Source organism: Eptesicus fuscus, chromosome 13 (genome assembly GCF_027574615.1).
Source record: "Eptesicus fuscus isolate TK198812 chromosome 13, DD_ASM_mEF_20220401, whole genome shotgun sequence".
Classification (NCBI taxonomy): domain Eukaryota; kingdom Metazoa; phylum Chordata; class Mammalia; order Chiroptera; family Vespertilionidae; genus Eptesicus; species Eptesicus fuscus.
Window position 1 is genome coordinate 9,915,891 of NC_072485.1, and position 72,089 is coordinate 9,987,979.

Below are 72,089 nucleotides of genomic sequence, written 5' to 3' on the forward strand. Positions count from 1 at the left end.
AAAGAAGAACAAAGTTGGAGGAATCTCAATACCAGATATCAAGCTGTATTACAAAGCCACTGTTCTCAAAACTGCCTTTCACTGGCACAAGAACAGACATGTAGACCAATGGAACAGAACAGAGAACCCAGAAATGAACCCAAGCCATTATACTCAATTACTATTTGACAAAGGAGGCAAGAGCATACAATGGAGTCAAGACAGTCTCTTCAATAAATGGTGTAGGGAAAATTGGACAGATAGATGAAAAAAAAATGAAACTAGACAACCAACTTATACTATACCCAAAAATAAACTCAAAATGGATAAAGGTCTTAAATGTAAGAGGGAAAAACTATAAAAATCTTAGAAGAATCCACAGGTACCAAAATATCAGACATATGTCACAGTAATATCTTTATCAATACAGCTCCTAGGGCAATAGAAACTAAGAAGAAAATAAACAAATGGGACTACATCAAAATAATTTTTGTATGTATACAATTTCCTACATCTGCCATAACAAAAACTAAAAATTGGGTAGTTAAAACAACAAACTTCTCTCATAGTTTGGAGCTCATACATCAGATGTTTATAAGCTCAGCAAGGCCATGATCCATCTGAGACTCTGAGTAGTATCCTTACTTGCCTCCTTCTAGCCTTTATCTTGGTCTTCAATTCTTTCTATTTCTTAGCCTGCAGTTACAAAATCATTCTCTTTTACATCTTTAAATGGTGTTTTTACCTATGGGTCTGATTTTTCTTCTTATGAGGACACCAATTATGTTGGGGTAGGGCCCACTTTTATAGAGTATGACCTTGTTGTAACAAAATTGCATATCTAATAACCCCATTTCTAAATAAAGTCACATTGACAGGTACCAGGAGTTAAAACTTCAACATGTCATTTTGGTGGACACAATTCAACCTATAACAATATTGTCAACCCAATTTTATTTGAAGTGGATGCTTAATGCTGAGAATTAGGTAATTCAAGCGAATTAAGCAAATTGGAAGGACAGACTGCAACTCTAAAATTTGGTCAAACTATTGTTTCAGCCCACACCATAGCCTATACTTGAATACTTATAGCAACTTTGTTCATAATTGACAAAACTTGGAAGCTACCAAGATGTCCTTCAACAGGTGAGTGGATACACATATTTGGTACATTTAGAAAAAGTAATAATATTTGGTGCTAAAATAGAAATCATCTATGGACCTAGCTGGTTGGGCTCAGTGGATAGAGAGCATCAGCCCATGAACTGAAGGGTCCTGGGTTTGATTATTGTCAATGGCAAGTACCTTGGTTGCAGTTTCCCCCGCCCTGGTTGGGTGCTTGCAGGAATCAACCAATAGATGCGTCTCTCTCACATTTTTTTTTTAATATATTTTATTGATTTTTCACAGAGAGGAAGGGAGAGGGATAGAGAGCTAGAAACATCGATGAGAGAGAGACATCGACCAGCTGCCTCCTGCACACCCCCCACCGGGGGATGTGCCCGCAACCAATGTACATGCCCTTGACCGGAATCGAACCTGGGACCTTCCAGTCCGCAGACCGACGCTCTATCCACTGAGCCAAACCGGTTTCGACGCGTCTCTCTCACATTGATGTTTCTCTCTATCTCTCCTTCTCCCTTCCACTCTCTAAGAATCAATGTAAAAATATCCTCAGGTGAGGACTAACAACAACAACAAAATAATCTATGAAGCCATGAAAAGACATAAAAAAACACAACACACCTTAAATGCATATTACTGAAGAAGCCAATCTGAAAAGACTACATACTATAAGATTCTAATTATATGACATTCTGGAAAAGGCAAAACTATGGAGAAAGTAAAAGCATTGGTATTTCTCAGGGATTGGGATTGGGAAACAGGGGAAAGGTGAATGGTTGAAACACAGGATTTGTAGGGCAGTAAAATACTCTGTTTGATACTATAATGATGGATACATTGCATTATACTTCTAAATCCGTAGACAGTGCAACACCAATAGTAAACTCTTAAGATAAACTATTGACATAGGGTGATGATAATGTGTCAATTTTGGTTCATCAATTGTCAAATGTACTACTCTGGCAGGTGATGTATATAATGGAAATGATGCATGTGTAGGGACAGGGAGTATCAAGAAATCTCTGTACTTCCCTTTTACTTTTGCTATGAATCTAAAACTACTCTAAAAATAAAGTCTTAAAATTATTTTATAACACAATTCAAACCACTTTTCAATGTATTATAATATGCACATGGTTAATCATATGCCATTCAACAAGACACTTAGCTCAGACAAGGATGTTCAATTTCTGATTTTTTTCCTGTTGGGATATTTTAAACAGAGAGCCATTCCCTCTGTTCCAAGGTGCACTTCTACAAGCCGTTTCCTGAGTTGGCGGAATCACTAATTTCCCCTTTAGTTTTCTCAGAATTTTGAATGTGAGGATTTTGCTCTGTGAAAAATTCCCTTTGTGATATGATAAAAATGGAAATACATCTAGGGCCATGTGTAACATGCTCCTATCAGGGTTTTTTCTTTAGAGCCCAAACAAGTCTGAATTTTACCTTTTTTTTATAATGAAGCTGATACCTATGAAGAGTAAATGTCACAGAGAATTCTAGTGCAGAGACCAGAGTGAAAACCAGTTACTTTGATGCCCAGTTCAGGTGCCACACCACCCTGTCTTTGTTTTGTATAATGCTACACACAATTCTGTATGCTTATCCTTTCTCAATCTGCTTCAGTGTCTTTCTGGTGACATTTTGTCAAACAGAATTATTTCAATGCATTTTGGTTGTCCTTTTCACTTTGAAGTGTGCTTCTACATTACTGACTAATTATTTTGGGAATGTGCGGTTTCATTATATGGCAGCAAATCTCCAAAGAATGTGCCTTTGATGGCAACACAAAAAATTCCATCATGCTGAAAATTATGTGTGTTTTTTTGTGATTTGAATTATACACATGAAAAGTCTTCATCAAAGCCATGCCTTGAATTAAAAACTGCTCCTAATGAGACACAAATTAAAAACATATTAAGGATATTAAAATTGTTAAATTCATATTGCAGAATTGCCTATATATGCCAATAGATTACTTTCTGTATGTACCCTATTTTGTGGGGTCAGAGATAGGAAAATATTCATATAAAATATAACTTGAATGAGAGAGAGCCTAAAAATCTGTATAAATGTCCATGCTTTTAACTTTTATTAAGTCCAGTATCACTTAGGACTTAATAAGACGTGACAGATGCTTCTATTTGGTTAGCAAGTACATAATTATGCTATTTGACCAAATCCAGATGTGTTCATATAGCTGGTGGTGACATTCTAAAACCATTAACTGTGCAAACCATTTTGGACCAAATGTCCTTTTCTAAAAATCTACCAAGTGTCTTGAGAGTTGTAAATATTTTTATGAGCAAAAATATAAAGTAAAAAAAAAAAAAGTCTCTGGATAACTTGGGGATTAAACCAGAGTTTATATTTCTTATTCAATCATTTAAGGAGCTGGTTGAACAACACACACACACACACACACACACACACACACACACACACGTGTTTTAAAGGGTACAATACAGTGTGATCGAGTTGTTCATTTTCCAGAGTTAAAATTATATGAAAAGGTTGAGACAGGGCTAGTAGAACAAGTTATATGGGATAGCATCCATGCAAAGATTTAGAATACAAATTGGCAAACTTCTTCTGCAAAGGTCTGGATAGTAAATATTTTGGACTCTTTGGAAATACTCAACCACTGTGATATGGAAGCTGCCACAGGTAATACATAAATAAATGTATTGACTGTTTCAATAAAACAATATTTACAAAACATACAGAGAGCCAGATTTGATGGTCTGTAGTTTGCTGACCCACCCCTGATAGGTGGGTGTAGTAGAAAGACCAGAGGACTAGAAGTCAGAAAATGTAGCTACAAGTCACATTGAATGTCTTTAATAGTTTTTTACCTTGGCGAAGCATGTTATCTTTCAAAAGTTCCTTTTTTAGCTCATTGCAATATAATCACTAGGGGACAGGATTGCTAAAAAGATAAAAAGTAAGAAAAAAGACACCCATGTAAACAGGGACCATAGGACTCATATTTTTTTTTAAAAAATTGTCCCATATTTTCCCCCACTAAACTGACAGCCAATGGCAAGGATAAATTCACAAGAACAAAAATGGTAAGAGAGAAGGTGCCAGAGACAAGACACATCAGCAAAACTCTTGAATATATAAAGCTCAGATATGAATAGCAGCTGCTTTATTAGAGTTAAGAAATCTGAAGGTTAAGTATCTGCAGAAGATAAACTAAGAAGGGAACTGACTTGTGGTCCCAGACTTCAGAAAGATTTGGGAGTTGACATAGTACATCCCAAGGTGAGGACACTGGGTGATGCTAAACACAAGAAAATTGGTACATAGGGCATTTAACCTGCCAGATCCCGCACATCAACTAGCAGTAGTTCTTTCCTACCCCTCCTCTGTGACAAAATGATTGGATATTTAGTTTGTATATATGTTGATACATTTGACTTTGAGTTCTGGGACACTAGGCCGACTGAAGATATCTGATCTTACTGAATAAAAGTAGCTTAAGTAAAATCTGTATTATGAATGGTGATTGCCCCTCAACTCTATTCTAAAAATTCACCAGTGTGCTATTCACATTCAGGCTTATAAACCTGGTAGAAATGGACTGATCTATGAGAAAACACACACACACACACACTCTTCACATATTGATATGATAAAGCCAGGCACTCACCTCATCTCCATTTCAACAAATCCAAAACACACAGCAAGCTACCATTCAGTTTTTTGCTATCTCACTTTAAAATTGAACAGTCAAAATTACTAGATATTTGAAGAACAACTCTAACATGAATGACAGAGACCAAAACAAATGCACAGATTAAGACATTTAAGGAAGCAGAGAGTAGGGGAAAAGCTTCAACATGCCTAATTATATTATCAGAGAGATAAAATAAGATATTTTCTTTGCAAAACAAGGGAAGAATCCTACCTAATAATAAACAAATATGTAAATTGACCATACCTCTGCTACACCCAAGCCACACCCACCAGCCCAAGCCATGCCCACCAGCCAATCAGGGCGAGTATGCAAATAAACCTAACCAAGATGGCTACAGCCACCGAGAGCAAGGTTTCCCAGGCAACAGAGGGAAACAAGCTTTCCGCCTGCCCTTGACAGGCCTAAGCCTCCACTCAAGCTTCAAAGTTTCAATTATAGAAGGTAAACAAATTCAAACAGAATGGCGGCAGCCATGGAGCTGGAGAGACCAGGCCAGGGTTGCCCTCGGTAATGGAGAAAGCAAAGCTTTCCGCACACCCTGGCCAGACTCAGGCTTCTGCTTAAGGCTACAAAGTTTCAATTATAGAAGGTGAATTAACTCAAACAGAAATGGCTGCTGGTGGAGCATGCAGGAGGCTTGGCTCCGTTCCAGGCTACAAAGTTTCAATTGTAGAAGGTAAATAAATTCCAGATACCAGTGCCTCCGCTTGGGTCACCAGGGGGCGTGGCTGGCCTGCAAACCACCACAGGCCCCTTGCTCAGGCTGCCCCATGCCCCAAGGGAACACCCACCCTTATCTGGGACACCCTTCAGGGCAAACCAGCTGGCCCCCACCCCTGTACCAGGCCTCTATCCTATCTAATAAAAGAGTAATATGCAGATTGACCACCACTCCAACACACAATATGTCTGCCCCCATGTGGTCAAAGATCCTGCCTCCATGTGGACACAAGATGACCACCACAAGATGGCCAGCAGGGGAGGGCAGTTGGAGGCGATCAACCCTGCAGGGGAGGGCAGTTAGGGGTGACCGGGCCGGCAGAGGAGGGAAGTTGGGGGCAAACAGGCTGGCAGGGGAGCAATTAGGCATCAATCAGGCTGGCATGGGAGTGGTTAGAGGGTGATCAGGCTGGCAGGCAGGCAAGCAGTTGGGAGCCAGCAGTCCTGGATTGTGAGAGGGATAACCAACTGCCCAGTTAGGCCCCATCTCAGTGGGATCGGGCCTAAATGGGCAGTCGGACATCCCTCGAGGGGTCCCAGATTGGAGAGGGTAAAGGCTGGGCTGAGGGACAACTCCCCCCCCTCTGTGCATGAATTTCGTGCACCGGGCCTCTAGTGCTACTATAAAATGGACTATTCAGAGAACAAAGGAGACCAGTGACATAAAAATATGGCAGCAGAAATGTAAAGTTCCACATAATGGCTGAAGCACACATTCACAGTGGTTCTGGTAGAGTAGCACTTTTCAGATTTTAATGTGCAATCACTTGGGGAACTTGACAAAATGCAAATTCTGATTCAGTAATCTAGGGCAGGGTCTGGGACTATGCATTGCTAACAAGCTTGCAGATGACACTGATGTTGCCAATCTCAGGTAAACTTAAGCTAGAATGTCAACTCAGATAGGAGAGAGGTAAGAAACTAGGACATTAGAGTATTAATCTAGGGGATTTCACATATGTCCAAGAATAGACTCAGAAAGAGAAAGAAAAGAGAAAGTGGTGGAGGGAAATACATTTAAAGATGAAATAAAATAAATTTTCCAGAATATGAGTTTTCAAGTTGAGATAGCCACTAAGTGTCTCATGCAGTAAGTAGAAAATTATTTACATTAAGGCACATAAACATTTTCAGGATATCATGTAGTAATAAAAATATTATTAAAAATTCAGGATACAACCACTCATTCATACACACACACACACACACACACACACACACACACACAGGCACATATACATATGTACATACCTTTCATAGAAAACTTTTAAATAATCAAATAGACAGGTAGGAAATATTGCCACCAGGTTTCCAAATCTAGGAATCTATGCCAAGCCTGATGCACAATGTGGAGGAGAGAATATTCCATATAGTGACCGCTGCCTAACCACTGCCAGACCTACTAGCTAGATTCTGGTCAGAACCGAGGTTGCTTCTGGAAAATCCCCACCACGCCCCCAGTCTCAGCCTGATTGACCCCTCTCCTATGCCCCACATGTAAGGCATCTTCCCTGTATCTGGGGTAGCTCACACTAATGCCCTCATACCTCTACCCTTCCTGCCCTGTCCTGTATGCCTCCTTAGCATCTGCCATACAGCTGGGAAGATATCCATGTTGACTTGCTGCCACGGAGACTTACTGGTATGTAAGTTCCCTTAGTAAACTCTTGATATAATGATAGAGTTGTCAGTCCCTTCCTATGGTCTCTCAGCCCTGAGAAATTTTATGTAACAACAGTCTAGTATGAGTGAAAAATTAATATGTTTCATATACACAGGGTATGCAAATAATTGTGAGTAGAGCATTTAGAAAAGTTCGATGCATTCTCTCTTTGACGGATATGTGCCACTCAAATTAAGACATACACTTCCTGGGGTCCAGGAAACAGGGTTTCCAACAAAAGAGAGAGGCAAATGGTTTTTTTTTTTTTTTTTTTTTTTTTTTTTTTTTTTTTTTTTATAGTAATAAATGTCAACTCAAAGTTGACAGTTGTTTAATTCATATAGATAATAACCAATACAAACTGAATCGGAGAACACCTGGTTTCAGCAAAGAAGTCCCCAAGAATGGAGAGTGCCATTGAGTTAAAGGGCCACAGAAAGAGTCAGGCTGGGCCACCATGAACCTAAAAATGAAGGAGGAATTCTGTTTGACCCACAAGGGGAGAAGCACTGTTTCAAGGAATGACGAGAGATCCCCAGTGATAAAGAACTCATGGTTACTACACAAGATTGGATATTCCGATAACTAAAACGAGGCTATTATTAGACCAAAATGTGACTGGGGGACTTTTTAATGTCTAAAAGATCTCAGAGAAACTGGGAGACCTGCCTTAGCCCTAAGTAGATTTGAAAGATCTGTGTGATAAAATAAAGAATTTTTCTTCTGCATCCTACAATTCCCATGGGCTCAATGGGAGCTACTATAGAATTTTCCTGGGCTGAGGAGTCGTTGGTTTCAAACTCTTGATACTTTTAATGCATGACATTTTGGGATCATTGGGAAGAAGCTAGAAGCATGACTGAGTCAGTAGAGGGAATAAGGTGGCAGCTGTTTGATGCCAGAGTTTGGAGGAACTGCTACCCCACTTCTTAAAGGGGTTAAATTTATTTTACCTTCTGTACTTTTTAGCATTGAAGTCAAGGGAACAGAATTGAAATAATGTTACATCATAATAGTCTCAAAGGAGACTCCATTATCAGCCCCTGCCTCAGACCAACTGACTTAGATTTAAAGAAAATTTAAACACCCGAAAAAATATTTTTATGCATTAGGTAGCCAACTTGAAGATTATTATCCCAAGAGTAGCTTCAGTTTTAAAGCAGAAGTTAGAGATTTTGTGTGTGTTCTACCCATAGGCAGTGATAAAGGTAAATAGGATTTTCTGGGAACCTTGCTAACCTTGAAGGTTGATATCAGAATGTTAATTACCTTCTTTTACAACCTTCTCCCGATGTCATTTTCTTTATGTATTAATAGATGATGGCTCCAAAAGGGTTGTTTGATTAGTGTTTATATTAAACACAGAATGATTTTTCTTTCTCAGAAGCTACAGAGGAATTAAAGTTATATGAGCAGTCATTCATTTACTTGGTCATTCAACAAAAATGTATTGAGTATCCACCATATGACAAGTATTTTGCCAGCTTTTGGAAGAAAAAAATAAGTCAATCTAACACATATAAATACATATAATATGAATTTTTAATGTTAATATAAAATAACATGAATATAAATAATATAATATATGTTTAAGATATATTCATGAATTAATATAATAATTATAATGTTATATTTATATTGTATATACAACTTTTATAAATCCTATAGAAGGCTGGTGTTTTACTGTTTTATATGAGGATAAGCAATGTTGACATCAGTTAAAAAAAGATAAATAGAAATGACGCATCATTGTAAACCAACTAATAGGTGAAGTAAAATAAAAACTGACACATAATTAAATATATGTCACTTAAATATTTATATTTGGATAAGAGCGTGTTTGGAGTAAGATTTTACATGACAGGGATTCATTCTATTCATTCTATGCCATGTCCCATATTTTTTGGGACATGTTTTGTTTTTTTCTACATACAGTACTTATTTGTTGTCTTTTAGGAAAAGTAAATGTAACAGCAGGTGCTATGAAGAAATTAGATGATAATAATAAATCACGTTCATAAGAGACTTTATGAGGTCATATATTCTGTGCCCCTGGTTTCACAGAGGGCCCCTCCTCTTACCTGACTTTCCTCCATCCTCAGGGGAGCCAGTCAGCAGAGCTGAAGAGAGGTCTGCAGGGAGACTTTGCCTTCTCTGCCTTGGGGTACATGGGTCCTTCTCTCTGAGAAGATTACCCCAGCATCTCCCCCTATGACCCTCCCTGGCACTCAATACTCTAGGGAAGTTCTACCTTGGGGGATGTAGATATTCAGCAATTACTACAGAGATTATGTAAACCCAAATGAACTCTTTTGAGAAACTTCTAATATATCTTTCTAGTAGATCATTGATGAGGAGAAAGAGAGAGAAAGTGGTTGTGATGAGAGAGAGAGAGTTATCAAAGAACACTGAGGCACCAGACATGTGAGTAAAGAAGCCATCTTAGAAGTGGATCTTCCAGACCTGGGCATGCTGGCTAATGCCTAGTGGGACAGTCGTGAGAAAAATAAAATGGTTGATTTAAACTTGTAAGCTGTAGAGTAGACTGTTTATGATAATATATAATACAGAAATTTTATATGCTTTTTATCAAGCATGCTTTCAACAAAGGCATCAATATTCACCTAAACTCAAAGTCAAATGCCTTTCTGTCTCCCACTCAGTAACGTCTGTGCAGCATTTTTTCATTGCTTACTACCCTATCTGTAAATATTATCCTGAAGTGGACTGTATCTGTCTATTGTTTCTCATTCTCTGTTGTTATGTCCCCAACTTCTACTAATCCCCTCAATATTAGTTTTCCTACTTAATCTCTCTTGACAGTGCACCGTTCTTGTCTCCATACAGCCGTGTCAAACATCATGAGATAAACTCATTGAATGATGCAATCAGAAAACATATTTCCACATTCAAAACTAGAAAGTTGCCTCTAAATATCTATTTTAAAAATATTCCTGAATATTAAAATTTGTCTTGTAGTAACCTTTTCATTGACATCGTTGTTTTTAATAAAATAGTTAACTCAAATAACAAGTATACCTATTTCTTCCAATTCTAGTCAACCAAATACTTTAATTTCAATTGAAAAATATGTCATAATATTTTTCTCTCCTGATTTGGACCTGATGCAAGATTAAAAAAAAAAAAAAAAGAGGAAAGGAAAAGAAGAAGGAAAAGTTGCATGCTAGCTACTGTATTCCCTGATGATGTTCACTTCTAAATGTTAAGAGATTAATTATATCTATATATTGTTTTTGTCAGATTTTTATATATTTAATTTTATGTCTGACCTTTTTATTCCAGATTATGTTCAAATAGCTTTTTGGGCAATTTATTTTGCCTTTTTACAGAAATAATAGATGCTCTCTCTTCTGAATCCTCATGTTATCTCAACCACTAGCATAGCTTTTATTAGAGGTGATTGAAAGTAGTAGCTCTGGAGTCAAGGCTGCCTGGATTCAAATCTTTTCTCTGTCTTTTAGGAATTTAATGATCTTGTAAAAGTCATGAGCTCAGAGATTTCAGAAAATGAGTTTTATTTTCAAAACATTGCCTCATCTTTCTAGAAGTGATTCTAATACTTTTCTAAAATCCTGTATGTCTCTGTTAATTTTTATACTATTATAGTGTGTATACATTACAATCACATATATTTCTCTTATTTACTGAATATAACATATTTTTTTCCTTCTCCACAAAAGCCAGCATAATGCCTTGCTAATAATATTAGGGGCTGAATGAATTTTGACCCATATGATATTGTTATTTATGTTATATAATTGCTTCTAATTAACATATCATGAGTTCTTTATGCTTGTCCACCTCATTATATTTATATCCTTCATGAAGCACTTTATAAAAGTAACTGTTGTTGTTTTTTAATTTTCATTTTAACTTTACTCAGAAAAGTATATTAATTATTTGAAGTAAGAGCTAACTATTTTTCTTATATATGTGCCTACACTTAATAAAAAATAATACCATTTCTTACTAGACCATTATTAATGAATAAAATCAATTTAACTCAAGCAAACAACTTGGACTGATTTATGTTGCTGAAATGCTAAATTCATATACTTAAGTGTAATCTTTCCTACTTCCTTTAAGAATTTTTATAATTATGTTAAATGTACCATTCTGTTTTCATCTTAGTTTTGTTTTTAACAGCAATTTTTTCATGTGATCTCAGAGTTCTGCATTTTCAGTCTGCTGGATGCAATTGTAGACTCTGGTCTCCACAGCTATTGCACATTAAATAAAGTCTACAATGGAACTTTCTTCCCTTTTCTGCAAATAGTGGTTTTGTATTATCATACTCCCTACAGCATGAACTAAATGCTCATCTATGGACCACATAAATTATGTCCTTTTTCATCATCATAATAAGGATTTTTAATGCTGTTTATATTTTCATGTACAGAATTAAGCTTATTTTAATACATATTATAAATATCAACTTATTCCTTTACTAAAATGCATCAATTTACTAAATATGTGTTAAGTCTGTAAGTAAGCTAGAGTAGGGTATATAAGGATGTATCAGATATAGATACAAACTCTCTTAATACTTTTGAGACAGAGATATGTTACACATTTATCTTTATCAGAAGTTCAAAAGGTAACCTACATATTAAGAAACTACCCAAGAATGCACAATTAGGAGGAATTCAGACTCCTATGCTGTGCTCTAGTCAAGACCTCAGCTTCTATCTCTGGTTCTTGATCCCTTGTAAAGATAAGTCCATTATAGGAAATTGTTTTCTTATTGATTATAATGTTGATGATTTATTAAAACCACATTGAAAGTTATCTCATGAGCTTAGAATCATAGACAGTCTGGTTTATTAGTCTGATTTCTCCTTTGTTGTCACTTCTTCCCTTTCAAAAAGGCATTTATTAACATTTCAAGCAAAAGTCTTATCAACATTCTTCCTATAGATGATTTTATGCAATTTCAATGTAGCAGATCCGTTTCATTCAGTTCTTACTTATTGTTAAAGCCATGGTGATGACCCTATATCAACACTGAGAACTAAGCACCAGGAGTGTTTGCATAGTTACTGGATAATGATGTTATTCTATATAATTCAGAAAGCAGTTGCCCAGATGAAGGAAGTTGTATATATGTAGAAAGTTATCACTAAATTCATGATAAAATAAAAAGAGGAAAGGAAAAGTTGCATGCTAGGTACTGTGTTCCCTGATGATGTTCACTTCTAAATGTTAAGAGATTAATTATACCTATATATTGTTTTTGTCAGATTTTTATATCTTTAATTTTATATCTGACCTTTTTATTCCAGATTATGTTCAAATAGCTTCTTGGGCAATTTCTTTTTGCCTTTTTACAGAAATAATAGTGTGGACCCCAAACCTGGTTCCTGGTTTGGAGTCCACACTAGAGCTGATCATGTGGTAGGTTTGTGACCAACCATCTTTAAGGGCTTTCCAGAAAAAGTATGTCTCTCATGTGTCCCTGAAGTTCATAGCTAAAGAAAAAATATATATTTGTGCAATCCATGCAGGAGGATAAGAAATCCTGTAAGTGACCTTTCTAACCTTCACCTATGTGTGTGTGTGTGTGTGTATCCTATTCTTCTTGCCCTGTATGCTTTGCTATAATTAATCTTAGCCATGAATATAACTTTCATGTTGAACCATGTGAGTCTTCTGATAAGTTACCAAAGCATTATGTGGGACTGCCAAAATAACAATATAGTTGTTTATACATGCATTTTTTAATGTTTCATTTTAATTCCATGTGACTTGATACTCTTAATATTTCAAGACATTAAAAACTCTAAACATATTTAAGACATACTGCCTTTGCTTCATATTAGAATGCCAGTTTTTAAAAAAGATTTTTCAATTGATTTTTAGAGAGAGAGAAAGAGAGAGGAGTAGAGAAAGAGAAACACCAATGTGAGAGAGAAACATCAATTGGCTACCTCCTGCATACCCCTTACCAGAGATTGAGCCCAAAATCCGGGTATGTGCCCTGATTGGGAATCAAACTGGTAGCCTTTTGGTGCACTGGACAATGTCCAACCAACTGAGCCACACCAGCCAGATAAGGATGCCAGTTTTTATAATGATTAGATTACCACAATTTTCTTATTTTAGGATTTGTTTCACTTCCTCCAGAAGTAAATCTGTCTCTCCTACCTTACAACATTTGGTTATAGTAAATAACAATACTTTAAAATACACAAATTTTACCAAAACAACTTTGAGTCTAATGATATTTGCGGAAAAATGATTCATTAGAACATTAATGCACTAATATTATACTTTATATGTTTTCCCAAGGTTTATATAGTAGAACCAAGATGGGTTTAGAGTCCCTCAACCCAGAGTTCAACTCTCTGTCTATTTTTAGTTGTGTCATTTGGATAATGTATAAAAAAAATCTACCTCAAAAGTTGTTTTGAAATTATATGAAACCATATATAAAATACTGCCCAAAGTACAAATACATGTAGGCTACCACAACCGAATGCCCATAAACATAAATAAAAAGGCCTAAATGATTTATATCTCCTTATGCTATTGTAAATGGATTTTAAATTTTTATTTTTATATTTGAAATGTTTGCTGCTAGTATTAAAAAACAGTTGGTTTTCACATATTAATCTTGGATTCTATGATCTAGTTGAATTTATTTATTAAGTCTATTATGTATTTTTAGATGTTTTTGTATTTTTTTACATAAACAAATATCTAGTAGAAAGTTGAATAGAAGTGATGAGAATAGGAATCCTTGACTTGTGGCTGATATTATCAGGAAAGAGTTCAATATTACACCATTAGGTATGATATTAACTAGTTTTTTATGTTGTTTTTTTTTTTTTTTTTAGGATGGCCTTATCAGATTGAGGAAGTTCCATTCATACACAGTCTGTGAAAAATAGTTTATAGAACTAGGTATAGAATTTTGTCAAATGATCATATGATGTTCTTTATCTGTCAGTTGGGTAGATTAGGTGGATTGATTTTTTAGTGTTAGTATAGCTTTTCATTCTTTAGACAAAACCAACTGAGGATTATGTATCATATTTTTTTCTGTATTGACATTGACACTGCAATTTATATGAAACACCTTTTCTTTACAATAAAACAATTGCACAAGTACATTTATTTTCTTATTATACTAGTACATTAATTTCAAAGTTTCAAAGGCTACCTATCACTACCCTTCATATACTTTCTTAGTAGTTTATTTTCTTGTTGTTTTTTTTATACTTAAAGCCCATTGACCACCTTTTGAGCATGATGTGGATTGATTTTTATGAAGTAGTTTAAGAGTTTTGTTATATCCTATATAATAAAAGAGTAATATGCAAATTGACCGAACAGCAGAATGACCAGTTGGTAGGGGGCGGGGCCAGTGAGCAGGTGGTGCCAGGCCAGCCAAGGTGTGTGCCAGTGGGCAGAGGGAGGGGACAGCGATGGCAGGGGAGGCAGCAGGGACCACTGGAGGCACGATGGGGGGGCAGGGCCATGCCGACTGACACCGTTCCCTGATTGGGCCCCGTGTCACCTTCCGCAGAGGGAGGCCAGACTGTGGCTTAGGCCCACGCCCCACAGGGAGTGAGCCTAAGCTGTCAGTAAGACATCCCCTGAGGGCTCCCAGACTGTGAGAGGGCACAGGCCAGGCAAGGGGATCCCCCCCGACCCCGAGTGCATGAATTTTTGTGCACCAGGCCTCTAGCTCTAGTATATTTAGAAATTTCACTTTGAAATCATGTTGACATTAGAAATCAAATCCATTGCAGGTGCTATTATACCTATGGCTGAGTAATGTCACCAGGTATTGTGGATCTTTAAGAGTCGTGTTTGCCTTTTTCATTGAGATTACAGCTTATTTGTGTTCTCCACATTTTTTATTAAAATGAAAATTATTTTCTTTTGTTGGCCTAGTTATGAAGAAACAGAAAATCTGAACAGATTGGAAACCACTAACAAAATCAAATCAGTAATCACAAAAATGCCAAGAAACAAAAGCTCTGGACCAGATGGCTTTATAGGATAAATATTGTATAATCATATAATCATACAAATTAGGTACAGAAAAAGCATTTGATAAAATCCAACATTCATTTGTGATTAAAAAAACAAAAACAAAAACCTCTCAGCAAAGTGGGAATACAGGGAACATACGTGAACATAATAGAAGCTTTATATGGCAAAACCACAGCTAACATCACATGTAACGATGAAAAGCTGAAAGCTTTTTCTTTATGATCAGAAACAAGAAAAGGATGTCCACTGCTGCAGTCTTTTCGCTTCAAGGGTCCAGGAATCTGAATCAGGGACTGCGACATAAATGGATACACTAGACAAGAAATATAAGTTTGGAAGGCATTGGGAGAGCCAGACGGAAACCCTTCTCTAGTGGAATGGGCTCCTCGAATGTCTGGACCCACAGCTTTTTATTCACACATTTTTCCCTTTAGCAAAGCAGATATACATATTAAAGGTAAGGTTTGGTAAACAATAAAGGATTATCAGGTTAGGGGAATTGCCCTCAACTGTTTGGCAGCAGGTAATAATATGCAGATCTTCAGCCCTGCTGAAGATGTCCATCAGCCTTCTGACTAACTTCTCGCATTTATTATGCTAACTACTATTCTCAGCCTCCAGCAGTCCTCTTTTATCATTTTTTTTTTTAACATACACTATAAGTCCTAGCCACAGCAATCAGGAAAGAAAATTAAAAGGTATTCAAATTAAAAAAAAGAAGAAGTAAAACTGACATCATTTGTAGAACACATGATACCATAGAAAGAGAACTGGCTTGTTGATTGATCTTCCCTAGCTGAGTCTCAACTTGCCCATAAGTGTCAATTCCATTTTAGCAAGTGGTGTTGGTCGTACTATAAACACCTCCGTGCTCAGCTAAAACACAATAAAGAACAATCTTATTCTCAAGAACATCTTCCGCCAGAAAGTCCAGGGATTTCTGATGGGCAGCTATTGCTTAGCAATAGATTCTGCAATGTCTTGAATAGCTAAGAAGAGGTTCCTGATCATAGCCTCATTTTGACTTACTCCTAGCCAGGGCATTAGCAATCTGCCCAAAGAAGCCAATATTGAATCATGAATGTCTTCTGGTAATTCTTATTTGACACTGTTACTAGGAACTGGAAAGGTGACAGCATGGAGGCCAGTAAAATTCAAGGGCCTGTAGATCACGCAGACGCTTTTATTCTGGTTAACTTTGCCTTGTCCCTTTCCTTGTACAGAACCTGGATTTAGAGATACCTGCTTTTGGAAGTGATAACCAGAGGCAGGAAAAATGGAACCCATGGTTAGGGAGTGTGACTAGAACTGAGGCATTAAAAATACAGAAGTTTGTGATGGGCCGAACTACAGTATCACTAGCATTGTGAGAAATTCAACAATCATTTGGAGTGTGATTTACCACCCCCATTGCAATGACCAGAAGTATGTGAAAAAGAACATTATTTTTCCAGGCCAGAAAATGAGAAAAGGTGAACAAAACAATAATAAATGCATTAATGGTGTAATAATTGGGAAAACAATGATCAGAGATGGGAGGAGGAATGGAAAGAAACATCTGACATCTTAGGAGGAAGCAGTCTACCTATATGTCAGCTACTTCTCGTCCTACTCGATTTCATTTTGAGGTCTCCAACATTTGCACAAGGCCAGATGTCAGGTGGAACCTTCTTTAGCTGTATGATAAGCACCCAAGTTTCAACACTTTAAAATTTGGCAGTAGTATCAGTCATCACAAAGAGTACTTGGTACAAAAAAGAAAAAAACAGTCCTGACCAGTGTTGGTCAGTTGGTTGTATGGTCTTCCCATACACCAAACTGTGGTGGGGTTGATTCATTCCAGGGCAGGGCACATACTCAAGTTGTAGGTTTAATCCTAAGTCAGGGAGCCTGCGATCAGTGTTTCTCTCTCACATCAATATTTCTCTCTCTCTCTCTCCCTCTTCCTCTCTCTAAATATCAATAAAAATTTTAAAAGATTACTTGGTAAGGTTGTTCCAGGGATCTCATTTTTACAAAGCATCAGAGTAAAACAATAATTGTCTCTAAATGACAAAAGACTTTAAAATGCCCATGGTCAAAGATCTGATGAGAGTTCAGTACAATGAAATTGGCAAGAAAATGTGATTATCTCTGTAACATCTGAAAATAGTAACTGAAATTGTGACTAATAACATTATTCTGGGATTTATCAGATTTTTAGGAATTTTACAATTTCTAGAACACGAATTAATAACACTCATCCATACAACTATAACCTAAGAAAGTTTATCATTACTTATTTGACAATGCTTCTCATGTAATTTAACATAAGTGAACCTAATTAGTTTTAAATACCTCTTTTACAAGGTGAGAGACAAGTCCTTTGAAATTTTCCAGGGACCCTGTGAGAAAATCTCAAAGTTACTTTGAGGTCAGAAAGATGGTATTTATAATTTGATTTTGGGAAGTTGTCAAAACATCAAATGGCTTGAACATTTGACAAAATAGGATCACAGATTATTTACAAATGCTTAATTATCTATTTCATCAAAGTGACAATAGAAGATGTTAAAGGCAAATACAGAAGGTTACATAGTTGTGAACAAAACTTAGCTCTCTTAATATTGAGAAAACTGCATTTTCTTAAGTAATTAAACACCAAGTAGAGACAATATGAAGCACAGTAAATTATTTTGGTAAGGCACAAAAATAGCTTCCCAGTCAGATTACCCAAAAGGTTAAAAAACAAACAAAACCAAAAAAGCACAAGACTTTCACAATCTCTTATCAACAGCAGATCACTAGTCCAAAAAACATTGTTTTTTTAACAAAGAGAAAACCAAATTCTAATTTTGTACCAATATACTTTATGATATTAAAATTTGTTGTTTGGGATTACTACCCTAAGAATTCTTTATTCCTAGTAAAAACTAAGAAGTTAATGTGGATTGTCTGTTAAAACTAGTATTCTGTTGACTGGCAGATTTATAGATACATTTCATGATTTTTAGAAGTATGTTCTTTCTCATAGTAAAATTTTTAAAGTTGTACAAGATCTATTTATGGATAGACCCAAATATCTTTAGTTCCTTTGTAATAAAAAAGTAAAAAAAAATAATACTACTTGTGTTCAACAACTAACATTTTATTTGAGATGATCTAGATGATGAATATTCATCTTGTAATTTATCTCTACATAACTTTATGTTTTCAAAATCCAAAATCAAATCTATTTTATAAATAGATTTTATCCATTTATAAAATCTATTTAATTTACTTATTAACAATTATGTTTATGTCTCATGAGACATTAAACAGCCAACCATCTTCACTTATTTTTCTTGACAAATTCTATAACCAAGGTAATATGAGCATATTTGATTAGTAAACTTAGAATAAAAGTATTATTACTCTAGTATTTCTCAACAAAGTGTGTAAAATAATAAAAGTATTATATTTAATTCTGATAATTCTAAAGACATACTACTTTAAGTAAAACAATAAACTAAAATTAACTTTCAGTTCCCAAAGTGTACCCTAGATCATCTGAACTTGAAAACTACTTTGGTCAGTTTTGATATTTCTGAGTACATACTTGATTTATGAAAATATGTTTCTGTATTTAAGTCAATAAAGTAGAACTCTTTATAAATTAGTTTTGGTAATATCATTTAGAAGTAGAAAAAATTACAGTCATACATACATAGACATACAAAAACATATAGAAAGATGCAGATACTTTATAGTTTTTGTTTTAAAATTTCATCCATGAAACAGAATAATAGAAAACTCACTAGTTTATAAAAGAACAGTTAGGCACTCCCCGGTTTGGCTCACTGGATAGAGCATCAGCCTGCGGACTGAAGGCTCCCAAGTTCGATTCCGGTCAAGGGCACATGCCCGGGTTGTGGGCTCAATCCCCAGTGGGGTCGTGCAGGAGGCAGCCAATCAATGACTCTCTCACCATTGATGTTTCTATCTCTCTCTCCCTCTACCTTCCTCTCTGAAATCAATAAAAATATATTAAAAAAAAAAAGAACAGTTGGGTCCAAATTGTTTTTCTGGCAAATAGAATAAGTTAAGTTTACCTGTACAGATGATTAAAGCTTTCTTTTTTATATTTTTTTTTATTGATTATTAAGAGAGAGAGAGAGAGAGAGAGAGAGAGAGAGAGAGAGAGAGAGAGAGAGAGAGAGATATCACTGAGAGAGAAATGTCAACTGATTGCCTCATGCATGCTCCCTGCTGAGGAGCTAGCCCATGACCTGGTCATGGGCCCTTAAGGGAATGGAAACTGACTTCTCAGTGCATGGAAGAATGTTCAACCAACTGAACCACAACAGCCATGGCAAGCTTTTTAGTAATATCTGTAGAAGAGACCTTTAAGATTTATCAAAGACCTAGTTTTAGTTTTCAAAATAGCCTTTTTTTGTTTGTTTGTTTGTCCTTCTAAAAATTACCTTGGTTCCTGAAGACCATGTAGAATATTTACATCTTGCAAGGCACAGAGAAAGAATGCCAGCTCCCCCAAGAAGGACTGTTGTTCCCCATGTGTTTACAATGTCTGCAAGCCTTTTGAGATGGGTAGAGGAGGTTGGGTGGTTGGTGGAAAGGATAGGTGGGCTTTGAATTGTTTCTAGAGCTGCATTTCTGTTCTTGGAAAGGGAAGATTTATAAGGCAAATACAGTTGTTTTGAATGCCTTGGAGAATTGGGTTGCAATCTGAATGACCTCAAGAAGCTACCATATTCAACTACATTATCTTCCATTTTTAATTTGCTTTGTATCAGGGAGATCCTCAACTGAGATGGAAATCAAAAGATTCTTATGTTCTAGATTTAAAGCTGTGTGCCTTTGGAATGTTGTAGTAAATCCTTCCACAGAGGCTTCAGAATGTGTTTCTTTCCCTCTAGGTAAATAGTTTTCTTTTAGTTTAGGGAAGGCCGGAAAAAAAAAAAAAAAAGTAAAAATAATTTCTATCAGGCTTTGAATGTCAGCTTCTAATTGGCCAACTTCTGACCATGCTGTTAGTAAAAAAAAAAAAAAAAAATTATTTTAAACATCTTGTTAGGTTCCAGCTGGGGCAAACAGTAAATACTCCAGCCAGATTAAACAACCTCTTGGATACAAGAGATGTCCCCAAAGAGGGTGCCAAAGATTCTAACCTCCCAAGATTCAAAGGTGCCCCAAAGGTAACCAAAAGAAGGAAAGGCTCAAACAATTCCACTGAGAGTTGGCAATAATCAGTAAGACCCTGGATGCAAATAGAATGCAACCCACATTTCTGTCTGGCCATAGTTTCGGGGCCCCCAATCTGGTGGTTGCCAAGCAATGTTCTCTGGACACAAATGAGACAAACAAGAAGGAAATTCATGAGTCACAATTTAAAGATCTAACTTTTCTTTTCTTTTCTTTTTTTCTGCTGATCTGAATTTGAAAAGGAAGAAACAATGTAAAAGTTCAAGTCCCACACTAGCCAGTCACCACAGATAAGAGATCTGGGAGGCTGACTTTGGTAAGGATTCTTAGCCTTCTGTCAGTTTTCTCAGGAACTTATCTGCAGGCTTTGGAGCAACTGGGGTGTCCCAGTTGGGTCTCATCCTGGATAGCAGAAACTGTAGAGGAGAAAAAATAGTTTTCCCTCTATCCTTTATTGTTGAGTTCTTGGCTGAGACCCTGTTTTCTCTAGGGCACTTCATAAGTGGATACTTATCTAGGATAACATTTCTCCATTGTAGCTACTGCAATTCAAGATTAAGTCTGAAAGATTAATGCAAAGCTGTGGAGCCTGGATCTGAAGGGGTCTTACCCACAACTTCCAGAGGCAGTGAGAAAGCATTGAGTCCGGGGGCTTAATATGTACCTTCCTCTCCGGGGGGTTGTCAGGAATCTCCTTCAGTTCCATCTTCTGACACCAGAACTGTTAAAAGATAAACGGGGACATATTAAAAGTTTTAGTGTATTTGAGCAAAAGTTGATGCAAATCAGGTAGCACCCACGCTAGCTCAGAGTAAAGAGCTTGAGCCTTGGTTGGCATGGGAAATGGTTAGAGTGTCAGCCCATGCATCAAAGGATCACGATTCAATTCTTGGTCAAGAACCTGTACCTCGGTTGCAGGTTCTATCCTTGGCCCAGGTTGGGGTGTGTGGTTGGGGTGTGTACAGGAGACAACCAATTGATGTATCTCTCTCATATCAACGTTTCTCTCTTCTCTCTCTTCCTAATCCCTTTTCCCTAACCCCTTTCCACTCTGTAAAAATTAATGGAAAAAACATCCTCAGGTGAGAATTAACAAACAAAGAAAACATTTAGCCTGGCTGGTGTGGCTCACTGGTTGAGCATTGACCTGTGGATGAAAGGGGCCACATGCTGACCTGACAAGCTCAGGGGAGGCCTGCATGGCAGTCTTGCAAACTCAGAGACCTAAAGTAACCACAGAGGATGGTTTGAAATTAAACTTTAACTAAGAGCATTGATGGTGGGCAGTTACATCCTAGGCCAGTATCTTCACTGACTAGGTCAACCTTTACCTTAACTGAGCCTATCTGTCTTTTGCATCTATGATAACATAACCTTGAAATGTCTGGGTAACTTGTAACTTCCCTTTTTCTGGAGCCCTTGGGGCACAACCAAATGTGGTGGGCACCAGGACAGATACCACAAATTCCTTCATTATCATGTTAATTATTCCTGCACCCACCTAAGTATATGTCCATCATTTCACTTTTTATCCAATCCCAGGCGTTAACCCCTTCTCCCCACCCCACCTCCTTTGCTTTATCTCAACTCCTTAATCTATCACCAATGAATTTCATGTAGCTCACCTATGTCCCTCCTTTGATTGCAACGTATAAATACAAATGTAACCCGCCATTCTCCAGAGCATTATCTCAATTCATTGAGGTTCTGCTTCCCGACATATGTTGACAGTTTGGCTCAAATAAACTCACAAAAATTTTTTACAGGTTTCAATGGTTTTTTTTACATTAACAGACCTATGAACCAGGAGGTCATAGTTTGTTTTAATATATTTTTATTTGTTTCAGAGAGAGGAAGGGAGAGGGAGTGAGATAGAAACATCAATGATGAAAGAGAATCATTGATCAGCTGCTTCCTGCACACCCCCTACTGGGGATGAAGCCCATAACCTGGGCATGTGCCCCTGACTGGAATCAAACCTGGGACCCTTCAGTTCACAGGCCAATGTTCTATCCATTGAGCAACCTGGCCAGGGCCAGGAGATCACAGTTTGATTCCTGGTCAGGGCACATGCTGGGGTTGCAGGCTTGATCCCCAGTAGGGGCATGCAGGAGGCAGCCCATCAATGATCAATGATTCTTTCTCATCATTGATGTTTCTCTCTCTCTCTCTCTCTCTCTCTCTCTCTCTCTCTCTCTCTCTCTTTCTCTCTCTCTCTCCATCTCTGAAATCAATAAAAATATATTAATAAAATGAAAGAAAAAAAAGAACTTGGAGGAATGAAGGATTTTTCTATAGATAGAAAGGAGTGGAGTCAATAAAGTTATAGGGCACCAAGCAGGTTGATTAATGAAAGTTACTTTCTTTTAGGAAATGGCAGGCGTTTTTTCAGGCAGATTACCTGATTAGTGCTGAAACAGGAATTTTTGGGGGTGAAAAAGACAGGTTTTAGGAAATTTTAGAAATTTTGGAAATTAAGGGGATGATGGAGGAAGCGCAGGGGTGCAGAACAGCAGAAGGCATATTTCCATAGAATAGGGGAGCTGAAAAGCTGCAATAGGTACATTTCCATAGAATGAGGGAGCTGGGAACACCAAAGGGTTTATATTTACAAAATAAAGGGAAGGAAGCCCTTCATCCAGAAGGAGAAGAAGAAAGCCCAAAGGGAATAGGAAAGCAATAAGGAAGGAGGGGGGAGGCGGGGGAGCCCAAGAGAATAGTGACCAATCAGAGGGCATATCAAGGCACCAGGATCTGCAGCCTTTATAAGCCACAGGGAAAATAACTCAGTGGGACCCTTTCCCCCTCCCTACATGGGAGTCCATTCTGTAGGACTCTTTCCCTCTCCCTATGTGGAAGCCTGTACTTGTTCTTCAATAGATCTCTACCTTTGCTATACCACTTTCTGTCCATGGATTCATTCTTTGATTCCAGGGGACAAAGAATCCGGGTTCCAGTCCAAAAATTCCGTTTCAATGCTGATGGGTGATTCCTAGTTGACCAATTTAAAATTCCATTTCTGGGAGAGCTGTAATTATAAAATTAAATTATTGTTTTGTAAAATGGAGCTTAGCATAAGTGACTCTGTTTGGGGACTGTTTTCTTATTTTTAACAATACTTAAGGTTTATTTTTTTTTTTCAAGAACACAACTAATATATAAAGCAGAACTGCAAACTGTGAATCCATGTCTTCAAGTTCCATTTATATTGACTAGTATTTAAAAAATGGAATTGTCATGCCATTAACAGGGATATTCACACTCTAATTTACCATTGATACTTCCTCACTCTGATGTGTTTCAAACATCCATGTTGCCAGGTCATTTGAGAAGGCATTGGGTTTGCAAGTGATAATGAAGTTTTGGACTGGAACCCGGATTCTTTGTCCACCAGAATCAAAGAATGAATCCACTGACAGAAAGTGGTATAGCAAAGGTGGAGATTTATTGAAGAACAAGTACAGAGTCCCACGTGGGGAGAGGGAAGAGTCCCACAGAACTGACTCCCACGTGGGGAGGGGTAAAATGGTCCTCCTGGGTTCTCTTTCTCTGTGGCTTATAAAGGCTGCAGATCCTGGGGCCTTGATAGCCCTTCTGATTGGTCAATATTCCCTTAGACTGGTTACTATAGTAACTCCTGTGCTCAAAGGTCTCCCCTCCTCCTTCCTTATTGTTTCCCCACTCCCCTTGGGCTTTCTTCTTCTCCTTCTGAATGAAAGGCTTCCCTTTATTTTGTAAATATAGACCTTTCTTGGCTACTTCCAGTTCCCTTTTCTTATGGAAATATTCCTGTTGCTGCTTCTTTGTCCTATGGAGATGTAACTGCACCTGGCTTCCTTGTGTTATGGAAATGTACCTTCTCCCAGTCTGTGGCCCTGTGTTTTTCCATGGATCCCAATTCTAAAAAATCCCTAAGCCTGCCTATATTCCCCTAAAATTTCTGCTTCATAAGTGCTAGGGAAACATAATTAAAAACAAAATCTTCTCCCAACCCACATATTCTCTCCACAGAGGTAGTAGAGACACAGCACACTTTTATTATTGAATCAAATTTAATCTGAATGTGATATGCATCACAGACAATCTGCTAAGAAATTACAGAGACAGAAAGAAATCTCATCCCTTTTATAGCCAAGTAGATTCAACCAATATTTCCAAGTTAAATAATAACTGGTCCTCAAGTAAGAGGGCTTGACAACACCTTTTCTCACACAAACTTTCCCTAGCTTTACCTAGTAATCAGAGTGACCATCTGCGTTAGCTTGTTAGCTTTATCCACAGAAAAACAAAAAACAAAATCCATACCTTTAATGACTAAAGATAGCTTTGCAAATTGGCTCAAAGTGCCCAGGGATGTTATCCTCCTATCATCCCACAGAAACTGGGAAATATGGGTGCTATCTTTCTTAATGTTTTTATTCTAAAAAGATGGCTCCCATGTCCTGACAAAAACATTTCTGGGTCCTTCTGGGGCTGACGAGCAGCCCCTGAGTGATGGGTGAACAGATTACTCCAACATAGTTTCACTGTGGGGGAGAGGGCTAAGGGATGGCCTGGCTGATCACAACCAGTCAGCCTCCATTGTCTGTCTCCTTAGGCTTTTATTGGAATTTTTAACTTTAGATACAATCAGTAGGGTAAGTAATCTTGGGAGGACACATGAGTTTACATTGTCCTCTAGGCAAGGACATGCAGGTTTTAAGCATAAGGATTCCAGTAAACACCCCGGGGTCTGCACATGCACAGACTTGTTTGGAAAGGTCAAGGGATAACCAGGAGTACCACCTCGGACACTCCCCTGTCTCCCTAAGTTGGAATTTCGATAAATCGGCAGGCGGCCTTCCACCCACTCCCCTTTTCTCAGAATGTTCTCCTTACAACTTTCTTTTTTTTTTTTATGTTATAATAGAAATTTATTTATTTATTTATTTATTTATTTTTCTTAATTTATTTATTGATTAAGGTGTCACATATTTGTCCTCATCCCCCTATTCCCATCCCACACCCCTCCCCACGGATGCCCCAACCCCCTGTTGAACTTAACCATTGGATAGGCTCATATGCATGCACACAAGTCCTTTGGTTGATCTCTCCCCCCTCCCCCCAACCTCCCCTATCCTCCCTCTGAGGCCCGATAGTCCGATCGATGCCTCCTTGTCTCTGGTTCTGTTCTTGTTCATCAGTCTATGTTGTTCATCATTTCCCTTAGATGAGCGAGATCATGTGTCACTAGAGATATACTTATAAGAACTGAATGTGAGACGAGCAATAATAGTTATGCTGACAGGCAGATGAATCAGTCTGTAGTGAGTTTCTTTCTGGACCAACAGTTCTTTTGAGACCCAATTTCAATATCCACCAGTTCCTTATGTGTACATGTCAGCACTGACCCCTCAGCTCTGGATGGTGGACAAATGGTGGTAATGGAGGTCCGACTCCCTCTGGTTTGGTCTCAGCCAGACCCAGGGGCACGGCTTCACCCGGACTCAGGTGCACGTGGCCTCACCCAGACCCAGGGGCGCGTGGCCTATCCCAGACCCAGGGGCGCGTGGCCTCACCCGGACCTAGGTGCGCGAGGCCTCACCTGGACCCGGGACCCAGCCTCACCCGGATCCAGGGACACATGGCCGCACCTGGACCCGGGGGCGCGTGGCCTCTCCCAGACCCAGGGGGGCGTGGCCTCACCCGGACCTAGGTGCACGAGGCCTCACCCGGATCCAGGGACACATGGCCTCACCCAGACCCAGGGGCGCGTGGTCTCTCCCAGACCCAGGGGCGCGTGGCCTCACCCGGACCTAGGTGCACGAGGCCTCACCCGGATTCAGGGACACATGGCCTCACCTGGACCCGGGGGTCCTTACAACTTTCTAACCAAGTATCTTGTGCTCCCCAACAGGTCATAAAGCTGACAAAAGGCCTACCTAGTATTCAGAAAGATTCATATACATTTCAAAAAGAAGAGAAAGTACGTACAAGTAAATTTTTCTAAAAGAAAGGTTATGAAAAAGAAGTGACACACTAAAGTTTCTTCAGTTACTTAAAGTTTTGTTTTATTTTCTTATTTTTTATCACCATACACAAAGTCCACCTGACTTTCCTCCCCTACATAAAAGCAGCTTAAAAATATTTTTAATATAGTGCTTTTAAACAATGGAAATTATTGGCACTTATGAAGTAATTATAGTTTTGAGAATTAGAGAGCTTTTCCAAATGAAGTTTCTAGGAACCCTTAATCTTAGATGCTGACTGACTAGAGATCAGTCAGAATTTAATTCAAATATTGTCATTCTTTTTATTTTTTTTTAACTTTAAACAAATAATTTTTAATATTTCAATTACAGTTGACATATTATATTTTATTAGTTTCAGGTATACAACTCATTGATTAGACATTATATAACATACCAAGGAATCATCCCAATAAATTTTGCATCCATCTGGAAGCATACATAGTTATTACAATATTATTGACTACATTCTCATCCCACTCACTATTCTGTATCTACCAATGTGTACTTCTCAATTCCTTCACCTTTTTCACTTATCCCACCAAACTGCCTCCCATCTGGCAGCCATCAAAATATCCTCTGTGTTGATGAGTCTGTTCCTATCTGCTTGTTTGTTTCTTTTGGTCTTAGATTCAATTACTGATGGATATGTATTTATTGCCTTTTATTACTCATATTTTTGGTGATTTTTTTTCTTCTTCTTCCTCTTCTTAAAGAAGACTGTTTAACATGTCTTGGTTTAGTGGTGATAAATTCCTTTAGTGTTTTCTTATCTGAGGGGCTCTTTATATGTCCTTCAGTTCTAAATGATAGCTTTGCTGGGTAGAATAATCTTTGTTGTAGGTCCTTGCTTTTCATCACTTGAATATTCCATGCCAATCCCTTTTGGCCTGCATAGTTTCTGTTGTGAAATCAGTAGACAGTCTTACCAGAGCTCCCTTGTAGATAACTAACTTCTCTTCTCTTGCTGTTTTTAAGATGCTATATTATTAAACTTTGGCATTTTACTTATGATGTGTCTTGGTGTGGGCCTCTTTGGATTGAATTTGTTTGGGACTCTGTGTTTCCTGGACTTATATGTCTGTTTCCTTTGTCAGATTAAGGAAGTTTTCCATCATTATTTTTTTAAGGTTTTGAGTTGATTTTTTGAGACAGAGGAAGGAAGAGGGAGAGAGAGAGAGAGAGAGAGAGAGAGAAGCATCAGTCAGCTGCCTCCTGCACACCCCATTCCTTGGATCAAGCCCAAAACTTGAACATGTACCCTGACAGGCAACCTTTTGGTTCATGGGACAAGGCCCAACCAACTGAGCCACACTGGTTAGGGTCTATCATTATTTTGTATATAGGTTTTCAATTCCTTTCTTTCTCTCTTCTGCTGCCAACACTCTCATAATGCAAATGTTGGTACACTGGAATTTGTTCCAGAGGCTTCTATGCTATCCTTATTTGTTTTTTGTATTATTTTTTTTTTATTTTTGCTGTTCTGATCAGGTATTTTCTGCTTCTGCTTCCTAATCTTCTAAAGCTCTGATTTGATTTTCTGTTTCATTTATTCCACTTATGACCCCCTATAATGTATTCTTCATTTTTGAGTGGTTCTTTTTTATGTTTTCTATCTCCATTTTTATGTTTCCTAACCCTTTGTTGAAGTCCTCACTTAGTTCATCTACTCTTCTACTATGTTCATTGTGCGACATTCTTATAACCAGTGTTTTGACCTCTGTATCTAATATATTTCTTAGCTCCATTTGTTTAAGTCTTTCTCTAGAGTTTTGTTCTTTCTCACATTTTCCATGTTTCTTTATCTCCTTATTTTGGCAGCCTCCTTGTGTTTGTTTCTATGTATTATATAGAGCTGCTATGTCTCTTAGATTTGGTAGAGTTGCCTTATGTTGTAAGTGTCCTGTAGAGTCCAGTAGCACATCCTCCCCACTCACCAAGCTGGACACTCCAGTTGCAACCCCTCCCACTATGTGGGTTGTGTATACCCTCCTATCATAGTTGAGCCTTGATAGCTGTTGGCACATCAATGGGAAGGATTTACCCCCAGGATGATCAGATGCAAGGACTGGCTATGAACACCATGGAGTGGCCAACTCTATGGAGCAGGACTTGCTTCAGTAGGGCTCTGGTGCCTGCTGTGGGTGTGGCCTGTGTAGGTTGTTGAATGGTGCTTTGATATGGTTTATAGCTGTCCACTGAATGCACTGGGTTGTGCCTGGGACCACCTGACATAAGATACAAAGCCATCTGTAGATGGCTACTAGTTATGGTAGGCTGGAGGTGCCCAGGAGAGGCCACATTGCTAACTAAGGTGGTTGCTCCCAGTGTTAGGTCTGGGGCCACTTAGAAAGAGGTATGGGGCACCCATAGGCCAGCTCTGCTTGTTTGAGATATTTTTAGGAAAGTCTGAAGCATGAGCCAAGATAGGCCATTCTTATGGAAAAGCCACTGGAAAGAGGTTGGGTGGGTCCAAAATTTGGGTGGATTGGAATCTCAGAAATCACCAGGGCAGGGCAAACAATATTCTCTAGGTTGATGGAGACTCAGATATGGCATCTACCTGCTGGTTTGGCTGTGGGGAGGGCTCAGAAAAGGAACAATGGCCTCTGTCAGCACTTCTGTCTGGAAGAAAGCTACCCTTGCATTTTTTGCCCTGATACTAGACACTGTAGTTCTTCCCTGTATGCCCCTGGCACCTTTTGAGTGGCTTCCCTAATGCTAGAGCTCACAGCAAGTGAATCCAAATAAGTCCATGTGTGGGCCCTTTAAGAGAAATGCCTAGGACTCCAGCAGCTCTTCATCTCAATCAGCCACAATCTCTGCTGGCTTTTACTGCCAGAAGTTTTGGGGCCATCTCTTCCCAGCACCAGAGCCCTGGGCTAGGATCCCTTGCTTCACAATAAATAAATCCCTCCGGATCTTTATCTGCCACACATGGGTGCGGGACCAACCCATTCTACCTCTGCTCCTCCTGCCAGTATGTGGCTTCTTCTTTGTATCCTTTGTTGTAGAATTTCTGTCCAGCTAGATTTCAGACAGTTATGAATTATAGTTTTTCTGTAGTTTAGTTGTAATTTTGATGTGGTTATGGGAGGATTGTACTACCACACTTGCTTATCTACACCACCACCTTATCAAATTCTCCTCAGACTATTCTGAAGCAGGTTACCCCATAACATCACCTAAATCTAGACAACCATAGTGAAAAAATAGCCTTGCATAATAGTTTTTGGATTTGCTTAATTATCTTTTGATCACCCTTAGGCAACTTGTTTCTCTAATATAATTAGTAATTTCTGATTATGCCTGGAGACACTTTTTTTCATTTTGGCAAACAAAAGATAATCCCTGGTCCATAAGGGAATTATTGCCATTACATCAATAATTCAGAGCATGTCCTATGAGTACCAGACCCATACAAATTGTACTGCTATTATATGGCCTAACCATATTTTGAATCAGACAGTATTTTGAAAAGAAAAAAAAATACATATAATTATTATTATATTTAATTTATAACCTGAGGAAGACTAAAGTTAATGAAAGTTGACTGCTTAATTTGAAGTACACCTTTTATGAGTAATTGGCTATTGATTACTTTTATTTTATAGCACCATATTTGAACCATAAGGCATGAATGTCTTTAACTTTAGTTCGTCAGATAATAAGTAGCAAAATTACTAACATAAATATGATTAAATTATTCATTTAAAAATGACACCTTGTTATAACCATATGAGTAACAATAGTTTTTTTTTTAATTAAAATTGTTCACCAGTAGATTCAAAATTATCATAACCAGCTTTGACCCAGTTTGGCTCAATGGATAGAGCGTCGGTCTGCGGACTGAAAGGTCCCAGGTTCGATTCCGGTCAAGGGCATGTACATTGGCTGCGGGCACATCCCTGGTAGGGGGTGTGCAGGAGGCAGCTGGTCGATGATTCTCTCTCATTGATGTTTCTAGCTCTCTATCCCTCTCCCTTCCTCTCTGTAAAAAATCAATAAAATATATTTTAAAAAAATGTTTAATAATTTAAATAAAAATAAAATAGAAATATTTAAAGTGAAGAGATAATACTGTAAGTCACTTTTTCAAGATAAAATATGACATTTTCTTCTTTAGAAATATTTTTTTACTTGTTAAAACATAATTAAAATATTGGATAAAAGGCCCTCAGTCATTCACTATCATGTTTATATTTGTGAGGGTTATTTATTACAGAACTAATGGAATAGGAAAATATTTCTGAAAGACATATTTAGAAAAATGACAATTATTATTGATTTTCATTAGGGAAAAATCCTATAGCCTAAAGAAAACATGATGTAATGCCCATAGATTATGATTCTTTTGGGCCAGCTAAGGTTATTATTTCTGTTTTTAATTTCCAATGCCAATTACTTTCTCCCACTGCGCAGCAACACAAAACAAATCGAGAAATAAACTGTTTTACTCTATTTATGCCTTTTAAGTTCTTCAAACTCTTTAGCCAGGGAGCAAACTCTCATCCCAGTCCAATGCAAAACCAAACAAAACAAAACACCATTTCACTTCTCTAACCCTTTCTCTACTGTGTGTTTTTTTAAAGTATATCTTTATTGCTCTTTAGAGAGAGGAAAGGAGAGGGAGAGAGATCTAGAAACATGGATAAGAGAGAATCATTGATGGGCTGCCTACTACACTTCTGGGGATCAAGCCTGAAACCTGGGCATGTGCCCTTACCTGGAATCAATTGGCGACCTCCTGGTGCATAGGTTCACACTCAACCACTGAGTCACACTCTGGCCAGGCTCTACCGCTATATATATATATATATATATATATATATATATATATATATACCCAAATCTAGACAATTTCAACTATCTGTTTAAATATTCTTTTCTTTTCCTTCCACCTTGCTTTGGTTTTGGTTTCATTGGCACTTCTTCCTGGAAGTCTCTCATGCATTCATCTAGCTCCTTCTCTTACAGTATTAACCTATCTTTCAAGACATAGGTAAGTGCTACCAATAGCTGGATTCCATCACCTCCACACCCTGAAATGATCATCTCTGAACTATTATAACACCAAATTTATATCATCTTTTCATATATCCATTCAACACATAATTGCTGAATGACTGCTGTGTGCCTGGGAATGTTCTAGGTACTAAAAACCGGTTCTAAGCAAGTTCAGAGCCCAGACTCCATGGAACAGTTTCCACAGATAGTTCCACAGGCTAAATTGCAGTAACCTATATATTTCTCTCACTGCATTAAAGCTGGGGACAGTGTTTTATTTATCTTTGTGTCCTTGCAGCAATTTGCACAATACCTGGATTGTAGTAGATAGATGATCAACACAATGGTCTCACTATATGGAGAAGAAAGATGCTCTAAAACAGGCGTCCTCAAGCTACGGCCCGCGGGCCACATGCGGGTGTTTTTGCCATTTTGTATTTTTACTTCAAAATAAGATATGTGCAGTGTGCATAGGAATTTGTTCATAGTTTTTTTTAAACTATAGTCCGGCCCTCCTCCAATGGTCTGAGGGACAGTGAACTGGCCCCCTATTTAAAAAGTTTGAGCACCCCTGTTCTAAAAGGTTCATTGAAAATGAAGATGGCCCTTGATTTACCTTATATTTTGTCTCCTCGATATGGCTCCTTCTTGATCTTTAGCCTGAACACAGTTTCTATTAGAGGTTTATAAGTTATTATAAAATTACTTAGAGATTTTAAAGCATTGTATGTGTCTGAAGGAATGCATTGAGAAGTTCTAGGGGAAGCTGGAAATCTAGTAGTTAAAAGAAATAAATCCTTCACTGCAGCCACAATAAATTTTCTGAAGTACAAATTTGAACACTTAATTTGCACATTTACAACTCTTTACAAATAATATTTCTTAGAATAAAACATAAATTAATTAACATACTTGACCAGGATATGCATAAAATAGACTGCTGAATTTTTCAAGTTTATTTCTCCCACTTGACTTGCCTGGCTGATTTCTGCTTAGCTTTAGTGGTTCTGTTTTCTACCACAGACCACACTTTAATTTTCCTGTTGGGAACCATCCTGTCCCCATCCTCAGCCATGTGGTCTGAAGGAAATTGTGCTTGATTGGCTGAAGTCAATCTACATATCTATTCCCCTTGGCCAAAGATTATTTCAGGGGCAATTGACATGTTACATAGGCCTAACTGAATCAACACATTTTCCATTCTCCTTGCCATAGTGATTGGTTCAGACTGGGAGGCTAATTACTTGACCTAAACTGGTCTAAACCCATTAAACCTCATGAATTTTCCTGGGAATATGGAGACACTAAAGCTCTCTTACTCTTTCAGCCTGAAATTTCTTCCACTGTGTTAAAAGCTTGGAACTTGGGCCCAGGATTTGAGCATGGGGTTAGTTAGGAGAAGAGTTGGGAAGAGAGAAACAATATGTAGAGCCTGGATAATGAGCAGACCAGAGCAAATAGAGACAGGTGATAGATCTGATATGAAGGAGCTAAGGCTTATCTAGCTCACTGACATTTCAGTCAATTGTGTATACCCTGACGCTCTTACTGCAAATGTGGAATTTATGGAAAGGTGATAAAAAGCATATAGGCAATAATTTTTGACATAATAGCTTTATTAAAGTATAATGTACAAACATACAAAGAAACCCTAAACTTATTAACAGTCACTCTTCGTTTGCCCCCAAACCATTAATCTATTTGCTCTAGACAACCATTAATCTATTTTCCATACTTCCTCTATTCTGGATATTTTATATAAATAGAATCATTCAATAGGTGGCCATTTGTGACTGGTTTCTTTCACTTAGCATAATGTTTTCAAGATTTATTCATATAGCATGTATCAATATGTAATTCCTTTGCATAGCTGAATAAAATACCATTGTGTGGATAAGCAACAGTTTATTTAACCATGAAAATTTGGGTTGCTTCCACTATTTGGCTATTATGAATAATTATGCAATGTACAAGTTTTTGTGTGGACGTATGGTTCTCTTGAGTATGTAACTAGAAATAGAATTGCTAGGTTATATGGTTAACTCTATGCTTAACTTTTTAAGAGACTACCTATTTAAAAAATGTCTGTGAAGTGTCATTTTACAATCCCACCAAGCAATGCATGTGGAATCTAATTTCTCTTATTTCTTGGTAACAATTTGTATTATCTGTTATTTTGTTTAAAGGATCGCCATCTTAATGGGTGGGAACTGGTATCTCATTATGGTTTTGACTGGCATTTCCCTGATGGCTAATGATGTTGAATGTCTTTTCTTGTGGTTCTTAAACATTTGTATTACTTCTTTGGAGAAGTGTCTATTCAAATCATTTGTCCATTTAAAAAGTGTCTTTTTATTATTAGGTATTAGTGTTCTGTTTATATTCTGGATATGAGTCCCTCATCATATCTATAATTTTTAAACAGTTATCCCATTCTGTGGGCTGTGTATTCACCTTCTTGAAGGATTTCTTTGAATCACAAATGTTTTTTAATTTTGATGAAGTCCAATTTGTGTATTTTTTCTTTGCTGCATGTGCTGTTTGTGGCATATATAACAAGGCTTTGACTAACCCAAGGTAACAGAGGTTTATTCCAATACTTTCCTCTCAGAGTGTATAATTTTAACTCTTATTATTAGGTCAATGATCCAGTTTGAGTAAATTTCTGAGTATGTTGTGAAGAAGGGTAACAACTACATTCTTTGCATTTGGATATCCAATTGTCTGACAAACATTGGTTGTAAGGGCTATTTTGTTCCCCCATTGGATTGTTCTGGAACCTTCGTCAAAAGTCAATTGACCATAAATACAAGAATTTATTTTTTGGACATACAATTCTGTCTGATGAATCTATATGTCTATCCCATTCCAGTACCACACCTTATTGATTACTGGAGTTTCATAGTTAGTTTTGAAATCAAGAAATATGAGACAACATACTTTGGTCTTTTTCAACATGATTTTGCCTATTATAAATCCCTTGCATTTTCAAATGTGTTTTAGGATCATCTTATCATTTTTCTACAAATGTGACAGCTGAGCTATTGATAAAGATTAAGTTGAATGTGTAGATCAATTTGGGAGTATTGCCATCTTAATAGTATTACTACTCTTCTAATTCATGAGCATAGATTTTATTTTCATTATCAGGTCTACTATAATTTATTTCAAAAATGCTTGGTAATTTTCAGGGTATAAGTTGTACACCTTTATATTCAATTTAATACTAAGTATATTAAGTTTGATGGTATTGTAAATAAAATTGTTTAGCTTAATTTTATGTTATTTACTAGAGGCCTGGTGCATGAAATTCGTGCACAGGGTGGGGGCCCTCAGCCCAACCTGCACCCTCTACAATCCAGGAGCTCTCAGGGGATGTCCTACTGATGGCTTAGGCCCACTCCCCATGGTTCTCTGCTCTCTGCGGGCCTGGAGGTTTCACTGCAGCCATGGAGATGAAGCCCCCATGCCCTGCTTTCCGCTTTCTGCCGGCCTCCCCATGCGCCATGCCCTGCAGTGTGCTCTGTCTGCCAGGCCTGGGGGCTTTGAGGAACTGACACACTAATGCCCTGCTGTCCAAGCTCTGTTTGCAGGGCCTGGGGCTTCCCCTCTGCTGTGGAAGCCGCCATGCCCTGCTGTCCCAGCTCTGACTGCTGTGTCTGGGGGCGGATCAAAAACCCCTCCAGAGGTGGATCCAACTTTGCTGCTCCTGCCGACAGGCTGGACACTCCAGCAGGGGAGAGGAGCAGACTGGGCGCCGCCATCTTGATCTTCTCAACAACGGCCCCATAGGCCACCCTGAGTCCCGCCCCCCAGCCTCCTGCCGTCCCAATCGTGGGCGTAGCTGAGTGATGCTTATTTGCATAGTACCCTTTTATTAGGTAGGATTGTTGGTTTACAGAAATACAATTGATTTTTGTTTATTGATATTGAACATTGTAGCATCACAGATCTGGATTATTAGTAATAATATTTTTTTGTAGCAGATTCCATGGATCATATATATACAAAACTGTGTCATCTGAAAATAGAGATAGTTTTACGTTTATTTTGCCTAATTGTCTTGGCTAGAACCTCAAGAACAAAATTAAATAGAATAGATAAGAGGTTAGACACTCTTGTCTTATTTTTTTGTTTGTTTTGCTATTTAATAATGTTTTATTTTATATTTATGTGAGTCCAAGAGTATTCTAGCATAAATGCAATTATTCTCTACTACCATGTGTGGCCTAATACATTATATATGTTTTCAGTAAACTTATTTTTGTACTTTGATAATTATAATTTCTTTCCTGAGTTTATTATAATGTACTAGTGCCCCAGTGCATGTATTCATGCACATTAAAAGGAAATTAATTAGAAGGTGAACAGCAGGGCAGGACTGGGTGAGATGGGGCAGACATGCCTTAGAGCCAACCTCCTGCAGTCCCTTCCTGGCCTGTCACACATGGAGTGGTGCCGTGGCTCAAAGGGCATCTGCAGAGTAAGCAGGGTCCCTCTGGCAGGTGGGGTCCCTTGGCCTGGCCTGCAGGGATTGGGCTGAAACCTGCTCTTCAATATCCCCTAAGGGGTACCAGATTATAAGAGGGGAGTTCTCAGGTGACACACCCTGGAATCAGGCTCCCTCCTCTCTGGTTCCAGGGTGCTTCATCTGAGAACCACTGCTGCCAAGTCACCGCATCTGGACAGCTCCTGTGTTAAGTGTCTGCCCCCTGGTGGTCTGTGCGCATCATAGTGGTGGGTCGGATGGTCGTACGGTTGGACAGTCGCTTAGACTTTATATATATATATATTTATTTCACTGTTTTCTTTTTTCTTAAGCATTTTAGACTTTCACCATTAAGTATCATATTAGCAGGGTTTTTTTGTTTGATGTCCTTTATCAAGTTGAGGAATTAGACTCCATTCCTAATTTTTAAAATATTTTAATATTAAAGAATGCGGGATTTAGTTAAATGCTATTTTGTGTCTCTATTGAAATGATCATGTGGTTCTCATTCTTTCCCATTGATATGGTGAATTACATCAGTTAACTTTCTATGTAAAATAAGTCTAACATTCCTGAGATAAATTACATTTGATTTTTTGTTGTATAATCCCTTTTATATGTTGCTGGATAAATAGTTTCCTTAATTATCTTCTTTTAAGTTCTATCCATTAGGAAAATGAAAGTCTCTAATTTGTTGTTGTTGTTGTTGTTGTTGAATTGTGTCTTCCTTAAATTCTGTTAGTTTTTGGTTCATGTATTTTGAGCTCCATTGTGAAGTACATAAATGTTTATAATTGCATTGAAATATTTACAGTTCCCTATCAAATAGATAAAACAAATTATTAGAAAGTCCTTAGAAACCAACAATGTTATAATAAATAAATAACAACCTAATTTTGTCTAAAATGAATTTAGGACATGTACAATGTATAACTAATACTCATTTAAAATATATTTTTCATTTAAGAATATGCTTTTTATTTCACTTACAAGCATGGGTAAATGAGTTTTGAATATAATGATAAAGAGGGGGAAGTTATCAACTCTAAAATTATACTTAATAGTATGCAATACAGGCAAATTCCTCCTTTGTCTGTATTAGTACTAAAGAAATTGTGATGATATTCTATGTAGACACACTCTTATAGTCCCATACTCTTATTATTCAAAGGAGTCCAGCAAGAGGACTTGTAACTCAAACCCTTTGTAACTTCTAATTTGTTATGTCCTATATAATAAAAGGCTAATATGCAAATTGTCCCCTCTACCAGCAGTTCAACCTGGAGTTTGACCAGGGGGCAGGGTCTGTTTGCCAAATGCTTGCAGCCCCTCCCCCTGGCTGGCCTTGTCCCTTCCCCCAGTTGGCTCCTCCCCTAATCACCCCCCCATCGGGGCTGGCCAGCCAAACCCCACCCATGCACAAATTTGTGCACCAGGCCTCTAGTTTTTGAATAATTGGTCATTTTAACATCATAATACATCCTCTTATCTCTAGTAACTTTATTTTTGTCTTAAAATCTATTTTGTCTAATGTTAGTAAGGCACTGCATCTTTCTTATGCTTGCTATTTATATGATATTTTTTCTCTTTTTTAATTTCAACCTATTTATATATGTTTGGATTTAAAGTATGTGTCCTATAGATAGCATATAGTTGGATCTTGTTTTTTACCCAATCTGACAATCTCTGACTTTTAAATGAGATGTTTGATCCATTCACATTTGACATTATTATTGATATATGTGGGTTTATGCATTCCATTTTACCTTTTGTTTTCTGTATGCTTATTTGTACTTTGAAACATATAGAATTTCCTTTAATCATTCTTTACTCTTTTGTTTTTAAGTGAATATTTTCTAGGGTAATATTTTAATTCATTCAATGTTTTTTCACTATTTGATCTATTTTCTTAGTGGTTGCTTTAGGGCTTACCAAATATATCTTAACTCATCAGAATCACCTTCTGATTTATACTTACTGAGTTCCAGTGAGATATAGAAATGTTAATTTTATAAAACTGTATTTCCTCTTCCCCTTTTTGGTGCTATTATTATATATTTTATGATTTAAATAATTCCACTACTAGAATTATGTACATATTGTGATAAGTACAGTTGCTTTGTAAATCAGTTAATGAAAAAAAGGAATATACATTACTACTATTTCTTATTATAAAAAATTACCCTTAACAAATCTCTTTTATGTGGTTTCAAATTACATTCTAGTGTCACTTTCATTGTAAAATATTTCTTTATATGTTTTTTAATAAGGTGACTGCTAGCAATAAATGTACTCATGTATATTTTTACTTTTGGTTTGTTTCTTTTTATAACTTTTACCAGTTTTGTGTTTTTTTTTTCCACTGAGGAGTGGATACACAGAGCTCCTTATACGACCATTCCTAAATGATACATTTTTAAAATCTATATTTATTTATGTTTCTGAATGCAAATATGAAGTGGCGGAGTCAAGGGATATTATTATTTATCACAGTAAAAGCCGTGCTTTTTACATAACATTTCTTTTACCTCAGGGTGATGTGACACGGGTCAAATGGTTAGACCTACAGATATGGGGATTGTACTATTGGAGAAGAGCCCCACAATTATGAATCTATGAATTCATAGAATTTGGTGGCACAGTAGTTCTCCATTCCTGAGAGAAGGATATAAACTAGTCTCATTAAGTAAACCAAGTCTCCACAGAAAGTAACAAGTTAAGTCCCTTGGTTCTTTCTCTTTGGAATGAGAGTAATTCTCTGTAGTGGGATTGATAATACACCTGTCTCTAGTTTACAACCTCTGAAATGTCCCCATTGTTTGGGCTTTATCTGCCTTTGAAATATAAGTACATTCCTCCACAGAGGTAAATCTCTCTGGAGTTTTCTCACTATATATTTTTTGTCATCTTTAATCACCCAATATTTTATCTCAACTCAGGTTCCATTTTTATTGCTTAAAAATCCTCACCATGAAGACATTTTAAATTATTGATATTGTTTCCAATAGCAAGTAATATATGCTTAATTAATTGATTATTGATATTAAGGCCAGAAATACACTACGATAGAATTAGGACATATTTTCCTCTTTTTATTTTTTATTGTAGTACCTGTTTTCCAGCTGCCAGGAACCACAACTAAGGATAGCATTAGCATTGCCACTTCAGCCCAATGTCACTTTATAGAAAATATTATCTTGGGAAATGTGTAAACTGTCTGGAGCTCAGTGTCTTAAACTTGGGAACTAGATGGATATCTGGATAACAAAGATCCCCTCTAGCTAAAATTCTATGGCTTGTTAAATAGAGAAGTACCCTCATTAAAACACACAAAATAAAACAAAACAGAAAGCTTATCCATCATGCCTAGCATTATTGTTATGGGGAACAAAGACATGTTTCAAGTTTCAAATGGCTTCAACTCAATCTGTTGTAACACATTTCACAACTAATTATTAAATGTCTCATTTAATAATTGAATTAAATGTTGTGGTAATGTGAATAGTTCAAGATTGGTTAATCAAATGATCTCTCACAAAAATTTGGAGGATCATTGCCAGATAATAGTCTTGTTTTTTCCTCCTCTGAAAGGCTGATGGGTAGACATCTCTTCTATGTGCTTGTTTGGAAGATAAAACTCATTAATAGGTAATTATAAACAAAAAATAAACAAATATTAAACAGACTTGCAGAAAGAAGAAAATGGGGATCATTTGGACCTGAAAGGTAAGAACAGCTCTATGGTTTTCTCAGAAATTTTAAGGATTCCAATTAGAATGCACTATGAGTCCTATTTAAACTTTCTGGTTTTGGTTGTCTGAAGAACCACTTAATTCATTTATTCCTTGTATAATTTCACTTGAATGATTTTCTGTTACAACTAGTTATGTTATAATGCAACATGCGCAATCCTAAAAATCACCGCACTATGCATAATCATGCAATAAAAAATACAGAGCTGATGATAAATGTGAAGTTAAAAGCAAAACCCTCAAAAGCTTCATGATTGACACATTACAAAGAAAAGGTGAGAACATAACAAAAATGATAGCCCAGTTTTACACTTGTTAAATGGCTAAGAAAAAGATAAATACTGCAATAAATATTGCACTTTATCGTGGGTGTGTGTGTGTGTGTGATTTTTGTTTGTGTAAATGGACGCCCTTCGGATGGATTGAAGCTATTGTGTTATTGTGAAGTGGTAGATGAAGAGTTACACAATTTGTAATTGTGTATGGCCTTAAAACCTGAGGCATTTTTGGGGGTCTTTTTTGCCTGTGAGATATAATTCCTTCAAAGCATGTGTTTACAGTAGGTAACTGTTTCAATCAAAACTGAAAATGTAGTATGTTTTATAACCATCTTCAATTAACTCCTGTATCACTTCTGGAAATTCCGTTGCTGCTTTTAGTCTTCACTTAGGCTTTGCACATCCGCTAAAGGTTTGGCAACTTGATTGATTATTGCAAATGCCACACCGGACACTTCTAATGCTAATAGGAGCTGCTTCTGTGGAGTTTGGCATTTTCTGTTTAAGGTATTAATTTATAGATTGTGCTTTTTATTTGATTGTGAGAAAACTTGTTTCTGATTTTTTAATGTTTGGTCCTCAATGTATGAGCTCGAAAATCTTCCCATCACTTTTATTTCTTTAGGCTCTATTCTTATTGACTTTGCAGTGTTTGGAGTTGTTCTCATCATAGGTATGTTTTTTATCATTTTTTAAATTTTCACAAAATGTCTCTGATGGTCCCCAGTGTGGATTCCTTTACACTTGCTGCTTGGGTGCTACCACATGTTCTCCTGTTTCTTTCATAGCAAACTTTTAAAAAATACTTAAAGCTTTTTTTTTTTTTTTTTCCATGCACTGCTTCACATTTTTCCAACCAGGACACTTACATATGTTTGAGATGTTGAAAGAATGTCCACAAATGTTGAAGAATAGCAAAACACAATCTTTTAGGATAACTCATGCAGTGAACAGTGAGCTGACAGAAGAGATTTGCAGTGTGCATATATGCATTTGTATATTCCTCTAGGCTCAGGTCAGCTGGGTACAGTTTTCTGTATTCACTTAGTAGTTCTTGGAGATCAAATTGCGTATAAGCAAATTAAAATTTGTTCCCCTTGTCCCCCCCTAATAGATGAATTGCATTGGAACAAATTGGTCCTCCAAACAAGTGTAATAGCAGAATTGAATGCACTTGCAACCCAAAGGATCTTCATTTGATACCTACCTGTGTCTATTTTGTAGGCAGAAATATGGAATGGCTTTAAAATATGTTTTTAAAATTTTAATGATAATTGAAAGTTGAGTCGATTTTGAGGAGTTTTGGAATATATAGTGTTAAAGTAAGTGATCATCCTGTAGGAAGAACTATTTTTTATTTTATGAATAAGAGCCCAGACTCCATAGGTGCCTTCTGTGGTTGCATCAGCATATTAGTATGTAACTTTAGGTAAATTATAATGATAAGTGATTGCTGCTATTATCTTTAGAGTAATCACTAACTCTTTCAACTGACTTAATGGGGAAAAGCACAGTCTAGAAGTACCTATTGTTAAAGTAATTAAAAATTGATCAAGAGAGATTATCTTTACATAATAAAATTATTGTAATAATACATAATAAATATAACATTAATGCAAATAAAGAAACTCTTGCTTATTTTAGCATTTACCCCTGTTCTGTCTTGTCTCCTCTCAAGCTTATCGTGTTGAAATACATCATAAAAAGAGGGAATAGGAACAATCAATAATAAATAGCAAAACTAAGTCCAATAAAATCAAAGTGTCTTGGTATTGGAATAGGACTTGGCAAACATTTTCCTTAATAAAGCAAATATTAAATATTTAAGGCTATGTGGGCCCCATATAGTTTCTGTTGAAAATATTTAAATCTGCAAAACAATACAAAACTGAACCACTATGCTTGTGTTCTAATAAAATATTATTTACAAAAACAGAAAATGATCCATATTTGGCCCCCTAACCATAGTTTGATAACTCCTTTCAATAAATCATTTAAATTTAAAATATGATTTTAGAATACCTAAATTTCTGTGATAGTGCTAATCTGTATCAGAGATGAAAAAATAACTTTATTTCAGCAATCCCACATCTAATATTATCAGGTTACCTAGATAGATTTAATAATTCATATAAAACTCTGCTTTAGTGGTTCTCAAAATTATTAACCTTGACCCTCTCAACTGTACTAAATCGGAGCCTCACCTCTATAGTGGCTAATGTAATTGGTCTTGGGATGTGGTCCAGGTATCCATGAAAAAACAAACAAACAAAATAAAACAGAAAAACTACGTGTGACTCAAAGATGCCGGAAAGAATGAGCCAAGGCTCTAATTAAGTCACATATATTTTTTAAAATATTTGATTGATTTTTTACAGAGAGGTAGGGGAAAGTATAGAGAGTTAGAGATATCGATGAGAGAGAAACATCGATCAGCTGCCTCCTGCATACCCCCTACTGAGGATGTGCCCACAACCAAGGTACATGTCCTTGACCAGAATTAAACCTGGGACCTTTCAGTACACAGGCCGACGCTCTATCCACTGAGCCAAAAACGGTCAGGGCATTAAGTCACGTATTGTTATTGAATCATTTGTCCATGTATAGACTGCCATTTGTTAAACTTTCTACTCTACCACTTTTGTCTTTTGACTTTGGGCACACCACTTACTATGGCTGTGAAGCAGAGACTAGGAAGCAGTGTTGTCCTCAGTAAAATAGAGATGAGGTGGCTACTGCATAGATGGATCTATAATAATCATTCTATATAACACTTGTGTTTCAGATTAACTGAGCCAATGGGGGATTGTATATGTTGCCATTTTCTAGTGCTTGAGCATATTTTACCTAAAGAGCAGCCCAGACTTTATGGATTGACTAATCTCATCTAACTAACCTTAATATTTACTAACATTTACAGGGTTTCTTACCTCAGCAATGTTGCCAATCTGAACTGGAAAATGCTTTATTGTGGGGGCTTGTTCTGTGACATGCAGGATACTGAGCAGCATTCCTGGCTTCTACTCACTAGATGCCTCTCTCCCTGAAGCTGTGACAATAAAAAATGGCTCTAGACATTGCCAAATACCCAGGGCAAAACATCAGTTGAGAAACACTGATATTGGTTCAAATAATATCTGCGGTATTTTATGAGACTATTACACCAATGACTGTGGTTGGCAGTCTCTAGGATGGCCACCTCTGAGCCTCACCTCCCTGTATTCATGTTCTTATGTAATCTTTTCTTGAGTGTCAGATGGACTTAATGATCTGTTTCTAACCAATTGTCCATGGCAAAAGTGATGGAATACCACTTGAGACACAAAGTTATAAATGGACAATGCATTCTGTCTTATTCACTCTCTCTTGCTCTCTCCCTTGCTCCCTGCGATGAAAAGCAGCTGCCATATTGTGCAAAGAACCAGGTGAAAAGAAACTGAAGAAGGCCTCCAATCAAAAGTCAACAGGGTCTGAATTCGACTAACAACCACTTGAGTGAGCTTGAAAGGGGATCTTCCTTCACGTGTCTTGAAATGACCACAGGCCCAGTGACACTCAGTTTTCTGCCTGTGGGAGACCCAGTCAGAGCACCCACAGACACTGTGCCTGCAATCTGAGCTCAGGAACTATAACATAGTAAGAATTTGAGTCTTAAGGGGTGAGGTTTTGTGGTCTTTTACTATGCAGCTATAACTAATGTTGTTATATGTCATTTAGTTAAATAGAATTTACTAAGAATTATTAGAATTCCTGATTTTGTTTATTTTATAATACAATTTTCAGGGATCTAAGAGATCTAGTGCTCAGTTGTTATGCTTTTTTGTTGTTATTTTATAAGTTTTTAAAATATTTTATTTTAATTTACTGAGGTATAATTCATATACAATATCCTATTAGTTTCAGGTGTACATAATAATGATTTGATATTTATGTATATTGTGAAATATTCCCTATGATAAGTCTAGTTACTGTCATCATACAAAATTATTACAATACTATTGAATACATTCTCTATGCTGTACATTACATACCTATGACATATTTATCTTATAACTGGACATTTATCCCTCTTAATCCCCTTTGCTTATTGTGCTGCCCCCCCAAACCTCACCTTCTATGGAAACTATGAGTTTGTTTCCTAAATCTATGAATTTGTTTCTGTTTTATTTTGTTTTATATTGATTTCAGAGAGGAAGGGAGAGGAAGAGAGAGATTGAAACATCAATGATGAGAGAGAATTATTGATTGGCTGCCTCCTACACACCCCGTACTGGGGATTGAGCCCACAACCTAGACATGTGCCCTTGACCGGGATCAAACCCGGGACCCTTGAGTCTGCAGGCCAACTCTCTATCCACTGAACCAAACCAGTTAAGGCTGTTCATATTTTTTATTTGTCAGTGGTGGGAGGCCTTTATTTCCTTTTCCTAATTTATTTAAAATATCTAATTTATGCTCCCCAAGACATATAGAGGTGGGGATGATGTATAGGAAAAGCAAAGTGTTTGTGCCAAATAGTAAAAAGTGGTGTGCATCATAACAAAACATCAAGAGGCAATTAGTTTTAGTATGTACTAAGTATGCTGTTTCAATACAACAACAAAAATATGAATTTTAAATGAAAAGAAACCTCTTTGATGAATCTGAAGAAGAAATAGTGCAAATGTAAATTCTTGAATCAAGGAGAGAATGCAGAACTGCTCTATGTCAATTTTGGTCTCATATTATCAAAAAAAGAAAATGATTGCTAATTTATTAAAGATTGGGACATAGAACTAGCTGGGCAGCAAAGGATTGACTGAGCAGCTCTAGAGTGCACATTCCAAATAAAGGTCTGTCTTCGGAACTGGCCCTTCCCAATTTCCTGGGAGATAACTTAGAATGTTGTGCCTGATGAAAATGTTTTTATGTGCCAGAGGCCTTGGGCCCTAATGTGCAGGATTGACAGATAATTTCATCCTAACAATATGATTTATGATGAAACCTATTTCTGTTGTAAGGGTGGCTAAAGTTTGAGAAGTTAAGGTTTGTCAAGCAGGTGACGAATGCCTACATGATTGACACCCAAAATAATCTCTGTACTCCAAAGTTTAGGTGAGCTTTCCTTGTTGGCAATAGTTTTCCTGTGCTGTCACACATTGTTGCTAGAAGAGTTAAGTGTGTTTCTGTATAACTCCATTGGGAGGGACTCCTGAAAACTTGTGTCTGGTTTCTTTTATTTTTTATCTCATGTGCCTTTTCCTTTGACTGTAATAAATATTAATGTGAGTATAACAACTTTTCAGAAAGCTGTGAATCCTTTTGGCACATCTTCAATTCTGAAAGTGATCTTGGGAATCCCTGATAGAAAGCAAATAGGAGAATTATTATAAATGCATTTGTGGTTTCAGCTTTAGATGAAGTATACAGTAAAGCACTGCACAGTAACTTGTGAATTATATCATATCAGAACCACTTCTTGAGGTGTCAGAAAATAAGTACCAGAATAGCTGTTATCATCCAACGTGATCTCAATTTTCCAAAGAATCAATGTCAGAAATTACAGATTCTGAACACACTCTACAACATGCCAAGGAACAGGCAGTGAGCTTAGTGAGAGCAAGAATTATAGAGCAGATGTTTTTATAATTGTGGAACCTAACATAGCACATGACACTCAGAAGGTGGTCGATAATTGTTAAAATGGGTGAGTTTAAAGAATCTAAAAAGAGAAGGGATCAGCACAGATGCAGAGTCAATATGGAAATATAATCACACCATTGGCTTTTTAAAGAAGGTAGTATCTTATAAGATTGGCCAAGCAAAGGATAGTCACAAAGATTATCTGGATTTCAGAAAACTTAAAAAAAAATTATTGTTGGAAGGATTACATATATTCCCTTTTTTCTTCCATTGACCACTTATAGACATTCCCCCAACCCCAGCCCCAGGCCTCCACCACCCTATCGTCTGTGTCTATGGGTTCTGCATACAAGTTCTTTGGTTAGTCTCTTCCCACCCACCCCTCACCTTCCCTCTGAGATTCCACAGTCTATTCTATGAAAACTGTTCAGATATCTCATGACTTATTTGTTTACAAGTTGTAAAAAATGTAGGGCAGATGAGAGAAAAAATCAAATTTTATCAGAGTCTTATGATAGCACATTCAGATGATTCAATGATGGTTTCCCCAGAGTGATTACATAGGCCACCATCCTAAGCCTTGTCCTATCTAACAGTTTTATCAGTGACTTGGATAAGAATAAAAATATGTGCTTATAAAAATTTCAGATGACAAAAAGCTGGGAGAAATAGCTAAGATGCTGTATAACAATCAATATTTGAAAAGCTCTTGACAGCAATTTGTGTGAAAAAACTTCAGGATTCAGTTGAATACTAACTCAAAATAAATCAGCTGTGGCTGGCAAGAAAGTTAAATAAATGTGTGTTGTATGTAAATGCAGGTATATATATATATATATATATATATATATATATATATATATATATATATTTCAGTTGTGGTTGTTGAAATAACCTCTTACAAAATCAGTGGAGCTATAGAAGCTACTTAACATAAGTTTCTTGTTTTTTCTATATATGTCAGCTATTCTTACACTTATGATTACTATGATTAACCATGGGGGGGGTACATAATCATAATTTAGGATTCACCAATGTCTAAGAATTCTGGTGTGACTAAGAAAGCTGTTGTCCTAAATGGCTTTATTAATTCAGGAAAGTACAAAAGTATTAGAGCTCAGGTCAATAAATATGTATCAACTTTTTTTAAGTGACCCATTTTAGCAAGAGTTGTATGCTAGTGGTTGCTTTAAGATCAGAGAGGTGGGGGGATGGGATGGATGCCCTGCCACAGAGCCACCTGTAGCAGGAAGTTGGAAGCTGGAAGATTATGTAAAATGTTAAGAGCAAAAAAATCCCTGTGTGAGAAGGGAAAGGGAATAACCCCCATGTTGCCTTAAAGGCCTCAAAATTAATAAATGAATATGTGTGAGAGGAATAAAGAAATATAAAGTTTTTAAATATTTGCTGGAGCATTGGAGAGAATTAGCATGTGAAAATGGTCTCTCTGTGACACCCGCCACCCTCCATTAAAATCTTTTAGTCTCACAGTTGCTAGGGGTCCTCTCCCGTCAAATCCGTGTGTGTCTCTACTGGACCTGTGCTCTCTGGAAAGCAGAATGCCCTTCGATGAGTCAAGGGTACCACACACTTCATAGCTTGTCTCCTTTGTTGCCAAGGAACCTGTAAGGCAAACATATGAGTATGTGATTACCTTTGCTGCTAAGGGCCTGGGAACGGCAACGGAGGTGCATACATTCATAGTCTGCTGAGGCAGCTGGCAGGAAGCTGTCTGTGAAGGTGTCTGCAAGTGCAGGGGGCAGTTAGTTCTTGCTCAGTGAAGAGTGCCTCTGTTTGTTTTACAGAGAATAGATCCTGAGAAAGTCAAACCAGCATGGTTGGACTGGATCAATAATCTCTGTGCTAACATGTGACAGCAAATTTGGTTTCTAAATGCTTGGAAGGGAAGTATGGCTTAAAGCCTCAAAAATAATAACAATTATATTATTATTTCAATTATAAAATGTTTACAAAGTAATATATATATATGTATATATATACACACAAAATATATATATACATATATATAAAATAAATTATGAATAAAATATAATTCTCTGTAGTGTTACCCTTTGAAGGTGGTGCTATAATTGCTGTTTCCAGTTGTCTGAATGAAAGTTAAAAGTTCATTTATCCATACTACGTTATTTGAAAGTCATTAAATAGACTTGTTAACCTCTTAGGGCTGAGAGTCTAAGGAAAGAAGAGAAGGAAGTCCAGGTTTCCCTGCTATGCAAAAGTAGAGTGTTCCCTATAAAACCATTTCATAAGCTGAAAATGGCTAAATCGAAGAAGCAGGTACTTTAGGACACATCTTGCTAATGGATACACAACATAAATCGACATAAAGCACAGATGCTCACAGTCACAGATCAAAGCTATGGCAGCTGGATGCTGAGCTGCTGAGTGTAGTCCTGGGAAGGAGCGTGGCCATGTCCCCCACCCTGCTCCAGGTGTGCGCTCCTCCACAACAGCTCCCTGCGAAACAAACGCTCAATGCTGTTTTCGCTTTTTGCCGTTTTGTGACCTTTTTTTAAAAGTGAAACCCCCCTTTGATTTCCTTTGGTTAGCACAAGCAGATAATAATGTTTAAAAGCAAAGTGCCCTACAGCAAACTTTTGAAAAGCAGGGGATTACTGTATATCCTCAATTAAGAAATATTCACTATCAATAAATTGTTACTAAACAACATCCTATTTTCCTCAGTAACCTGGCTCATAAAGGGGAGAACAAGTGTGTGTGTGTCCGTGAGGGAAAGAGGGATAGATTACAGACAGAGAGAGAACTGCAGCTGATTTGCCTGTTAGCACAAAAAGGGAATGGATTTGGAAAAAGAAGGCAAATGGATAAATAGCTTGGTTAAAAAATACTAGTAAATTTTTACAGAATTAAGTGTTGTCAGCAAGGATTCATTTCAATGTTGTCTTAGACTAGTTCCTTGGAAACAAACAGCTGGTGATTCCCAGAACAGAGGTTTATGGTGAGTTTCTCAGGAATGGCGCCCTAGGAGCTGAGGAAAGAAGAATTGGGTGAAGGGAGAATTTGAACTGCAGCCCAGTTACCAAAGAGGCCCTAGCTGATCCCCAGTGGGGGTTGTAGTAGCCCTTCTGAGTTGTAATAAGTTGATGGAAAGGGGTCCAAGCGTTTCACCTGGCCCCACTAAACAGTTGTTGGACGTGGGCTGCCCCTGGGTAAACAATGAAACATTGAGTGAGGGAGCTTTTCTTAACCGAAAGCCATTTCAGGGAAGGCATTTGTGAGCAAGCAGTGGCCAGCAGCAGGGAAGTAAGTGTGGAAGGTTGGGGTAAAGAAGGGACCACCTGGCCTGGACCCTGCAGCATCCACTCTAAGCCTCTAGATAAATCCCATTCATTATGTTATACAACTCTCCCAGAATTTGCATGTTTAGACAGAATAGTCATCAGCTTTAAAGAGACATAGCTCAGCCTCTCAAAATTCAGCAAGACACTCAAGTATAGACTTGGTAATCGAAAAGCATTTGAAGGTAGTTTAGAAGATGAATGGCAGGGGGAAAAGGTAGAGATTTTGAAAAGTAGAATCTTGGTCACAGGAAACAATAGTGGAGCCAACATCTGTACGTTAGTGTGCCAGAGAGATTGCAGGAAGAAACCTGCTTGGGGAAAAAAAATAATAATTCTAGACCAAGTTTCAAAGGTGCAGCAGACAAATTACAGAAGATAGAATTAAAATTGATTCAGCCCATGGGGTTTACCTCTATTCCACCTAAATAATACTGAAGAGCCAGGAGCAGGAATAATGAGAATTCATAATTTCTTAGCTGAAATGAAAGCCACAAAAGTCATCAGAATGATAAACCTACAAGGAGAGAGAGATGTGATTTATTTTTTATAAAACTCCTCAGTGCAACTCAAAAATAAAGCGAACTTTTCTTAGAGGCCAAGGAATAGAGAAGTAAAGAAGGCCGCTGGGGAAGATAGACTTTTCCAGAAAAATAACAGATCTGTCTATAAAAAAACCTCAAATATTCCCCCAGAAAAAGATTTAGTTCATGCAACCCCTAATTAAAGACTGTATATCTTAGATAAAAGATTGATATCTTTGATTTGCAAATGCATATGAATGATGCTGAAATATATTTTAGGATGTTTTTAAACTGTGGCATTATTGCAGACTTCTCTTTGTTGTAGGATTACATAATTAGCCCAGCCGGTGTTGCTCAGTGGTTGTGCATCACAGTTAGATTCCTGGTCAGGGCACATGCCCAGGTTTCAGGCTCTATTCCCTGGAAGGGGGCATGCAGGAGGCAGTCAATCAATGATTCTATCTCATCATTGATGTTCAATCTCTCTATTTTTCTCTCTGAAATCAATAAAAATATATTTAAAAATACATAATTAGACATCCAAATTTATACTTACTTAAAAAGCACTAGGATTTAAGTCTTCTTGCAAATGGGGTTATTGGGGATAACTGCATCTTGCAAACTTACAAGAGCACAGAAAATGCCACTGTGTGGTTAGTGGAAGAAAAATGCTGTCGTGTAGTTTCCATGGGGTAAAGTAGTTAATTTTATTGTTTCTGGAGCCTGGACGCCTGGATTCAGTTCCTACATTTACCACATACTAGGTTAGTTCAAACAAGTTACTTAAACTCTAGACTCAGTTCCCAAATCTGTAAAATGAGGAATATTCTTTGTAATTGCCTCAAAGGACTGTTAAGGATATTCAACACTCTAATGAATGTTTACAGCTTATTAGTGTATAGCATGTTTAATTATTTCATGAATGACAACTATTATTGTTATTGTTATTAATTTTTGTGGTGAGCAAAAACATTATCAAACTTCTTTAGAAGTTTACTATCTGAGAATGATAGTAAGTGTAGTTATAGAAGGGGTTTGTGAGAGTTTTGTGAGTAGACTCAATTAGGTTTCAGTAAGAGAAAGTTGGCATATGTCTCCCCATGAAATTAGTGTCTATCATCATTTTGAGAAAGCCCATCGGTATGTCAGCACACACTCAGTAGTTTTATGGAGTAATGGTTTGGTGGTCCTCACGGTTCTTCACATCCTACCTTATAATAGAGAAACATGCAAATTGACCACACCTCTGCTATGCCCATGATTGGGCCTGCAAGAGGCTGGGGGTGGGACTCCGGGTGGCCTATCCGGCCGTTGAGAAGACCAAGATGGCGGCGCCCAATCCTCTTAGTTCCGGGGGTCCCTGGGGCGATCGCCACCCTGGGGGGGGCATGGCTGGGCCGAGCCAGGCGCTCCCGAGGGTCCCGGGGGTCCCGGGGGCGATTGCCACCCTGGGGGGGGCATGGCCGAGCTGAGCCAGCAGCTCCTGGGGGTCCCCAGAGAGATCGCCACCCTGGGAACATTGCAGGCATGTGGTTGCTGAGACCCAGACCAGGCCTCTGGCCACAGATTCATAGCTTTGCCGAGACCTAGGGCAGGGATCTGCCTCATCTGCAGAGAGACAAAGGTTCTGCAGTGCCCCCAAGACGTGGGTGGGCCCAGCCAGGGATCAAGGGGCATGGAAGGACTCCTGGCAGAGGGGCAAGGACCCTCACCCCTGAGGCAGGGGGTTGAGGGGTGGAGCCACCTCAGTGAAGGGGTGCTGCACTGCAGGGTACTGGACTGACTGACATGATTCAGAGAAGCTCCCAGTGCTAATGGGCCTTGCTCAGGCAGCCTTCACACTTCAGAGGCAGTGACTACTGCTCCTGCCTTGACCCAAAAGCAAACTCGCTACACCCTGCCCCATAGCAGAGCATGCCTAGGCAGTGAGTGGAAAGCCTTCCACCTGCTTCGGAGAAGGGGGGGCAGTAAAGAATGGAGGGAGAGGAAAGAATGTGGAGCATCCACAATGAAGAGGTGCTTGAGAAAGAGGCTGGGAAGCCTGACTGGAAGGTTTGTTCTGTTTGCTGGGCCGCTGCCCCTTAGGAAGCGCAAAGAGCATGGCTCTGAGGGCTTCCTGAGTCAAGTTCCACAGTCAACTGGAATTGGCCTCAGTTTCCTGGTCTGTAAAATGGATGAAGCGTGTCCCAGTGCCTTCACTGAGCCTTTTGTTCAGTTGACGGGGCTGAGGGGTGACCAAAAAAAAAAAAAAAAAAGCTTCACAATGACAGACTTTATTCTGTATACTTATTGGAATCAGGGAAGAATTCTTATTGTGTACACAAATGAATAGGATCGCTGACCTTGCTGTAATTTTTATGAGAATGTATTTTGTTTTTCATCTAGCAGTAACTATGGTTACACTTATCCTTTTCTCTGGAAGGAAATGGTCAGAGCAGTTGTGTATCCAAATACTCTCAATTTTATTCATCTGTAATATAAAAGACAAGATACTAAATTTATAACATATTAATGCCCTTAAAATATTACAAAAGAATGAATGCAAGAATAAATCCAAATTAAGGTAAAAATTGGTGACAAGAAACTTAAAACATAACTTCATTGAGCAATATTTGTTAAACTATACAATAATGATAGAACCATTCTTTTCATGTATCATAAATGTTGATCTCCACTATTTTAGTTCTGTGCTTCTTTATTTTTACCTCTAAGTATATGAGAAGAAGAAAAGCAGAAGAAATAACTTCCACGTTCTTCCTTGTGGCAGTGATAAGAATATTATTATTTAAATAAGGATATAAAGAGTAAACCTGAGCCTACATTAGAACGCCAGTGAATATAGTGGAAAATCTTGATAGGCTTAAGAAAGATTTTTTAAATTTTATGTCCAGGAGAAACTTTCCCATAGACACAAAAATAGAGAGGATAGTGTAATGGCCCTCAATGTAACCATCACAGCCACAATGATTATGATAAATCTTTTTTTTTTTCTTTCTTATAATGCTCCCTCACACTCCTTGTCCCCTAATGATGTAGAAGTGAATCCCAGGCATTAAATATTTTAGAAATAGTATTTGAGTATGTATCTCTATATAATAACTAGAGGCTCAGTACATGAAAATTCGTGCATCGGGGGGTCCCTCAGCCAGGCCTGCACCCTCTCACAACCTGGGACCCCTCAGTTAGGGTCCCTAGGCCTGGCCTGAGATCAGGGCCTATTGGGGCTTTCCTTCCCCTGGCCACAGGCAGCTGGCTCCGCCCCCGCTGCTGCCACTGCTTGCCATCTGTGCAGCTCTGCCTCCCCCCTCCTCTGACACTGGTTGCCTCCCTCTGCAGGCAACAGGCGTAGGGTGCAATGGCTTGGCTGGCCTGGGCCATCCTCTGCAGGGCCGCACACCTGCCACAGCATCGCCGGTCGGTGGCCTGGGCCTCTCTCTCGTTCGTTCGTCCGTCCTTCCTTCCTTCCTTCCTTCCTTCCTTCCTTCCTTCCTTCCTTTTCCTTTCCTTTCCTTTCCTTTCCCTTCCTTCCTTCCTCCCTCCCTCCCTCCCTCCCTTCCTGCCTTCCTTCCTTCCTTCCTTCCTTCCTTCCTTCTTTCCTTCCTTCCTTCCTTCCTTCCTTCCTTCCTTCCTTCCTTCCTTCCTTCTTTTTTTCTTTTTTATTAGTAAGAGTAATGTTTACTGAGCAATACAAAACTGAGTACTATGAAGGGATTTTACCAGGATGGAAATGCAATGCACCCCACCCCTGCCATCCCCAACACCCAGAGACTACAGCACTTGGAAGTTACATGCAATGGCCATAACTGCTGAATATCTATTCATAACAAACAAACCATAGCATATTTATATTGTATCACATCAAGTGATTATAGAAAGCCATTTATATATTCCTTGTATAAAATCTTTTTTTTTGGTAAAAAATAAAAAAAAATTAAAAAAAAATATATATATATATAATATGTGCAGTTGAAAGCCCTGCCAGGACAGCCAGTCTGTATACATTCAGTGAGTATGTGCTTTGGAAGGGCACCTGTGCCTCATGCCCACAGCAACTCCAGCTGGGACGGCGAGGTTGCGCTCCAGCTGCCACGCCAGGCAGGACTGAGCTGGACCACGGTGGGTGGGTACAGTAGGGCCTGGCACTGTGCCCTTCTCCAGCCTTGCATCAAGATCAGGGTCAGGGTCAGGATCAGGGTTGGGGGCAGGCAGACTGCAGTTTCACTCTGAGTTCCATACTCAGACTAATTTGGGTTGCAACTTAATGGCTTTTCCTGGGTGCTCGGAGGTCCTTTGGGTGGGTGCCCTGGCGGAGAGGCCAGAGAAGTGCCCCCAGCTGCCTGGATGGGCATGTCTCTGGCCCAGAACCTCTGTCCTGCCTCCTGCAAGACTGGCCCCTGGCAGAACAGGACCCCCTCAGGACTACTTTGGTCTCAGCGCTTGGTCCTGGGTTTCATCAGCTTGGGTTTCTTCCCCTGGTGTGGCTGATCTGAGTTTCACAAAAAAGCCTGGCCGATGCTGGCTATTCTGAGCCTCATTGAAAAGTTTTTCATGTAGCAAGGAAGAGCCCTCTGGGATCCTCCTCCTTCTCCCCCTCCTCATCTCCTGCCTCCTCTTCCTCCTCCCAGCCATGGTCCCTTCTTCTCCAGCTGCTCCAGCAGTGGGTTGCCTTTTGAGTCGGGGTCTTAATGCTGTCGGTCCTGACGATGCAGGTGGGGCAATGCCGGCTGAGCATCAGGATGAGCTGCTTCAGCTCCTCCATCTGGGTTTTCAGCTCTACATTCATGACCTCCAGCCACTCAGATTCCCCTGCAGAAACTCCTTCTGCTCCTTCTTCTTGTTCCGGCATTGGTCTGCCGCCACTTTGTTCTTTTCCTGGTGCCTTTTCCTCCACTCCTCATCTAGCTCACTTTTCACAGGTTGAGGCCTCTTGCCCAGTTTCACCTCCAGGAAGTGCAAAGGGGTGATCATGGCCCCAGTGTTGTGGATGTCAGCGTATTTCAGCTCCTCTGCAGTCAGGGCTGAGCTGGGGAGTCTGGTCAGGTGGCTGAGCCCTGGCAGAGATCCCACAGTCATGGAATGGTCCTGGATCTTCCCAGGCATCATAGTAGGAGGAGTGGCAGTCCAGCCCTGCAGAAGCCAGGGGGAGAGGCTGTGATTCTGGGGCCTGAGCCAGGCTGCAGGCACCATGCCTGCTCAGGAGCCATCATGGCACCAGCCCCACCCTACAGCGTCCACCGCCACCAGCGCCTCTGGTCGCAACCGCCCAGCATCCCTCTTACAGGCTGTGGCCCAGGTTTCCATCTTTGAGGTGATTGATCGCGGGGCTCTGCCTGCCTGCCTCATCACCCCTAACCACTTGCTTGCCTACCTGATCACCCCTAACCACTTGCCTACCTACCTGACCACCCCAGCCACTTGCCTACCTACCTCACCACCCCCGCCACTCGCCTGCCTACCTCACCACCCCAGCCACTTGCCTACCGACCTGACCACTCCCAGCCACTTGCTTACCTACCTGACCACCCCCAGCCACTTGCCTGCCTACCTGATCACCCCCAGCCACTAGCCTGCCTACCTGATCACCCCAGCTGCTCACCTGCCTACCTGATCACCCCTAACTGCTTGAAGGGCCAACACAGCAGGGGGCTGTGGTGGTTCTGGTCTCTGGTCATTCTGGTCATTCTGGTCGCTGGGCTTTTATTATATAAGATGGTTCTTGATAAACATAATAACAATAGTATGCTTCTGTAAATTAAAAATAATTTGTTAATAGACTATTTTTTAGAGCAGTTTTGAGTTCACCGTAAAATTCAGAGCAATGTACAGAGGTAGCCCATGTGCTCCCTGCTCCTACTCATGCATAGCCTTCCCTCTTATCAATAATTTATTATTATTATTTTTTTACTTTCTATGAACCTACACTGACATGTCATTATCACTCAAAGATCATGTTTTACATTATGGTTCACTATTGGTGTTGAAAATTTTATGGGTTTGGAAAAATGATGAGTTTCATCATTACAGTATCTGTGTACTACATGTGCCAACCTGGAGTGACTATAGTGACAGTTAACCCACATTTGAAATAATTCATTTGAATAATCACTGAAATACTTTCTTCACAAACATTTTATAGCTAAAATAGAGGCCCAGTGCAATAAATTCATGCAGGAAGGAGGGTGGTCCCTCAGCCTGGCCTGCACCCTCTTACAATCTGGGACCGCTGGCTCCTAACTGCTTGCCTGCCTGCCTGCCTGATTGCCCCTAACCACTTTCCTGCCTGCCTTACAAGCCCTAACCACTTGCCTGCCTGCCTGATCATCCCTAACTGCTGGCCTGCCTGCCTAATTGCCCCTAACCACTTGCCTGCCTGCCTGATTGCCCCTACCACCTCTGCCTCAGCCCCCACTGCCATGGCTTTGTCTGAAAGGATGTCCAGAATGACATGTGTAGGTTGTTTGGCTGTCTGGTCTAATTAGCATATTAGGCTTTTATTATTATAGATAACTGAGTCATGAGGTTTTTGTTCATTTTGTTTGACTTTGTTTTGTTTTATGAAAAATAGGAAAGACAGTCTGGCTGCTGTTGCTCAGTAGTTGTGTTGACCCATGAACCAGGAGGTCACTGATTCCCAATCAGGGCACATGCATGGTTTATGGGCTCATTTCCCAATGGGGACCATGCAGGAAGCAGCTGATCAATGATTCTCTCTCATCATTGATGTTTCTATCTCTCTCTCCCTCCCCCTTCCTCTTTTAAATCAATAAAAAATATATATTTTAAAAAAGAATAGGAAAGACAAAGTCAGAAAGGAATATACAGGGGCTCAAACTCTGTTGGTAATAGTTTATTTTCTGGCTAGAGCAGATAGATTATTGGTCATTGTATTAGTCTTCATGTATGTTTCTATGTATAAAATACTTCATAATAAATTTAAATTAGAATCCTATATAATAAAAGCCTAATATGCAAATTGTCCTCTTGACTGGGAGCTCAACCAGGGGGTGGGGCCAGTGGCCAACCACCTGTGGCCCCTTCCTCAGGCCAGTCCCATCCCTAATCGCCCCCCACCCGATTGGAGGAAGGGCCAGTCCACCAACTGCCTGTGGCCCCTCCCCCCAGCAGGCCTGGCCTGATTGGCCCCTATCCAGGCAGGCAGGCAGGACCCCACCCGTGCACAAATTCGTTCAACTGGCATTCTAGTTTAATTATAATTAGCTTGCACTCAGTAATAATACATCTTTAACAAAATTAGGGAATAATTTAGTTTCAGGTTTCAGCTAATGATAAATGGGGTTGAGTAATGTGTTCATGATAAATTATATTGTTTATTGATTACAAACATCTTCACTTCCATTTTTTCTGCTCTTTCTCTCTTTAGTATTTTTTTCCCATACATCTGAACACTTCTCTACCTTTAAGGATATTAAGTCTCCTTTTCTGTTTAGAAATGCCATATTGATTGAAATAATTGAGCGAGTAAGGTCAATGTAGATATTATGGCCTGGCTCTTCTACTGCAGCAATATTTGGCTGGAGTTAGCCACTTATTTATTTCTTTGTGTGTTTTTTTAGATTATTAAGGGCTGGAAAATTTTTTAAATTAAATTTCAAATATATTTCAATCCTAGTCAAGATTGTATTGCACATGAAAATTATATACAACAGTTTTAATTAATAGTATTACCGTTTTCAATCTATTTAAATGGATGATATTAGCTTTTTTATATGCTTATATTACTTTATTTAATGTTTTCATAATTATTAATGCAAACTCTGATGTAAATCACTGAGATATAATGATTCCAGCAGATAGGCAGAAATGTGTTGAGTTTTTTACTAGCTTCTTCATTCACATGAGAAACAAAAAAAAAATTGACATTGTTTGACCATGTCTGAAGCTATTCCTTTTGTTCTGAAATCAAGTTTGGTTGGAATTTTCTGGATTCATTAATAAAATAAATTAGTCCTATCTGATACAATTTCATTGGTGATGTTGGAACTGAAGGTGTTCTCTTAACAAGAAATCACTGAAATATTTTTTAATTGTAAATATTAGTGTTTTTTTTTAATATTTGAAGTCAGCTTTCTAAAAAACTATATAGCTATTGAACTCAAATGTTTAATTTCTATCTGATGTTGATGTGGCCCCATATCAGCATCTACATGCTTGCCACATATTAAAAGCATATAGCAAAACTTTAAAAATTCAGTCAGTTTAATTTTTATCACCTACCCTGTTTGAGTCACATTGCTCCTCATATACCATATATATTCTATGAAAATATTTAATCTAATGGACTATTGATTTTTTCACTTAACTAGATAGCTCCAATACTTTGTTCAACATTTTATAAGTCACCAGAGTTTAGAAATACCATATTCCCAGTATTAGGCATATACTGAAGAGTCTTTCATGTTATGGACAATGTCTTTTTTTGACTGGCAGCTGCATTAGAGTAAAAACCAACAACACTCTTATTCCCAGGTTGCTGGTGGAAGAACTAATGCTGTGACAGCTGTTGTCGCTCTCTGTCTCTGACCTCTAAAGCTGAATTCTGATGAATGACATCCTAGGAAATAAGGCTTGACATGTTTGCTTGCTTGAAATCAGTTGAAAAAAAAAAAGTAGCAAAAAACACTTTAGGGATACATGTAGTTTTTACTCTGATTTATTGCTTAAAGGTTTATTTATTTTCTAATAACTAATTCACTTCCTGAATTGATTTTTAGGCAGGGAGATCCATTTGTGTTCCAATATGTAAAAATAAGAATAATAATTGGTAGCTTAACATAGACATAATCTCCAGCTCACACAGTTTAGTTCTTCATGGATTTTGCCAGGGATTCATGCACAGCTACAGATTTTTCACCGTAATCCTCACCTATGCAATTTGTTGGAGGTTATATTTTAGAGTCGTCCCTACAAATAATGACATGCCATCTGTATATGGATAGATAAGGCATGGGAACACAATGGCCTAACGTTACAAGGAAGCCAACACAGAGATAAAATCTGGCAGTAAAATACATAAGGAAGCAAACTGGGTTATAATCCAGTTAGAGCAAGGCAGCTTCAGAGCAGTGATGGTATATGAGTTGTACCCCAGATAATGGGTCAAGGTAGAGAGAATTATGCATTCCCATTAGGAATGGAGGTGGCATGAATCATAGAAACAAGGAGTGTTCAGGAGCAGTAGATGAAGCCTGGTGGAAGAAAGTGGTCATGCTGAGAAGTGTGACATTTAAATAGAAATGAAACCTGAGCACAACATTGTAGAGGGTGTGCAATAACTGTTAGTGAAAGAGTTTTGGAATTTATCTTGTAACCAGTATTTTTTTTTTTTTATGGTTTTAGGTCTTTGCAGGTAGCTAATGAGAAAGAACAATTAGGTTGACATTCATTGTTTTTGCTTCTGAAAAACCAAATTAGTGAACATTAAAAAAAACACAAAAACTATTTTCAGCAGAATAGCTGATTCTAAACTGAGAAAAATAAATAGAAAGTGGGCAATATTCCAATCTGACTTTGTGGAAATGAAAGAATTAAATTCAATTACAGTATTCAAATAATCTGCTGGGACTGGGAAAAGGCACTGTGGATATCTCACTCCCTTCATGGACTGCAGGATGGAAGGCAAAGTTATGCCAACATGGCTGGGAGGAATTGCTGAGATAATATTACCCAGCATTGTTGAGATGCCTTAAGGTTATAGCAAATCACAGCCTCACATATTAAAGCATAGCATAGAGATGCTTAGAAACAGTGACAGAAGGCAAATGAATATGCCATTCAGCAGACAAGATGGAAGGGATTGAGTCAAGTTGTCTTTGCAATATAAAACAATAATGAAGGTCCAAAAATACCAGGCTTAGCATAGAGTTATCACTCAGATCAGAGACCATGTAGGTTTGAGAAATAAAGAAATATTAGTCAAGCAAAGGGCAACAGTATTTGGAAGGGTGAAAGAAAGAGTGCATCTAGGACAGCAATTTTCAACTGGAATTTTTAAAATATGCACTGACCTCTTTCCCTTAGATTGTCAAATTAAAAAAAAAAAAAAAAAAAGACAACAGCTAACACAACAGCCATCTGGTGTGAATGTCCTGACTGAGTTGCATCTTATTGGTCATGTCACATAATAAGGTTGCATCTGATTGGTTAATTCTTGGTACCAGCCATTTTGGAGCAAAAAAACGTAGGTAATTATTATTATTTATTTTTTTGGAAAATCAATCAAAATTACACGTATTTTTGTCAGATTGGCAAAAAGTACATTTTTTTGGTGTGCTTTAGAATTTTAGTAATTAGTTTATGTGTGCCATGAGATGAAGCAGGTTGAAAATTGCTGCTCTAGGCTCATGCAACATGAGAGATGGTGTAACATTGGTGGAGTCCATGGTGCATTACAGAAATAGAAAGACATGAATTGTGCCTGTCTCGAAGCTAGAAGATGTGAGCCCAGAAATGAGTAGCCAAGTGTCAAGGCTTGAAGGTTTTGCAGCCACAATAAACATTTTCCCATGTGAAAGATACTTACAAAGCTAACAACATGACTAAATTGTCTTTTCAAATATCTGTACCTGTGTTTCAAAGAGGCTATTGTTTAAAATGTTTTATTATCTATTTGACCTTATCTAATAAGTTTCTATTTTTATTTTGTTTTACTATATTCAGCCTAAAACTTAAGCCAACATATAGTTTACCAGAATGGAAAACTTTGCTACTACAGCATGTTTACTATCTCATTTTAAAATACAGACCCAGTGCACAAATTCATGCATCTTGAAAGGAACTGTGGGCTGTGAGGTTGCGGTGGGCACAGAGGTGGGTCTTGGCCCCTCCCGCCGTGGCCCCGGTCCCCTGTCTGCTGGTAGCCCTGCTCCCGCTGCCACCGCTCCCACGTACTGATGGTGCAGAGCGATTGGGTCTGGCGCCAGCAGTGGGTGTGAGCAGCGGCTGCTGCCCCAATTGCCCCTCAGGTGCAGGGGGAGGTGGAGAAACCCTCAGGGGTGATTGGGGTTGGCAGCTGCTGCTCACACCCACTGATGGTGCCCAGTGATTGGGGCCGGCGCCAGGTACCAGCAGTGGGTGTGAGCAGCGGCTTCAGCATCGGCAGCAGGTGTGAGCGGCGCCGGTGCCAGCAGAAGGTATGAGTGCCGGGCGTGTGGGAGCAAAGAATTTTCAGTAACCACCAGAAGCTCACTCTGATGACAATGACTGGTGCCCTGCCTTGGTCTTGCGCCCCCTGCTTACCGCCTCCACTATCCCACCACACCAACGCCCATCATGTTCTGCGCTCTGCGGCCTGCTGTCAACACCCACCATGCTTTGCGCGTGCCCCTGTTGGTCAGTGCACGTCATAGCAACTGGTTGTTCTGCCATTCGGTCTATTTGCATATTAGCCTTTTATTATATAGAATTAAACACACTTATTGATTGCTATCTATGTGAAAATTTTGTGCTAGTTAGTGGAGCTAAATAGATAAGAATAATTAGAGAAAGTACAAAGTCTAGAAGGTAAGATCAATTTCTAAAAAGTCGTCTAAAGGACAACTTAGTGAAAGGTAGAAAGAGAAGGAAGGAATCACAGTGCTGAGAGTTCTTGGGTGCTTGATTTTAAATGTTGGTTTGTAAGGGAAGATCACTCAATTTTAATTTGGTAGACTATTTGATGAAGTGTCCTACATAAGTATTGAGAACAAACTTACAAGCTGACAAAAATTTAAAAGTACAGGGGAAAAATGATAGAGAAAGATATGGTGAAAAACACCAACACTGAAATCAGTAAATTTTGAGTTGAAATATTTAGTAATGTGCTAGGCATTCTTAGATGCAATAGTGATTAAAACGGCCCTTACCCTTTTGGATTTTACATTCTAGTGGGGGATTAAGCAACCCTATATAATAAAAGGCTAATATGCAAAATGTCCCTATGGGCGAGACTTCAACCAACAGGGAGTTGGACATGCACTGAGCACCAGGGGGTGGTGCGGAACATGGCAGGCATCGCAATGCAGCACTGGCAGCGGGTGGCAGTGGAGGTGCTGCCGGCCCCAATGGGCCCCAATGGCAAGAGTGGGACTGAGGAGGGATGGTGGGGCAGGTGAGCAGGCAGCACCAGGACAAGGGGGGTGCAAAGGGAGGTTCTGGTCTGTGGCGGCAGCAGCCAGCCAGGGGAAGGGAGGCCCCTGGCCTTTAGCTGGTAGCCACTAGGGACCCTAACTGTGCATGAATTTCATGCACTGGGCCTCTAGTAAATAAATAAATAATTATAATACCAGGTGATGATAAGATTTATGAAGAAACAAAGTAATATTAGGGAATAGAGAATGCTAGGATGTTTTAGATTATATGTCAGTGAATGGTCCTCTGAGATATTTGAACAAAGATGCCCAAAGAAGTCCTAGAGGTATATGGTAGAAGAGTTGCATCGGTATTGAAGGGGATTAGAATTTCAAGGTCCCATGAAAAGGTCATGGCTCAATATTAATAGTTCAATAGAGTGAATATGAAATAACTCCAAACATCCATATTGTGTTTAAAACCCTATTTCTATCCTGGAGCAAAACTCTCAAAAGACTAAGGCAGTAGACCTTAATGCCAAAGAAGATCAGCTAGAAATGACTGAGTTCAACCAATTTAATTTACAGATGAGTAAACTATGTGCAGAAAGCAAAATTATTGGCAAATTGTAGCTGGAACTAGAAATTAGATCCCTTTAACCTTAGGCAGTTTGTACTTTTCCCATTGTCCTCGCAGACACCTAAGAAAGAAAAGATCCCAGGAGTTGTCTTGATATAGCATCTGGCTTAGGCCTGACTACAATAAGTTGCATGATTCATGCGCCTTGTTCAAAATGTCATGACAATTCAGAATTTTCCAGTCATTTTCTCCCTGAAATACCATATATATTTCATTGAGAGAACAAAGCCACATTTTTTATATAGTAAAATTGCTTTACACTTAGGCCTCCGGCATGAGTAGCATAAAAAAATACTTTTTTTTTAATTTAGGAGAAATTGGGTCTCATTTTTGGAAGGAACATAGGCTACTTTCAAGAAAGCATTGTTCAATATATTCCTTTGAACTCTCCAGGAACACGATGATGACTTTTTGCTTATTTTTGGGTTTTTTGAAGTGTGAATCAATTTGCCATTTTCTATTCCTTTAGTCTTTATTTGGATTTTATATTTCCTTTCTACAAAATGTCTCCCTTCATCAAGGTGCTTTGAATCATTTGCCTCTGCTATAGATGCATTATTAAACCCTCACTCACCAGCTACTACAGCTGGGCTGGGTTTTGGTGCTGATGTGGTGTTGTGACTCATGTAAAACTCTTGGCCTGCCATTCTTTTGGCTCTGCTGTTCCAGACAATGTTAATGTGCATCTCTGTCAACATAACATGAACAGTGAGCCCCCTGGGCACGGGTGATACTGATTTGACTGGAGTTAATCAATATATTTTTGTTGATAAAATCTATATACTTTTTAAAAACATACTTTATAAAAACTTGTAAACATTCTTAAAGAAAAAAAAAAAAACACCCAGTTATAAATGGTGGTAGCTTCTTTGTTTATGCTACAAATAGCCCACTGAACTTATAATATAATTCTGCTATAAGACTAAAAGTGTCATCAGGCAATTTAGTGTAGAAAGAAACAAGCACATGAACAAAGGAGGAGACATTGTGAAGAGTGAGTTTGTTGTGTGCCCCATTCCCAGGTTTAGAAATGGCAGTACAACTTCCAAAGCAGTGAAATTTATAATTAGTGCATCATGCTTACTCTTCTTTCTGCGAGCACTTCATCTGGAGGTCAGTTATTTCAGTGACTGGGATGGGGTGATGATGCACCCAGCTTATTTTCTACTCCTCCCATTAGCTGGTGGGATCCAATCGCCCACCCCCTTGAATCTGGGCAGAGCTTGTGATACTTAAACAATATAATACTACTAGAGGCCCGGTAAATGGATTTGTGCACTGGTGAGGTCCCTTGGCCTGGCCTGTGAGAATTGGGCCAAAACTAGCTCTCTGATATCCCCCGAGGGGTCCCGAATTGTGAGAGAGAAGTTCTTGGGTGACACACCCTGGAATCAGGCTCCCTCCTCTCTGGTTCTGGGTGTGTCACCCAAAAATTGCAGCTGCCAAGTCACCACAGCTCAGCAGCCCCTGCATTGAACGTCTGCCCCCTGGTGGTCAGTGCATGTCATAGCTAGTGGTCAGCGTGTCTTCCCGCTGGTGGTCATTGCACATCAGAACTACCCTACCGGGCGGACGGTCGAAAGGTCAGACAGTCGCTTAGGCTTTTATATATATAGAAGGAAGCGATGCCATGCTAGTTCCCATACTTTGGCTTAAGAAACTTAGGTAGCTACTAATGCCTGTCTCTTGAATACTTATTCTTGGAACCCACCTGCCATGCTCTTATGAAGCTCAACCACCCTTTAAGAAAGTCCTTTCTAGAAAGAAAGCGAGCTACCAGCTGACAGACAGCATCAATTTGCCAGCCATACCAGAGATCCCATCTTGGGGGAAAAAAATCTTCTAGTCTCAGTCAAGCTGAGCGAAAGGAAAAGTAAGGCATTCTCCCCATGCACAAGTGGCAGGTTAATGAGAAAAGTAAATTATGTTTTAATTTTAACTCACAAAGTTTTGGGTGGGTTTTTATGGAAAAAAAAAATAGTGTCCTTTTGTGATCATCTGCATACCAATCAGGCTTGCCGCTTCTGTAACAGTGCTTTGCCCTTGCTTGCTGTAAGGGAGTAGTACCTTCTGCAAGAAGCCACTTCCCAGCACTTCCCAAATGAACGTCTACCTTTTAGAGCAAGTGGGCTAATTAGTTTTAGAGGGAAGCAATTTGAGTTAAGTAAATTGCACTAAGTCTTGAATGACTAATGTGTATGGAAGAAAACTTTAACTGGCAAAATTTCAATAAGTAGAATATAACAAATTGAAAAAAAAATAGGCAATATGGAGAAAGGTATTCTCTAGTGAGATCATAGTTTAAAGAGTACAAAAGACAGACATCTTATGTTGTAATTTGCACCATTAAATTGAGTAGGTTATGTCAAGGATTTACATCTTATGTGGTGACAATTACTAGGAAAGGGGCAATATACACAGTGCATCGTGTTGTATTTTAAAATAATTGAATTTTTACCCCAATGGCTTCCAACACAGACAGTGCAATGTATTTTGTGCATTTCAGGTGTTTGATAAATATTTTATAGAAAATAATAAGTAGTACTTCTGTAGACTTATTTACTATTTATTTGGATGTTAAAAAGTGCCCAAACATTATAGCAACATAAAATAATCAATTTAGTGCTATTTATATATTTATATCTTTTGTTGCCTCTTTATTCACTGGCTAAAATGTCTAGTACAATACTGACTAGGTCGAATAATTTTAAAATATAATACTTTCCCTATATTCCTGAAATAATTCTAACCTAATGCAATTGTATGATTTATTGAATGTATTTCTCGCTTTCCATTGCTCATTTTGTATTCAAGATTTTTGCACCTATGTCCATAAGATTGGCCTCTGATTTTTTAAAATCATAATTCTTTAGTCAGGTTTTGTTACCAAAGTTAGGCTATCCTCATGGAACAAATTGAGAGGGATCTATATTTTCCTAATTTATGAGATAACAATATATGGTAGCAATAACCATTAAAGCCATCTGGGGCTGGAGCTTCTTTTAGATGAAATATTTCAATAGTGTATTTAACATCACAATAACTAAGTATGGTGACAGATGGTTACTCGACTTATTGTGATGATCACTTTGTAAGGTATATAAATGTTGAATCATTTTGTTGTATAGCTGAAAGAATATATTGTGTGTCCACTATAATTAAAAATAAAATTTTAAAATAATAAATAATGTCTTAAGTAGTCCTAGGACTGTTTATTATAAAAACTGGAATGAAAAAAATGTGTTCACAAATGATATTATATTTGTAGAATCATAGAAAAGAATCTATAAATTGATAATAGAAATAACAATTTGGTTTAGAAGCTTGCTGTATAAATTTTAATACAAACAAATTATAATATGCAAAAAAAGAGAGAATGAAACTTAATGAAATTTTTCATTTCAAATAGCATCAAAAATATAAAATACTTAATAACAAATTTACGATGTATTTTAAGACCTCTATACAGAAAATTATAAAATATTTTAAGAGCATTTAAAGAGGGCCTTAATAGCCCTAGCTGACTTGGCTCAGCGGATAGAACATGGACCTGCGGACTGAAGGGTCATGGGTTCAATTCTGGTCAAGGGCATATGCTTGGGTTGTGGGCTCAGTCCCCGGTGGGGGGCGTGCAGGAAGCAGCCGATCAAACTCATTGTTGATGTTTCTATCTCTCTTTCCCTCTTACTTCCTCTCTGAAATCAATAAAAATATATTTTTTAAAAAGAATAGCCTACTCCTAAGTAAAAAACAACAAAACTTAAAAAAATAAAATTAAAGAGGACCTTAATAATTAGATGTATCATATAAAATATTTGAAATAATCCATTGTATAAAGATGTACATTCTCTAAAAATCAACCTATAATTTTAATGCAATTGCAATAAAAATTTTAGCAGCTTTATTCCTGTGTTTAACCACAACCGGTTCTAAAGTTTATAAAGATTTGTAAAGGGCCAGGAATAGCTAACACAGGATAAATCAATAAGCAACATAATATTGATAGTGCAGAAAAAGGTCTAATCTTAAAAGAATACTTAACTTACGACAAAAGTAGAACTAAGAAACATGAAGTGGGATATATATTTGTATTAATTGTTAGTTTAGTTAAATATCCATATTTTTTAAAAGATGAAACTTTTCTACTGTTGTACTCTTCACAATAGTTAATTCCAAAAAGTGAATAGATATTAATGAGAAAGGGAATAAGAGTAAAGCTTTTTAAAAATGATATGAGCTCATTGTTATGAGTTTGAGGTAAGTATAGAAATTTTTTACAAAAAGAACAAATAAAGCACGATCTATAAATGTAGCTTGACAAACTGGACTACATTAAAATTAAAATTTTGTCCATTCAAAATAAGTGAAGAGGGCTCCTGCCTCCTGCATGCCCCCTACTGGGGATTGAGCCCACAGCCCTGGCATGTGCCCTGACTGAGAATCCAACTGGTGGAACAACAGAGCTTGAACTCTTGTATAACTGACAAAGGGCTTATATTCTAAATATAGAAAAAGCTCCTAAGAGTCAAGGAAATTACAGAAAACCTCATAAAATTAAGCATGATACTAGAATAGACATACTATGAAACAAGATATTTACATGGCCAATAGATATGTGAAGAGATGTTCAATCATGGTAATCAGGGAAATTTTATTTAAACCACAATTTGATACAATAAGTAATTAAAAGTAAAAAGACAATATAAAAATCACTGATGTGGAGCAACCAAGATCCTCAGGCTCTGTTGTTTCACAATGAAACTGTCACATTCACTTTCAAATACTCTTTGACCTGTGTCCACTAATTTGTATCAACTTTATCATGATCCATCAGTTCCACTTTTGATGACAGCCCGGCTAGTGTAGTTAAGTGGTTTAGCACCAACCTATGAACCAAGAGGTTGCAGGTTGGATTCTCAGTCAGGGTACATGCCCAGGTTGTGGGATTGATCCCCAGTAGGGGGTATGCAGGAGGCAACCAACTGATGTTTCTCTCTCATTGATGCTTCTCTCTATCCCTCTCCCTTTCTCTATCTCTCTAAAATCAATAAAAATCACACAATTAAAAAAATTAAAACATTTTTAAAAAATGATTAATGAGAGACAGACTAGAAGAAAAGAATTTTCATAGCAGTGTTGTTTATAATAAACCATATTTGAAACAGCCATCCAATACAATAACCCACATTAAAAATGTCTACCTGATGTGGTTATTCATATAATGGGAAATTATACATTTCCCATTATATGTAAACTAATTATGTAAAAAAAGTAATGTAAAAGAATAAACTATTAATGAATACAGATATAATATTTAATAAAAGAAACCAAACCCAGGAGTGTTTATATTAACTGATTCCATTCAGAGCTCAAATGTGTAAAAAATTATACATAGCACTGGTTACCTTATTAGGCTATGATAAAAACTAATAAGGGAAGCAAATAAATTTCCCACACTTTTGAAGAGCAGCTAATTTGCAGTGATATTCAAACTCTTTCAATGCATAGTAAAAGGATGATAATTTTTAAATTATTCTCTAAATATAACAATACAGACACAGTAAAGCCCAAGAAAGATTTCACAGAAAAAAATATGTATTTTATTTCAGAATATCAAAGCCAAGTCCTAAAGTATTAGCTTCAAAACTCAGAAGCAAAGATGGTTCAAACTCATTGCTTCTGAGAACTCTTTCAATATCACAGTGATAGTTATTTAATGTAAATAGATAAAAATATGAAACCTTATTTCTTAGTTGGGAATACACAAAACAATATGACTTCTGCCCTAAGTTGATTACATTTATATCAATTCCGACAACAGCAACAACAAAATATTTCCAACAAGTTTTATTTAACTACACAAAGTAAATCTTAATGTTAAAAAAAAAAAATCAAGCACGAAAAATCTGGTAACCTCTGAAAAAGATCAATGCTGGAGGGACCAAGGTAGAGGAAACCACTCCTAAAAATTTTTAAGATGCACCATGCAACCTAAAAAACAATGGGGCATTGCCAAAGATACAGACAGCTAATAGATCAGAGTAGAAATAGAAAACTTTATTATATGTTGCAGATGGCATTCAATGAATGCTGTATTAAAATTTGATGTTTTCATATATACTAATATGAAATAACATTAGTTGTACTAATTCCTCACATAATCATAAATATTCAAAACTGAGTAAATATGATTATACTTATATCAACATAAAACAAAAACTATGGAAGTAAACAGAATTTTATTTATCCTCTGAATTAGGAAGTTTTTTCTAGCTATAACATAAAAAAAGGCATCAAGAGGAAAATGAATCTGGTCAATTAAGTAACATGAAAATCAAAACCTTTTGTATGATGGAAACTAGTGTATCAGACTGACTAAGTCAACTAAGACAATTGAGAAATGTGTATAATCACCATGAAAAATTGTGATTTTAAAAATATGTGAAAACAGAAAAATTGGCGAAGGACATGAACAGTATAGGAAATACAAGTATAAAGATTTACTGCAGTCATAATAAGAAAAATGCAAAGTAAAACTAATAAGATACCACTTAACTGTCAGATAAACACTGAATAGCTTATTATTGCATTATCATTAAGAATATGTGAAAACAGGTGCTTTTATACTGCTGATATTACAGTGAGGAAGTAAATAGGTTTCATTGCTATGTAGGAAAGCTGACCAATATCTTTTAAAATTACAAACACGTGTATTCTTTGACCCAGAAATTCCACTTCTAGAAATTCCCAAAACTGTACATGAATATTTGTGAAAAGAAATATTCCGTTCTGTGTTACTGGAATAGAAGACAAATCATTTTAAATTAAACATTATAGAATGCAGCTTTTGTGTTTGATTTTAGGAGGAAATCATATGCATATAGCATCTATTTTATAACACCCTCAATAGGATTTGGGATAGCACCCCTATCTAAATTATTACTACTTCTACAATAAAATGCTTGTATAGTCACACTAAGTGGCATAAACAAAGAATATAAGTAGTATAGTTTACATATGGTTCTTTTTTGTAGTAATAACTAGCTTTTTTTTTTTTAATAATAGAATATAGAACAGTGGTTCTCAAGTGAAAGCCATGCATAAGGATCACCCAAAACCTTATGAAAATTAAAATTGCTGAGTTCTAACTTCGGAGTGTATGATTCAGTTCATCTAGGTAGGACGCTATAATTTGCATTTTTATCAACTTATCAGGTGGTTCTGATACTGTTGATTCTAGGGATGACATTTTGAAAACATCAATATAGACCATCAACATGCTGTGCTTCTTTTGTATATGAACAATATTCAACAAAACTTCATTTAAATTTAATGCCTACCATTAAACATTTCCTTATACTGAATACTTACTATATCAGTGGGTGGCATAACTTGGAAAAGTTGACACATTAGCATGGCCTTTGTAATCAGATTGGAATGAGATATCTGAGTATGGGCCAGAAGCAAATTTCTCAAAAACAGACTAGTGCTTTATTAAACCTCATTATGGGAGACATGATTAAAAACTTCTGTTGTCTTTTGTCTCATTACCATGGGTTTCTGACTAAGAAGTCTTTATTTAATTATAGCTACAGTAAACCACTATAACATCTTGCATGTTGTTCAAAGACAGCAATTAAGTGATCAAATATACCCCCAATCGTATATAATAAAAATGTAGTATGCAAATTGTCCCTTCAACCAGAGTTCTTCCAGGAGTTTGACTAGAGGGTAGGCTGGCTGGGAGAAGGGAGGGAGGCCCTGGCCAGTGGTGGTAGCAGGTGGCCAAGGGAAGGGAGGGAGTACCTGGCCAGCACCCAGCAGCTGCTAGGTATCCTACCAGTGCACGAATTTCACGCACTGGGCCTCTAGTCTATAATAATAAAAGTGTAACATGCTAATTAGACTGGACAGCCAAACGACCTTCTGGACGTCATTCCAGACGTTCTTCCAGACGTTCTTCCAGATGAAGCAGTGGCAGCAGGGGCCGAGGCGGTTAGGGCTGATCAAGCAGGCAGGCAATTGGTTAGGAGTGATCAGGCAGGCAGGCAGAGGAATTAGGGGCGATCTGGCAGGCATGCGAATCATTAGGGGTGATCAGGCAGGCAAGTGGTTAGAGGCAATCAGGCAGGCAGGCGAGCATTTAGGAGCCAGGGGTCCCGGATTGCGAGAGGGTGCAGGCTGGGCTGAGGGACCCCTCTTCCCCATGCACAAATTTTGTGCACCAGGCCTCTAGTCTTTTATAAAAATTTTTGCATTTACACAATTTTCAGATAATTCACATAACACACAACACATGCTTTTATCTAACTTTTCAACACTGTTAGCTGATTAACTTTAATCTCAATGATGAGGTTTGATATAATCTCTTACCATTATGCAAAGAATCATTTAAAGTCTCCATCAGCAAGGCTTTTCAAACAACACTGGTAGCCTGATGGCTGTGCCAAGCATTTGCTAATGTTGATTTATAAACAAAATTCCAAACATTAGCATCAGTATAATTAGCGTCCTGCACACTAGATGCTTTTAGAAATCTTGGATTCCTCAACCTCTGTTAATTACAGCGGCCTTGCATTTAAAAATGTCTTTAAACTTGCCCTTCATGATCCAGATGTCGCATTGGAGTAAAATATACTCATTCACAAATAACATTTCAAAATATTTTTTCTGGTCCTAGTGTTCTGAAATGATTTGATATGACTGCTACAAAATCATTTTTGAACCAGTAAGAAAAATATATATTTGGTTATGCTTGTTATTATTTTGCACAATAATGCACAAGTTACTCAAATATAACTTTCAACTATCTTAGATGTTGAGTTTTCCAATCACTGTTTATTCAATTTTCGTGTTCCACCCAAGAAGCTTTAACCCTTTGCACTTGCTTGCTTTTTTCTCGATTCCTTTATTCTACTCGGGATTTAATTTTTTAAATACCCAGATTTTACAAAGCACGGCAGTAGAATAAAAAACTGGAGTTTCTTTTCATACAAACTTATTTATTTGGATTTTTTAATATTTCAAATTATTTATACATTCAATAACCATCACACTCAACATCTGAGTGCAAAAGGTTAACATGATTTTGCATTTGTCTTATTCATTGTTGTTCTCTCTCTGCAGTAACTGTTAAGGTTTTACTAGGATTTTAGCACCATTACCATGCTTACCATCTTCATTATAAATTTGTTCAATACTACATTTTCATTAGGTATTCTCTTAGGAAATTTGTCTAAGTACAATTCTCATCATAGATTTTTAACCATGATGCTTCTTAATACTTTGGTGTCAACCTCTTAAAGATCCATGATCACTTTCATTTTTCAAATTTTCATGACAAACAAACTGGCCTCATGATAAACAAACCAGTTGCTGGTATAGATTCACTTCTTATTGTTGCATCCATACAGCAACACATGGCCATGACTAATACTTTACCCCATGCAATGTTTTTCTGTTTCCTTATCTCTTACTCATAATTGTCACAGAGTCAGCACAAAGCATGATGATCATCACAACTCATTCGTTTCTGATTTTCACTGTCGTCAGAATACTAGATTTAATTAAGAAAGTATTTTTACAGTTTCATCAAAGTCAAAACATAAGAAAATGTTAGGGCTGGCCAGTGTGCCTTAGTTGGTGGAGCATCATACTGTACACCAAAGGGGCAGGGGAGGGAGGGGGTTCAATTCCTGGCCAGGATGCCTACAGGAGCCAACCATTTGATGGTTCTCACATCAGTCTCTCTCTCTCTCTCTCTCTCTCTCTCTGTCTCTCTCTCTCTCTTTCCCTTTCCTTTCCTCTCTCTAAAATCAATTAAAAATTGAAAGAATAACAAATACCAAATAACACATATCAAAAATGTATTATGTTAGCAAATAGAGACACATGTGACTGTTGGGAGCACAGAAACACAAATGATGTCTCTTATCAAAGTAAAGATGAGATTTTGTAACCAAATGAGTTATGGAAAATTTATGCTTAAAAA

General features: G+C 37.9%; 1 pseudogene; it reads right to left on the reverse strand.

Moving 5' to 3' along the window:
- Positions 1-16,004: 16,004 nt before the first annotated feature.
- Positions 16,005-54,523, reverse strand: LOC103303783 (jun dimerization protein 2-like; annotated as a pseudogene).
- Positions 54,524-72,089: the final 17,566 nt, after the last annotated feature.